This window comes from Vombatus ursinus, unplaced genomic scaffold (genome assembly GCF_900497805.2).
Source record: "Vombatus ursinus unplaced genomic scaffold, bare-nosed wombat genome assembly UNPS02009132.1, whole genome shotgun sequence".
Lineage (NCBI taxonomy): Eukaryota > Metazoa > Chordata > Mammalia > Diprotodontia > Vombatidae > Vombatus > Vombatus ursinus.
The window spans coordinates 14,408,252-14,480,340 of record NW_020948910.1 but is presented as its reverse complement, the minus strand read 5'-3'; the positions used below and the strand labels follow the sequence as shown (position 1 = coordinate 14,480,340).

The 72,089-nt window shown below is 36.5% G+C and overlaps 1 protein-coding gene and 1 long non-coding RNA gene across 6 annotated transcripts in view; both read left to right on the top strand.

Moving 5' to 3' along the window:
* Positions 1-23,120: 23,120 nt before the first annotated feature.
* MYB (MYB proto-oncogene, transcription factor) lies at positions 23,121-61,133 on the top strand. Of its 5 annotated transcripts, XM_027850693.1 has the most exons (16): positions 23,121-23,273; positions 28,768-28,885; positions 30,138-30,209; positions 31,433-31,525; positions 31,770-31,990; positions 33,864-34,098; positions 35,372-35,452; positions 35,881-35,985; positions 37,345-37,599; positions 38,658-39,023; positions 40,298-40,440; positions 42,200-42,314; positions 42,397-42,522; positions 43,797-43,907; positions 45,339-45,440; positions 59,945-61,133. In XM_027850693.1, the coding sequence occupies exons 1-16, from the start codon at positions 23,251-23,253 to the stop codon at positions 60,059-60,061; spliced, it is 2,283 nt and encodes a 760-aa protein (XP_027706494.1). In that variant the 5' UTR covers positions 23,121-23,250; the 3' UTR covers positions 60,062-61,133. The 5 variants fall into 5 exon arrangements, with proteins under 5 accessions (XP_027706494.1, XP_027706495.1, XP_027706496.1 ...); XM_027850694.1 differs by lacking the exon at positions 35,881-35,985; XM_027850696.1 differs by lacking the exon at positions 38,658-39,023 and having other exon boundaries at positions 23,122-23,273.
* A 6,888-nt stretch (positions 61,134-68,021) lies between these two features.
* LOC114034891 overlaps positions 68,022-72,089 on the top strand; it is a 205,095-nt gene continuing 201,027 nt past the window's right edge. Inside the window, exon 1 of the long non-coding RNA XR_003568153.1 lies at positions 68,022-68,134. This is a non-coding gene — a long non-coding RNA (uncharacterized LOC114034891). The remainder of the gene's footprint in view (positions 68,135-72,089) is intronic.

The following is a 72,089-nucleotide window of genomic DNA, read 5'->3' as shown; positions in this document are numbered from 1 at the left end:
AGCTCCTTCCTGCTACAATCATCTTATCTTGCTTGACACTTTCCACCCATCTCCACACTGTGCCTCTTGATGATAAACTTCCCTCTTTCCTTTTCTAGCTCCCCTTTGTATTTTGACATCCTCCATTTTAATAACCCCAGAGAGCTTACCCCCTTATTAGATTACAATATCACAGTACTTCTCATCATAGGTTATGTTCCTCTGAAAAAATAAAATTTATTTTTTCTCTATAATCATACATTTGTTGTTGTTCAGTCATTTTCAGTCATGCCCAACTCTTTGTGGCTCTATTTGGGGTTTTCTTGACAAAGATATTGAAATGGTTTGCCATTTCCTTTTCAGCTTATTTTACAGATGAGTAAACTGAGGCAAACAGGGCTAAATGACTTGCCCAGGGTCACACAGCTAGTAAATATCTGAGGCCAGATTTGGACTCCAGTTTTCCTGACTCCAGGCCCAGCACTCAATCCACTGTGCCATCTGGCTGCCCCATAATCATACATAGGTTTTGATATTTCTTGTTGAACAGAAATTCAAGTGTCTAAATTCAACTCCAGTCAGTTTGACAAATGTACTAAGTACATACAGTATAGGGTGTACAGCACTGTGTTAGGCATTGGAAAAGATAAAAAGTTTAACTATGACTCAGTCTTTGTGATGAAGAAGCTCTCTTCTAGTAGGGAGATATGTCACATACCAAAAATAACTTTGATAATATTGCATGATAAGTACGTAAGATAGTTGCAAAGTATTATGGGAGGTCCTTTGTAGAACTGAATTGACTGGAGAAATAAGAGTAGGATTGAAGGAACTCTTTCTGTAGGATATATATTTGAGTTTGGCTTTAAAGGGAGGATAGAAATACAATAGACAGAATGGGACAGAATGGGAAGTAGAATATTCTAGGCACAGGAACAAGTTGGACAAAGGTATGAAGATAGAGCACTTGTGGTATGTATGCAAGGGTACATGGTAGTTCAGTTCAGATGAAGCACAGAGAACGTGAAGGGAAATGAGGCTAGTAATACAGACAGGCAGTATATTAAGGAGGGTCTAAAATGTCAGGCTCAGCAATCTGAACTTCATTCAGGAGTCAATAGGGACCCACTGAGGAACTTTGAGCAGATGAATGACATGACCAGATCTGGGCATAAGAACGATTGTCTGGTAGTAGTGTGAGAAGCTACATGAGACTTTCCCTGATGCCCCTAGAGGCTAATGCTCCCACCCCCTCAAAAATGAATTTGTATTACTTTGTATATACTTTGTATTGATTTATGGTTTGTGCGCAGGCATATCTGTGTGTGTGTGTGAGTGTGTATTGTTTTTTTCTTGTTGACTATAAGCTGCTTGAGGTCAAGAATAGTTTTGTTTTTATCTTTGCAACCCCAGTACCTACTACAAAGTAATATATGCTTGTCGGTTGACTGAAGTCTTAACAGAAGATGTAAGACAGTGGAGCCCTGTTAGGAGCCCTATGGAAATGTTCTAGGCAGGCGGTGATGAGGGCCTGGCCTAGGGTGATGACAGTGGGATTTGAGAGGACAAAAAAATAAAACAGTTCTTGTTTTAAAGGAGTTTACATTCTACTGGGGAGCATAACATCTAAACAGATATGCAAGGTTGTCTTGTGAAAATAAGATTGCTTCATCAATGCAAGCTAATTAGTTTGAAGAGGAAAAAGCACCAATACTTCTGAGGATCAGGAAGGGCTTCCTAAAGGGGGTAATACCTTAGCTATGTTTTGAAGGAAGCTAAGGGTTCTAAAAAGCAGAGATGAGGAAGAGGTATGTGCCAGGCCTGTGCTAAGACATGAAGATGACCTGTGGAATGTCAGGTCAGTTTAGCTAGAATGTGGAGTATGGGAAGGAGAATAATATATGACAAAAGTCTGAAAAGGTTGGCTGATCATTGTGAAAGGCTTTAAATGAGAATTTTTGTTGTATCCTAGAGGCCATAGAGAAACATGATTCTTGATTCTTGACCAAGGAGGTGATATGGTCAGACCTGTGCTTTAGGAATACATACATATATACATACATGCAAAAGTGTAGAGGATGGATTGGAAAGGAGAGAGACTGAACAGAGAGAAACCAATTAGAAGGCTTTTGAAAGGCATTATGGATGCTAAGTAACTAGGACCAGAAGTGAATGAGAGAGGAAATGAGCAGGATAGAATTTGGGAAATTGTTCATTACTTTCAATTCTAAGCTTCTCTCTGACCCAACACCCTCTCTTTTTAATACCATTATTCTTTCAGTGATGCTGTCTGGCTGTATAGATCATAGAAAATCACAGCCACAATCTCCTGGGAATCAAAATTTTAGGTGACCAAAGGACAATGTGTGGGTATAACTAGGCTGTAACACTTTCCCTTTGAAGTAAAGGGTGCAAGGAGTGATATAAAAGATATCATGGAAGAAATATATGATGGGAAAGGAGGTGAGCCTTTCATGTAAAGAGAGTGAAGGTTAGCTAATGGCCTGACCTAGTTCATTAGTGGTTCCAATAGAATGCTAAAAAGCTCTAGAGGAAGGGCTCTAGTAGAACAGGGTTGATCCTCTGTGGAGGATTTATGAAAGGACATAGATAAGAATCACCCAGGTGGAGAAAGTGAGGATGGATTATGACCTGTACCAATGGAAGGGATTACTCACAGCTATGTTATCACATACCCAATTAAATACTGAAGTATTTATTGTTAAAATGTGCTATTTTTTAAAATGTGCTGAACCAGGTCTTCAACTGATGTCTTTTGCCAAGTCTCTTTCCTACTATATAATACCAATTAATATTTTGTTTCAGCTAAAAAAAAAATCTAATGTTCTTAATCTAACAATCAATCAATACAACATTTATTGGAGGAGAGGCAGCAAGGCAGTATATATAGAAAGCCTGACTCAGTGATAGAAGAGTTACTTACAAGGCCTGCCTCTAATATATACTAGATATGTGACTCTGGGCAAGTCATTTACTTTCTCAGTGACTCCAGGTACTTCTCTAGAACTATGAGTTGAAGAACAATTGCTGATCTGCATTGGTGGAGGGAGTTTCCTCACTGGGAATTTTCTAAACCAACGAAATCACAGGTATGGACCAAAAAGAAAAAAGTGCCAGCACATTTTGATAGGTGCTAGGATTGAAAAATACAAAAATGAGACAGTGAAATGCCTTCAAGGAGCTTCCGTTTTACCAGGGGTATAACTTATCAGTGAACGGTGACCAGGGAAATGAGTTTTGGTATACTGCAGTCAAAAGGTTTACAAATGGAGTAATAGGACAGAAGATGTCATTCCAGGTATTTTTGATTTGATTATGATTCTCTGAGCAAGAGGTAGATAGCGAATGGTGGTAAGGCAGGTGACAAGATGTCTATACTAGTTAAGCCCTTTCTGGTGGATGGCTGAACGGGATAAAGCATATTCTGGGGTCAGATAAAGAGGGCTGAGGTGAGGATTAGCAAGAACCAATTGACATAAATTATGTTATTCCTTACTGGGAAAGAGCATGCAAATTAAGCATTCTGACCATTGAGAAGAGATTTGAGTAAAGTAGCAGCCTTGAAGATATTTTGTTTAAAATATCTGATCCTGAAAGTTTCTGCATCTTAAAGCCAAATTAATTATTCATGGTAACATGGGACAGTATTAAAAGGACATTCAAATCTCATTCTCCAAATTTCAAAATTTCAGTTTAGCCAGTGATTTTAATTTGCCTCCCTGGAAGCTTTTCTAGGACTTCAAAGACTGATTTATTTTAACTGCATTGTTTTAGGTTGTTTTATCTGCCCTGTCCAAGGTCAATTGACAGTGCTAATTATTTCAGGCAGACTGCCAAGGGACAAAGGAAAGGAATCAAAGAGATTGGATAATCCACAAATTGATATACTTTGATACTTCAAGGATCCACAATTTCATCCTTCCACTAACTACGATGGCAATGTGTTTATGACTTTGTAAGATTGTTTTGGTAGAGTTGTTGTAACTGAAAAATTAATCAACTTGTGGATGGACCTCAGCAAATTGATCTAAGCTGGTTCAAGGTGAGAAGTATTTAGTCCATTACTGATATTATAGTCAAAGTTTTTCCTTTGGTACTACCTGCCAAAGTTGTGTTTCATTGGCACTGTCCTTAAGATCTCAACATCACCTACACACCACGATGCAGAACAGGAGTAGGCCTGAGCTACAACTCTTGAATAATTAAGACTTAAATAAATTGTTATGCTCAAAGTCTGTGTGACAAATTCTTTTGGATGAGTCATTCTATTTAATTTAACTCAACAAACACCTACTGAGAACCAACTAGATACTAGAACTGTGCTAGGTGCTGATGATACAAAGACAAAAACAAGAGCAAAAAATGATCTCTTGCTCTTACAAAGCTTACTTTATACTAGAGAATATAACATATAAACGGATAAGTCAATGCAAAATAATTCAAGAAAGGAGAGAGCACTCACACCTGGTGAATCTGGAAATGTTTCCCAAAGAAGGTGGCACATGAGCTCTCCTTGAAAGGATCTAGGGTTTCTATGAGGCAGAACGGTGAGGATGGAGTGCATTCTAGCCAGGCAACAAACTGTGTCAAGGTGTAGAGACAGAAGATAGAATGTCAAGTGGTAGGGCAGCTAACAGGCTAGATTGCCTCAACTGTAGAGTCTTGAAGGGCAGAAATATGAAATAAAGCTAGAAAAGTAGATAGATTCATTCTATGGAGAACTTTAAATGCCAGGCTGATTTGAGAAGCAACATAGCACCACTGAGGTTTTTGGTTTTGCTTTTTTGTGTGTTTGTTTATTTTTTGAGTGGAGGAGTGGTATGGCCAAATCCTAGGTCTGTTCAGTAATGGGATCCAAAACTCATGTGTATGATGGATTGGAGAGGTGAGAGATTGAAAACAGAGACCAGTTAAAAAACTTGCAGCATATTATATTACTGATCACTTTCCTGATTACTCTTTCCTTTCTAGGTTTTTGTGACACTATTCTCTCAGTGATCTCTCCTAAGTCTCTGACTATTCCTTCTCAGTTTCCTTTGCTAGATTTTCATCTATGTCACATTCACTAACCATGAGTGGACCTCAAGGCTGTGTCCCTGGGTCCTCTTTTCTCTCTATACTCTCTAACTTGGTGATCTCATCAGCCCCCAAGGGCCCAATTATTACATCTATGCAGATGACTCTCAGATCCATAGTCTCTCTCCTAGTCTCTCTCCTGAGCTCTAGTGCCATATCACAAATTGTCTACTAAATATTTTGACCGGGGTATCTCAAACTCAATGTGTCCAAGTCAGAGCTCAGCTTTTCCCTGAAAGTCACCCCTATTCTGAATACCTCTTCTACTGCTATGGGTACCAACAACCTCCTAGTCACTCAGGTTCATAACCCAGTGTTATAATCATTTCATGTTCTTTCTCTTCCCATATATCCATTCGGGTGCTAAATCTTACTATTTCTACTGCCACAACATCTCTCATCTTGATCCTCTTCTTTCCACTCACATAACCATCATCCTATTCCAGGACTTCGTTACCTCTCCTCTGAACTATTACAATATCTTCCTATTTGGTCTCATTGCCTCTCTCCCAACTCAAATCTATTCTTCACACAGCTAGCAAAGTGATTTTCTTAAAATATGTTCTGATCATGCCACTCCCTCCTCAATGAACTCTTGGGGTTCCATATTGCCTCTAGAATAAAATATCCCTGCTTGGCATTTTAAACTCTTCACAAGCTTTCCTATCTTTCCATCTTATCTTTCTTCTCTTATTACTCACCTGTAACTGTTCTGCAGTTCAGGCATACTGGCCTATTTATCACAGAGTACTTCATTTGCGGTGTCTGTGTTTTTACACCTCTACCTCTTAATATCTCTGGTTTCTTTCAAAACTCTGATCAAATTACACCTTCTTCAAGAGGTCTTTCCCTGTCACTCCCAGCTCTCTCAGATTATTTGTATGTATTTTATATTTATAGACACACACACACACACACACACATATATAAATATATAAATGTTGTTTTTCTAATTAGCATATAAAGGGCAGAAGGGGAACAAGCATTTATTAAGTATCTACTACATTCCAGGTACTTTACACTTTACAAATATTATTTGAGCTTCACAGCAACCCTGTGAGGCAGGTGTTATTATCAATACCACCCTCCAAAACACACACCATTTTACAGATGAGGAAACTGAGGCATACAGAAGTTAAGTGACTTGACCAGGGTCACATGACTAGTATCTGAGGCTGAATTTGAACTTAGGTCTTCCAGGTCCAACACTCCACCCATTACATTACCTAGTTATCCTAAGTAGCTATGAGCTTCTTGAGGACAGGAATAGTTTTCGTTTTCAATTTAAATCTCTCCTGCTTAGCGCAGTTCCTGGCTCATAGTAACAGCTTAATAAGTGTGTACTGGTTGATATTGCAGTAGTTCTTGAAAGATTGATAGAAGAAGAATCCAAAGAAACTTTGGATTCAGTCCAAGGGCCACACTTGAGGACCCAGAGGGCCACATGCGGCCTCCAGGTTGCTGGTTCCCCAGGGGTGGGAATCCAAAGTGGATTCAGTCAAAGGGCCACACTTGAGGACCCAGAGGGCCACATGTGGACTCCAGGCCGCAGGTTCCCCACCCCTGAATTAGTATATTAGCCATTCGAGTAGATAGGAGTAGATAGACGAGAGATATTGTGCAGGTAGAATTAATAATACTTGGCAACTGATTAGATATTGAGGAGGTGTATGAGGAAGAAGAAAAATTTAAAGGTGATTTTAAGGTTATGAACCTGGAGGGAAGATGGCAGCATGCCAGGACACAGAGAATATGAGATCTCCCAAAAACACTCTACTGGGGTTTACAGACCCACCCATCTGATAAGAGATAGAAAGAATCACTTCTAGTCTCCCCCACCCTAACCTAGACATCCATAGATGGACCTCTGGAGTGCTGGAGAGATCCTGGATTAGATTGGCTGGGGCAGATTTAGGGCGAAATGCAGAGGATAGAGTACAGAGCACAGTCCCTGGAGCCATGGGAATATTCTAAGTCCCTGGGCCTAGCTCAGCAGGATGCAAGTTCAGTCCAACCAGGGTCTTATGTAAGACCAGAATAGCAGGAGAATGATTTGTGGGGTATTCTGGGCTGGTCAAGTGAAGCACTCCCTGTCTGACCCACATAGCACCAGAACTTAACCTTCCCCAAGCATGGATTATTGCCTGAGTGGGGAGAGACAGACAGAGGGAGAGAGACAGAGAGAGAGAGAGAGAGACAGAAAGACAGAGAGACAGACAGAGAGAGACAGAGAGAGAGGCAGACAGAGAAACAGACACAGGGACAGAGAGAAAGGAAGGAGAGAGACAGAGACAGAGACAGACAGACAGAGAGCACAGCCTCTTGAGTTAGGAAGGAGAGGGTGGTCCAGGGCAGTGTTCCAGGACTGAGTCAAATGAGCCTAAGGCTTGCCTAGAGCAACAGCATTCAAACCCATTCCAAGCCTAGCACAGAAAGCCACCTTGGAGCAGTCCAGGTAGGATCCCGTATGGCCTCTGTGGCCTGAGCTCAGCTGCAGGAGAAATCTAGCCCAAACAGTCACTGAAGTTTGTGGAGGGAACCCTGAATAAATATCCCTAATCCTAGCAACAGAAGGAAAGACCCCAGTCTGAGCATATAGAAGGGAGAATTCCCAGAAAGAACCCAGGATTAGAGCAGCCTGAGTCCTTTGAAATAGGAGTCTGGTCTGACCTACTATACTCAGGCCTAGATAAGCTTTGCTCATGCTATTCAATTGTAGAGGCAGAGCCAATCTCATCCATGAGAAAACCAAGGAAAATTCTGAATACAGTAAGGAATTACAGTGAATTAAGTGATACCCAGATGACAAATCCCTGAAGAGAATAGAAACCCTACAACAAACACAGGTAAAGCCTTAGAGGAAAAACAAATACCCTGGCCAGAGAGGCTACAGGAATAGCTGGAGAAAATAAAACAGGAGATAGAGAATAGAAAAACTAAAGAGGAAATAATAGCAAAAAAAAATGTTCTTAGAATAGAGGGTAGAAAACCTCTCTCAAGAACTGAATGCCCTGAAAATCAAAAGGGGCTAGAGAAAAATAGCAATTCAATAAGTCAATAAGAAATACCAAAATAAAACCAAGAGATTGAAAAAATAAAGTTAAAAAAATCTAAAACACACAACATAAAATAAAACAACTGACCTTTAAAACAAGTCAAGGAAAGATAATTTAAGGATTATTGAACTACGTGAAAACAATTATCAGAAAGAAGTATGGATATCATGTTACAGGAAATTATAACTCTTAGAATCAGAGAGCAGAATGAAAATAGAAAGAATCCACTAGTCACTTCAGGAAAGATACTCAAAAATGAAAACTCCCTGATATATCATAGACTAAATCCAGAGTTTCCAGGTCAGAGAAAAAAATACTTTAAGCAGTCAAAAAGGAGAAGCTACACCAAGGAGCCACACGAAGGATCACCCAAGAAGTAGCGGTTGCCATTATAAAAGAGAGAACTCTGAATACAATGTCCTGAAAGGCAAAAGATAAACCTATCTGGCAAAACTGAGTATAATCCTATAGGGGAAAAATGGATATTCAATGGAATAGAGGGTTTCCAAGTATTTCTTATGGAAAGACCAGATATGGAAATGCAAGTCCTAGGGAAAACATAGAAAGATGCATATGAGTATTATTAACCTCTGAAAGCCCAGAAAATATCACTCCAGGAAAAACCCTGGAACAGCTAGACCAGAAGAAAGGTGGGGTGCAGCAGTCTGGTATCCTAGGTAGCTTGAGGGATTAATGAGAAGGGCCCCTCTTGCCCTGGGGGAAGGGGAGCAGTACAGAACAGGAGGCATCCCAGCAAGCTAGTGGAAAGCCCCACCTCAGCATACCAGGAGGAGATCCTGAAACCCAGGTGGTGGAGCAGGCAAATACCAATACCTGGACCCCCGAGTGCCTCAGTGATGGCAGGGTAACTGGTGGAAACCAGCTTGGAAAACCACCAGGTGCCTTGGCATTCTACAGCACTGGGTCTCCCAGTGCCTCAGCAAAACTACGGGAAACAGCACTAAAAGGGCCCCAGGCAGATAAACATCCTGCAACATCCATCTGAAAGGAGCTGAAGAAATTGAAAGGAAGGAAAGGCCTGGGTGAGCAGGAAATCTCCAGGAGCCACACTACCCAATCCTACCCCTAGAGTTCCAGAGTTGCTGATTCCAGCCCAACACCAGGTAAGCTGCCAGAGCCCTACAGCCTCCAATTGCCAGCATTGGAGGCCTCAGCACACAAAGCCAGCGACCAGGCCCTAGGCTCCCAATGCAAGAAGCTTGGGTCAGTGCCCGCTGCTTCCCAGTAGGAGAGCTCAATCTTTTTAAAAGCCAGGAAATAAGCAAACATCAAGAGCAAAAGGAAACATACGATAGATTCTTATTATGGGAAGAGAGAAGATCAAGGCAGAAATTCTGAAGAGGACAACATTGTCAACAAACCCACATCTGGAACTTCAAAAGGGAATATGAACTGGTCTGAAGCCCAAAAGTCTTCTTAGAAGAGCTCAAGAAGGATTTTAAAAGTCAAATGAGAGAGGTAGAAGAAAAGATGGGAAAAGAAATGAGAGGTATGCAAGAGAGAGTCAATAGCTTGAAAAAGGAAGGACAAAAATTAACTGTAGAAAACAAGTCCTTAAAAAATACAATTGGCCAACTGGAAAAAAAGTACACTGAGGAAAACTAGTCCCTAAAAAATACAATTGGCCAAATGGGGAAGGAGGTACAAAATCTAATAGAAGAAAACAATTTGTTAAAAATTAAAATTGGGCAAATGGAAGCTAATGACTCTATGAGAGAGCAAGAGTCAGTCAAACAAAAACAAAAGAATGAAAAAACAGATGAAAATGTAAAATACCTCCTTGGTAAAAAACAAATGACCTAGAAAATCAATCTAGGAGAGACAATTTTAAAACTATTGGTCTACCTGAAAATCACAATGAAAAAAAGAGTCTGTACAGTATCTTTCAGGAAATCATAAAGGAAACCTGCCGTGAGGTCCTAGAACCAGAGGGTAAGATAGCCATGGAAAGAATCCACCAATCACTTCCTGAAAGAGATCCCAAGGAATATAGTAGCCAAATTCCAAACTTACCAGGTCAAAGAGAAAATATTGCCAGGAGCCAGAAAGAAACAATTTAAATATCATGGAACCACAATCAGGATTACACAGGACCTTGCAGCTTCTACATTAAAATACTGGAGGGCATGGAATATAATATTCTGTAAGGCAAAGGAGTTTGGATTACAACCAAGGATCAACTACCCAGAGAAAATAAACATGATCTTTCAGGGGAGGAGATGGATATTCAATGAAATAGGGAACTTCCAAACCTTCCTGATAAGGAGACCAGAGCTCAACAGAAAATTTGATCTTCAAATACATGACTCAAGAGAGACATAAGAAGGTAAATAGGACAGAAAGAAACAACATGTCATTAATAAGGACAAACTGTTTACATCCCTACAAGGGAAGATGATACTTGTAGCCCTTGAGAATTGTACTGTTATTACACCATGTTAAAGGGATATACATAAAAGGGGTGGGTATAAGTTGACTTTGATGTAATGATAAAAAAAAATCTAATCAAATGGGTTAAATGGATCCAAGTAAGTGGATTAATCTGATCTAACTAAGAAAATGTACTGAGAGAAAAGGAAAGGAGGAGGCAGACAAGGGTAAATTACATTACAGGAAAAGGCACAAAAACTATTATAGCAGAGGGAAAGAAGGGAGGGAGATGAGCATCGTTTGAACCTTACTCTCATCAGATTTGGCTCAAGAAGGGAACATAATCAGTTAGGTACTAATATTGATAGACAACCCTTCTCAGCAATGCAAAGATCTAAGACATCTCCAGAGGCCTCTTGATGGAAAATGCTATCCACATCCAAAGAAAGAACTGTGGAGTTTGAATGCAGATTGAAGCATACTATTTGCTATTTTTTTTTCTTCTGTTGTGTTTTGTTTCCTCTTTCTGGTAGTTCCTCCTATTGGTTCTAATTCTTAATGACAACATCACTAATGTGAAAATATGTTTAATAAGAATGTAAATGTATAGCCTATATCAGATTTCAAGCCATCTTGGAAAGGCAGGTGGGGAGGGAGGGGAAGAAAAATTTAAAACTCAAAAGCTTATGGAAGTGATCATTGATAAATTAAAATAAATTAATAAAAAAGAATGGTACATATGTGTTTAGTGGAAAGAGAATATCTGTGGATTAATTATTTATATGTGAATAGGCAGATAGAACCCCAATATCTTTAAGGTTCATTGAAAAAGGTTAAAATGACAGAGGGTCTATGGATGTTTTTGTTCTGTTTTGATGTTCTTATGAGAAAAATAAATACGAAGATAGGAAACTATGCTGGGGAGCAAAGAAGGAAGAAAGATAAGGAAATCAGTATTACATAATAAAGATGTATAAGTTAACTATATAGTCATAGAGAGAGGAGGGGAGATTGGCATTCCACAAACCTCATTGTCATCTGAGTTTAATAAAGGAAGATTGAACAAAATTACACACACACACACACACACACACACACAATTTTAAGTGTAGAAATATATTGAATCCAAAAGGAAAATAGGAGGTGATAGAGACAAGGGAGGAATAGATAAGAATATAAGAGTGAGGAAAGGATAAGTAAGGGAAGAGTCATCAGCAAAACAAACCTGAATGTTGGTAAGAAGAACATGAAGGGATAATTCAAAGAAAGGGAAGAAAGAGTAAAAACTTTACATCAAAGACATATTGAGAGAAGAGCTGCAATAGAGAGGAAACAGGTTATGGCATTTATAACATCACAAATATCAGGCAAAACCTTTCTTCTACTACCTTCCAATTTATGAAGAGGTTGAGTGAAAAAGAGAGGCACAGGTGGACAAAATGAAGGGAAATACACAATTATGTAAATGGGATGGATGAACTGACCCATAAAATGGAAGAGAACAGCAGAATCTGACACTATGTTGTCAGAAATTCACTTAAAACACAAAGATTCACATATAGTTAAAATAAAGGGCTAGAACAAAATCTGTTATGATTCAGCTGAACTTCAGCTTAAAGGTATCACAGATAATGAGTCAATATTAATAATATGTGAGAGTGCTTTCTCTCTATTATTTCCTATTTATCATGAACATAGATTGCTTTGTTTATATTTGTTTGCATATCTGCTTGATTAGATTTTTAGCTTCTTGAGGGTAGGGACCATCATTTGCCTCTTTTTGTATCCCCAACACTTAAAACAGTGCCCACATAGTAGGGACTTAATAAATGTTTATTGATTGATTGATACATATACCTGATGGCATAGCATCTAAATACTTAAAGGAAAAATTAATCAAGTTGAATGGGGAAAATAGATAACAATACTATAATAGTGGGGGACTTTAATGTACCCCATTTCAGACCTAGACAAATTTAACCAAAAGGTCCACAAGACAGAAATTAAGTACATTAATAGAACTTTTAAAAACTAGAGATTATAGCTCTCTGGCTATTACTGAATGGGAAAAGAAAGGACCCAGATATACATGACACTTTTAGTTTGTTTGTTTTTTGGGCTAGGCAATGGGGTTAAGTGACTTGCCCAGGGTCACTCAGCTAGTAAGTGTTGTGTCTGAGGGCGAATTTGAACTCAGGTCCTCCTGAATCCAGGGCTGGTGCTCTATACACTGTGCCACTCAGCTGCCCCTATACATGACACTTTAACAGAAACTGACCATGTACTGGTGCATAAAGATCTCACCAAAAATATAAAAAAGCAGAAATACTAAGCACGTCACTTAATTATCACAATGCAAAAATTATATTCAATAAAGAGTTCTTAAAGAAAGAATTTCAAAGTAATTAGAAACTAAGTAATATTACTCTAAAGAAGTGGTGTGTCAAAGAACAAATTAAAGGGGCAGCTAGGTTGCTCAGTGGATAAAGCACCGGCCCTGAAGTCAGGAGGACCTGATTTCAAATCTGGCCTCAGCACTTGACACTTACTAGCTGTGTGACCCTGGGCAAGTCACTTAACTCCAATTGTCTAAAAATTTAAAAAGAACAAATTAAAGAAACAATAGCAAATATCATAAAAGAAAATGACAATGATTAGATGACATACAAAAATTTATGTAATGCAGCTAAAGCAGTTTTGAGAGAAATTTTTAAATCTTTAAATATTTTTATGATCAATGAATTGGGCATATGATTTTGTTTTAAAAAATGAACAACAAATCAAAAATCTCCAACTAAGGTAGAAATTATGAAAATTAAAGTAGAGATCAGCAAAACTGAAATCAAACAATCATTAAACAGATAAATAAAGCTAGAAGGTATTTTTTTGGGGGGGAAACTAATAATATGGAAAAATAGTAAGCATAGTATTATCTATATTCAAGAGCAAACATTTTATATAATGCAGAGAAGTTAGAAACATTTCCAATAATATCACTGGTAAGGTAAGCATCTCCATTATCACCACAACTATTTAACATATTGCTAGAAATGCTAGCTATAAAAATAAGATAAGAAAAAGAAAGGAACTGGAGAAATAAGTATGGGCAAAGTGGAAACAAAATTATTGCTTTTTGCAGGAGATATGAGGATTGACTTAGAAAACCCTAGAGAGTCAACTAAATATTAATTGAAATAATTAAAAACTTTAGCTAAGTTACAAAATATAAGACAAATCTATATAAATCACCAGAATTCCTATATATAACCAACAAAACCAAGCAGGAAGAGCTAGAAAGAAAAATTTTATTAAAAATAACAACAGAAGTATTAAAATATTTGGAAGTATTTCTACAAATATTCATTCAGGAACTTTGTGAATTTAATGATAACTCTTCTTTGCATAAATACAGAGCTAAACTACCTAAATTAATGTACTTATTCAGAGTTACAATAATTAGACTCTTCAAATAATAGTTTATAGACTTAGAAAAATAATTTTAAAAATTCATATAGAGAAACAAAAGGTCAATCATCTCAAGGGTAATAATGAAAAAAAGTGGCCAGGAAGGAGGCTGATAAATACTAGATCTCAAAGTGTACCACAAAGGAGTAATCTTTAAAAACCATTTGGTGCTGGTGAAAGAGAGAGAGAGAGAGAGAGAGAGAGAGAGAGAGAGAGAGAGAGAGAGGGAGGAAGGTCAATAGAACAGATTAGGTACACATCATATAGGATCAAACGCAATAGCATACTATTTGATAAACCAAAAGACTCCAGCTCTTGAAAGTAGGACTCACTATTTGACAAAAGCTTCAGGGAAAACTGGACAGAAGTCTGGCAGAAATTGGGTTTAGACTAATAACCTTACACCATACATCAGCATAAGCTCCAAATGGACGTTTTATAAAGAGTTATATCATAAACAAATTAGAAAAGCAAGGAAGAAATTACCTTTCATATCTGGCCAGGGGAAGACTTCATCATTAAAAGTGATAGACAAAGATAAAATGGATAATTTTCATGATAAAAAATTTAAAAGGTTTTGCACAAATCTACTGAAATAAAAAAATGGAAGGGAACAGGTAACTGCAAAAAAAAAAATCTTTGCAACAAGTTTCTCTGACAAAGATTGTGTATTTATAATATATTTATCCTAATTTCTTGATCTCAATTTATAAGACTAAGAGGCATTCCCAATAGATAAATTGTTAATGAATATGTACTAGCACTTTTCAAAGGAAAAAATTCAAGTTATCTGCAACCACATGGAACAGTGCTCTAAATACTTGATAATTAGAGAAATTCAGATTAAAGGAATTTTAAAGTTTGTTTGGTTTTTTTTTCACACCCATCAGCCTGGCAAAGATGACAAAAGAAGCAAATCATGGATGCTGGAAAGTGTGTGCAAAAATAGGTGTACTAGTGCACTGTTGGCTCATCTGTGAATTGGTCCAGCCATTACAGAAAGCAGTTTGGAAGCATGCCAGGAATATTATCAAACTGTGTATACCCTTTGACCCAGATAAACCACTACTAGGTCTATACCCCACAAAAGAAAGAAAATGAAGAAGCAAAGGATCCAGATATACAAAAATATTTATAGCAGCTCTTTTCATGGTGGTATATCCTCCTGTTGAGGAATGGCTAAAGAAATTGTGGTGTATTAATGTAATGAAAGATTACTCTTCCATAGGAAATGGTGAAATGGACTATTTTAGATGTAATTGGGAAGATCTCTATGAATCAACACCGATTGAATTACACAGAAATATAACAATTTATACAATGATAACATTATAGACACCTTTGAAAGACTTTAGAATTGTGATCAACACAATAATAAACCATAAGATTGAAAGAATGGAGATGAAATATGCTACTTATCTTCTGGCAGAAAAGTGATAAATTTAAAATGCAGAAAGAGACATGCATTTTCAGATATGACTAAGGTGGGAATCTGTTTCTAGACCATGAAGCTATGTATTGAAAGCTTTATTTGGGAGTGGTTTCTTTTAAAAAAAAAATTGTTCAATGACCAGAGGTGGGAGTAGTGAGATAGATTACTTTTTTAAAAAAAGCTTATTACTTAAAAAAATGAAAATAATAAACTATTTTTAAAAAAGGTTTGAACCTAAGTGACTAAAAGGATGTCAATTCCCTTACTCATAAAAGGGAAAGTTTGGATACAGGGATGTTCCATTTTGAACCCATTGAATTTGATAGGCTAATGGAATCCAGATCTATGTGTCCAGCAGACAGCTTGTCATGTATGATTAGTTTTCGGTAGAGAGATTAAGCTTGCATATATAGATTTGTGCAGAGATAATCATTGAGCACATGAAAGCAGATTAGATCACAAAGAGCATAGAAAAAGGACCAGGGCAGAGCCTTAGGAGACATCTCTATTTATTGTATGTTAGGCCCACAAAGGAAACTGATAAAGAGCCATCAAACAGTAGGAGAACCAGGAAAGAACAGTATCAAAAAATCAAGGGTGGAAAGAAAAACCAAGAAGATGGAATAACCAACAGTGTCAGAAGCTGCAGAGGTCAAGTAAGTTGACGACTGAGGCAAGGCCATTAGATTTAACAATTAAGACATCGATGGTAAACTTGGAGAAAGTGGTTTCAACTGAATGGTGAGATAAATCAGCTAAGATCTATTATAAGTATGTATACATATATGTATATGTATATTTATATGTATATAATTTCATTCTTCACAATAATGAGTTCTCTCCCCATATTTTAATTTTGAAGAGGTGCAGTATTAAATCAGTAGGGCAGCTAGGTGGTACAATAGATAGAGTGCACGGCCTGGAGTCAGGAGGACCTGAATTCAAATCTAGTTTCAGTACTTATTAGCTGTATAACCCTGGGGAAGTTACTTAACCCTGTTTGCCTCAGTTTCCTCAACTGTAAAATGAGCTGGCTAAGGAAATGACAAACCACTCCAGTATCTTTGTCAAGAAAACCACAAATGGGGTCACAGAGAGTCGGACATGCCTGAAATGAGTCAACAACAACAATAACAACAGTATTAAATCAAAAGGGTTCAGGACTTTTAAAAATCAACATAGCTACCTAGAAATATTCAATTTCATAACTAAAAGGTAATATTACATTGCCAAGGCATATTCCATAGTTTTAAAGTAACTTTTTGAACTATTATTTTAGGAAGACTTTCTAAAATGATGAAAAATTGTCTCTTTTTTATTCTCACATATATAGGGTTTCTCAAAAGTTCCAGGTTGATATTATTAATATAATATCCTACAAATATGCTCTGAAAGGTGCTTGAGAGGGAATACACACAGAGAGACTTATGCCTCTATTCTAACACACTTTTTCTTTGAGAATTTCAGAGGAAGTGACAAATTTTTAGACTATCCCTTTACTATTCACATGCAAGGACCCTCTGAAGAGATAAGGCGCAGATAGACTATTAGAAATTTAACAATGGAATAAGTTTTAACCCACCCTTTTTCCTAAAAAGGAAGGAAGAAAGTTGTGCACTCCTATGAAGAGAGATGCTGAAAGTGATTGTAACAAAAGATGCTCTGGCAAATGAATTCACTATTATAAGGCAACTCTCTCTCTCTAAATATGTGTGTGTGTGTGCATAATTACACATGCTTAGTGACTATTTTTTTTACAAGCTTTTAAAAAAGGGACATCAATTTACCACTACTCTTTATACTATAAAGTAATTTGGAGAACTGATTTTACTTATAAGCTAATTATAAACTAACTTTGGAGTCAGAAGACTCGGGGGTCTAAGCCCACCTTTACTGTTTATGGTTTGTATGACTTCAGACAAATCACTTAACTTTCCTTTCTTAGGCCTTTGTTTCCTTATCTGTAAAATAAAGGGTTTAGACTAAATGACCTCTGAGATCCATTCTATTTATGACCTTCAGCCTATATTAAAAATGCTTAGCTTTTAGCCAGGTCTATAATTACCTTTCTGTTTCTTCTCTGTATCCTTAACAATATCTTTTTCTTTCTCCTGCCCTGTTAATGTAAACATTATCCAAGTTCATTTCTTTGACCTTTTTTTCTTTCTCTACACTTTTTCTCTTGTAAATCTCAGCTTCAACTGTCACCTTCAGGTAAATGGTCTCTATCTGTATCTCTTTTTATCACCACCTCACATGGTTGTTAGGAAGAAATCATTTTTTAAGCCTTGAGATGCTACAAGAATTATCATTATTCAGAGACTGCCATGCCAAAGAACTGATCACTAAGCTAGATGAAGTTGAATGACAGGCATTTAGTCTATTTTCAAAGCCCATAGTTAAAGCTTTTCCAGTTTAATCGAATGCCTTTTATTCTCCTGGCATAGGCCTCAGAAATGAAGGGTTACCTCCATGTTATGATGGGGCATCAGAGTAGGTAGGATGTTGTAGAGAAAAGCTCAAACCCATGATCCTAGGATACTACTGACATGCATGGACATGAGGGATAATCAATGGATAGAGCTAATGTTGTTCTGATAGCTAACAAATATTAAAAGATCAAGAATGCCTTCAGTATGCTGGATGGATTCTCTATGGAAGGATATGGACAAGAACTCCAAAGGATGAGAAGGCTCAGACATCTTACCAGTGGTAGGAATATCCACACCACTGAGATCACAACACCACCAAAGCATTAAAGTGTAATTAGCCATTCAAAAAGAGCAATGTATGCAATGATGTAGGTTTCATGGGGCAGCTAGGTGTTGTAGTGGATAAAGTGCTGGGCCTGGAGTCAGGAAGATTCATCTTCCCGAGTTCAAATTTGGCCTTAGACACTTTCTAGTTGTGACCTTGGACAAGTCACCTAAGCCTGTTTGCCTCAGTTTCCTCATCTATAAAATGAGCTGGAAAGGAAATAGCAAATCACTCCAATATCTCTACCAAGAAAACCCCAAATGGGTTCATGAAGAGTTGGACACAACTGACGTGACTCAACAACAACAACAGGTTCCATGGGGATTCAAAACACATGAAATAATAATGACAATAGTAGTTAGCATTTATATAGAGTTTTCAAAAGGTTTACAAAGCACTTTACAGGTGATCTAATTTTAATCCTCACAACAATCCTTTAGGATTCAAACTCAGGTCTTCTTGATTTCAAGGTTAGTGCTATCAAACTGCTACAATTCATTTGGGGGTGGGTGAGGGAGAGACATTCAAAAACCCTAGGTACAAGAGTAAATGAATACTCTAAAGTGAGTACTCCTAAATATATTCAAGGGCTGAGGAAATGTGAAATAAAATGACCAGGGAAGACTTTTCAGAGATGAATCTATTTGTGGGGCCTTGAGTATTAGACTAAGGCAGGGGGTGGAGAACTTTCGGCCTCCAGGCCACATGTGGCCTCGAGGCCGAAAGTTCCCCACCCTTGGACTAAGATGGTATAATTTTAGCTCAAAGAGCATATGGAACTCCTGAAAGTTCTTGATTAGGAGGATACAATGCTGGACATAGAGCTTTCAAAAGCTAAGATCTGGGCAAACTGGAGTCGGAAAAGATTGGAGACATGGAAATCACCTGAAGGATGGTATAAATTGAAGAAGTACGAGGCTGTGATGCTCTGTACTATGATAGTGATATACTATACTATATGGAAACATAAGGCCTGACTCCAAGAGATATTTGAAGGGAAAGATTTCTAGGATATATTCTCTGAATATGTGAGAAGTATTGCTCCATGAAGCAGCATCATGGGCACACTTAGATGCATCAGGCCTACTGGGTTAAAATGGTTAGCATGAAAGGTTGAAGTCATTCCCTAACATGAGGTGATTATGAATTTCAATTATACAGACCATATATATTCTCCTTTACCAGAGATGATCAAAAGTTGTCAATATTTATATTAGTTCTCATAATCAGTCTCCACTTCTATCTGTTTCAAATGGGGTGGAGTTGGAAGTGATAGAGCTAGGAAGGAAATATATAAGCATATAGGTTTTGGTCTGCTGCCATCTTTGGCAATATTCATTCATCTTTGATATACTTGCACTAGTTAGTGACTCATACAGAATTACAAAACAATCAGTGGCAAAAGTGTTATGAACCTAGACATTCAACATCTCTTCTTTTCTTTTATCATTCCTGAATGGCTAGAGTGAAACAGAGCCTTACCTCCTCCATGTGCGCATATGTGAGGACACAGAGAGATGGAATCAGAGAGAGGAAGAGAGGGGAAAAAAGGAGAGAGGGAAGGGGAAAGAGAGACAGACAGACAGAGACACACACAGAGACAGACAGAGAAACACAGAGAGAGAGAGAAAGAGAGAGAGAGAAGAACTAGAAACTCCCAACACCCCCAGTTCGTTGGCAGCATCTCTCTATAGATTTGGAGGTGAATTGGGAAAGTTAATGATCCTGAATAAACAGTCTGGAGGAGGTGGAAAGGAGACAAAGGTAGAAAGGGAAGTCTGGGCTGGTTATCCCTTCAACCTAGCTAATGGCAAGCAGCCACCCGCTCCTTTAAGCAAGTCATTTTCCTGTCCTATAAAGCATAAAGTAAATAACAGGGTTTTTTCCCCCTTAAGGCAAAACAAAATTTAGAATTAGCAAGTAGGCATTCAAGGAAATAATTATTTATTCTTGTTTTTCTCCTCTAAAAAATATTTGTAGGTAATTTAAATATGCTATTAGTAAGAAGTCTGAATGAGAGGCAACCCATCATCCAGTGTATAGTGGGCCCACCTGAACTAAAAATCTGCCTCTGATAAATACTAGCTAAGTGACCACAGACAAGTCACTTAATCTCTCAGGGTCCCAAGCAATTTTCTAAGATTATGAACTACATATCAGTGACTTCTGGACCCCTAAACACAGGAAACATTTTGCTCTGTGTGTGTGTGTGTATGTGTATGTGTGTACACACATACACACACACATATATATATACATACATACATATATTCTCTCATTTTTTTTATGAACAGACCAATCTAATTGTATGCAAAAGCATAAGGACTGGACAATAAGGACATCCCAGATGTGGAAAACTTCTTCTAACACAGCACCTGTTCTGCACACACACACACACACACACACACACACATATACATACATACATACATATATTCTCTCAATTTTTTTATGAACAGACCAATCTAATTGTATACAAAAGCATAAGGACTGGACAATAAGGACATCCCAGATGTGGAAAACTTCTTCTAACACAGCACCTGTTCTGCAATTAATAATCTTAGAGACTCAAATTTCCAGGTTAAATGACTTACTCAGGGTCATACAGTAAGTACTTGGCCTCAGGATTTCAAGACTCTAAAGTCAGCCAACACCTTTACAACAATGTACATAAAATTCAATTTTAATTGTATAGTTACATGAATGGATGGCATTTTATTTTACATGGAAGATATTGTGTATGATAAAACCATAAATTATATACTCAAAGCTAAAAAAAAACCAAACCCCAAAATGTTACTCTGCCCACCTCCATTCCCTCAAAAGAATAAATACATTTGGAGACAATGTACAGAAAGAATAAGTTCCACCAAAGGAATAAAATGCAAACATTAGATCTTTCTACTATTAGTGTTTTAAGAGTGGTACATAAGTTCCACTTAACTAAGAATCTTAGAGAAGAGGTTGTGAATTCAATTTCAGCATGGCCAGGGTTTCATTCAGTGCCAAAGAAGCTTAGTATTTTGGGGAACATGCCAGCCAATTAGATTCCTAAAGCCCAATATTGTGATTACTTTAGGTGTACTTTCCAGATGTTTATTTTAGGTGTTTGCTCTGTGTTTTTATTGGTTTTAGGTGAAGGAAGAGAAAGGGTTTCTTTTTTATTGTGGAATCTAGAAATAAATATTGATTTTTAAAACATTATGTTTGGGAGTGACTTACTTTTGAGAGCTTGTAAAACGGAAAGCATTCCTGATAACTTTGTTTCATTGTCGGAATAAAGGAAAGAGCTAAGACTTTACCAGCAGCTAGAGCCAGACTCTTTGATGAAAGGTTAAAAACTATATAGCAAAGCTAAAGAAACAAAGTTTAAAGCTGCAGATAAAGGTAAGAAACTTTGCATGTTTCACCATTTTTCAAAATTATGACTCATTTTAGTAAAAAAAAAATGTTTTTTGAGCTAAGTTTGAACTGCTGGAGCAGATCGGACACCCACAAACTCAGTAACAGCCTCGGGCTCCTATGAGATAAAAGGAAAAATAAACTTGGGTATGAGAGAAAGAAAAAAAAATCCCTAATGAGACTAGCTTATAAACGGAAGTAAAACCAAAACTCCCCTGAAATCCCCCAATCAGCAATCCTTGTAAATTAATAATTCATCCTTTTCCTCAGCTTTTTTTGGCGGCCTCTTGTTAGATAAGAATGATTGTCTCGATTTCCATCTTTTAAAGGAGGCTGATTTCATCGGCTGCCTCCTTCAGTGTCACGAAATGCATATCCAAATGCATGTCCAAATGTTTTCACCTTTCGAAGCCGTCTGTGCAAATGCGGTGCTTTCTGACTACTCCACACGTGCATGCTGTTTGGTGGGGTCATGTATTTGTAATCGTGTGCATTTCTGCAGGTGTGCAGTGGCAAACATGCGCTGCTACATGCTACCGAAATGTGCCTAGATGTGTGAATGTATTCTGCCTCCCTTGGCAGGGTTGGGATGGGGCGGTGTATGTGTGAATGAGTGTAAAGGGTATAGAACACTGGCTGGGATTATAACATGTGACTACGTGTGGGTGGTGTGGTGTGTCAGGTTGCATGATCGGTGCATGTGAATGAGGGCACCGAAGGAACTGTGATGTGCGTAGGGGTGAAGGAAGGGTGATTCTGGGAGCAGTTCCCCACCCTGTTTGCAATTTAGGGGAGTCTTTGCCATTGGCACTTTGAATAGAGAATAGTGTTTTCAAAAACTGACAATATGGAAACCTCTTAAGAAACAGCTCTTTGAAACCTAACAGGCAAAAATCCTCTATCCTCAGAGGGAGGGCTGACACTTAAAACATGCCTAAAAAGCTAATTCCAAATGAGGGATTTTCCCCGCTAGTTCCCCCAAGTCCCAACCTTTCCCCCCCTCACCCACTACCAAGAGTCAGACTCCGGGGGCAAGCTCTGGTTCCTAGTGACTGGGAACCGTAAGGGAGGTGGGGGCATGGGAGGAGAAGGAATCAGCGGGACTTGCTCCGGGCAGAGAGCGTAGCAGCCGCCCAGAGCGGGGTTTGTGCTAGAAAAGGCGCCTGTCCTCCTTCCCCCGCCACCTCCCCCTCCCCCTTCCCAGTTCTTGCTCCCCGCCTTTGCGCGCTGCCTGGGGCCGCCGAGGCGGGCAGAGAGCTCCAGAGCCAGTGTGAGGGGCAGAATGGAAGCAGTCGCTCCACCAGCAGGAGCGGGAGCAGGGGGAGTAGGAGCAGCAGCAGCAGCAGCAGCAGCAACAGCAGAGACCTGCAAGCAGAGGCGGGGGTGGGGGTGGAGGGGGGGGTTAGGACGCGTGCGCACTGCAGGGGCGCCAGATTTGGCGGGAGGGGGAGTGTCCAAAAGCTCTTTGTTTGATGGCATCTCTGTTTACAGAGTTTACTCTTTAATATCAACCTGTTTCCTCCTCCTCCTCCTCAATCTCCTCCTCCTCCTCCTTCTCCTGAGAAACTTCATTCGGGTGGTGTGGAGCTCCATTAAGCAGCCGGTGAAGGCAGGGGCAGCCCCCCTCCCCATCCAGTCCCGGCTTCCCGGTGCTAAGTGCCTAGCAGCAGAATGGCCAGGAGACCCAGGCACAGGTAACTTGGAAGAAGTCCCCGAGTGAGCAGCATGAGTGCGCGAGCTTGTGTGTGGTGAGTGTGTGTTTGGAAGAGAGTGTATTTAACAGCCTGTGGGTGAGGTTCTTGCAAGAGTAGCAGGGAACTCGGTGCTTCGCTCAGGGACTGTCAGTCGGTGCAAAGAAACTGAAGCCCTAATTCTGCAAAGAAGCTGGAAAAGCAAATGAATGGAAGTATGGAAAAGAGAAATGTATCAAGATGTTGGGAAGGACTCCTTGCGATCCCTTTCGAAGTTGCACAGGGAGGAATTTTTCTTTACAAAAAAAAAAAGCAATCAAATTATCTTCAAACTGGCATAATCTAGCACACCAACACCTAGGATTTTCCAGATGATTTACTAAATTCAGCGGGTGTCTGCGAGTTAGTTTCCACATAATTGCTGGATGCACTAAGATGTGTTTGGACTTGGATGAGTAGAGCATATGGCAGATATAAAAAAAATGTCGGACTTGTTTAGTAGCTGCAGGTAGTTCATTTAAATTTCATTCATTCTTTGTGGAGGTGAAAGATAGTGTCAGCTGACAGGCAGCAGGAAAAAAAGACGATTTTAGGGGCAGAAGAAAAAGGCTTTTATGTTTTCAGATCTTTCCTCTTTGATTCCATTCAACCCCTGGTTTTGATGCCCCTTTAGTCGCTATTCTTGGGAAGGCTTTTATTTTTAATGGAAACTGCACACACACACACACACACACGCGCACGCACGCACACACGCACATCGCCGGCAGCACTCGGCACACATCACATCCCTGGCTAGCCAGAGCTCTCATTTCCAAGGATGATGTGATGAAAACTGTTTAGCCTTTGGCCTGAGGCAGGGGAAGGGGCGATAGTATTATAGGCTTGGGAGTCTTGTCAGGAACTGTCACTTGCTTCCTTCCTGCAGCTTCCCAATTTCTGCAACTCTGGGGACCCAGGTGTCCCAGACTTTAGGCACAGGAACGAATGGACGAGTTATTGTTAAACTACGAGCTAACTTGCTGTAGCCTTTTTAAAGTCTTTCTCGGGGGTGGCGTGCAGCCAGCACTAAAAAAAGAGAGAGACAGAGACAGAGAGGAGAGGAAACGCCTCGTGGTTGCTGCTGCTATGGAACAGAGATACCATCCTGGATCCTACCCACCCACCCTCCCCTTCCTGAATGATCCTGGGAGTTGTAGCTCACACACGTGGACTGTGCTCCAGGCTCCCTTCTACTCAGCCTCTCTTTCCAGCTACTGAAGCCTTCTGCTCACTGGGGTTGTGACTAGGGGCTAGACAATGTGTGTAGAAGCCTATTGTAGAAGTGTGTAGAAACCTCCCGCTGAAGAGGTGGGAAACCTCTCCCCTCTCCTTTTTCCTTTGGGTTTTATTTTTGGAGAATTGTTTTCTTTTTTCCTTCTTTTTTCCTTCTTCTTTTTTCTTTTCTTTAAGACCGCTGTAGGTGTTTCGAAGTTGGAAAGTGAGTGGGTGTAGGAACTCAATCTTGAGAGCCGATCATATCAAGTATGTTCCTAGGTCAGGGGTGCGGTGAGGAAGAGAGGGGAGGAGAGGACTTGGAGTGACCCTGTGGCGGAGAGAGGCACGGGGAGAACTGCAACCTGCGCCTCTGCCTCCCTGGGGCGAGAACTAAGACTGGAATCCAGAACTGTCCAGGGAAAGAACTGTGGAGAGAAGAAATGGGAGGAAAGGCGAAAGGCAGGGGAGGGAGCATTGGAGTTCTGAGGGTTTCCGTTCTCTCCTTCCTCCTCCCCCTCCCCCCGCCCCTTCCCATTTCGTTTTGTTTTAGTTTAAGGCAAATTGGAGTAGCTTTTTTTCTGAACTCATTTGAGAGGAGTAAAGGGACGGAGAGGAAAGGAAAGGGGGGGGGGAGGACAATTGGCGCAAGGGCGCTCTGAGGAATGCTCTATTGTGGGGTAAATGAAGTAAGTGCGCCCAGGTCTCCTTGACCTCCTCCGGGCGCGCGGGACGCCTGGAAGGTGGCGACACTGCCTCAGGTCCTTTGAGGTCCCCCAGGTAGCAGAGCTGGGAGGGAAGGCAAAGGGGGAGGAGAGGCAGCCAGGGGAGGGGTAGGGAGGAGCACGAAGCGGAATCAACTAAGTAGAGTGAAGAAGAGAAAACGGGCGGGCTGCGGAAGGGACTTGGGAGCTACTAATTCATCAGGTCCGCCAAAGGAGTCTGACCCCCATTTCTAGAATCACGGTAGCGGCCACAAGTCACTTCTTCCTGTTCCCCTCCCTCTTTCTACCTCTACCCCCACCCCTCTTTTTTATGGTATGGTTTCACGGTTTGTTTCCTTGACAGAATGTCATATTCATAGTTGTATAGCCTTGTAACCGCACTTCGGGCTAGCAGGTGGGGAACCTTGTGCATTAACCCTTTCAGGGGGCCTTTGAAAGTACTCTCTGCCTGCCAGTTGGTTCTAAGATCTTGTCAAGTAGATAAGGGGAGGGGGGGAGAGTTATTTCAGGTTCTTAGTAGAAATTAATCATGCTGCAGATGCATGCTCCAGAACATCTCTCAGAGCAAGGAGATGGCTGCAAGATGTCAATTTAGTACAGCCATTCCTCTTAGGCTTCATCTCTTTTAGGGCTACTGTCTTTCTGAGGAAGCTGATTTTAAGGGCAGCCAAGACTCCGAGCTCAGAGATCATCTAGCCCAATCGGCCCATTTCAGATGGGGAGATAAAAACCCAAGGAGGGGAAGTGATTTGCCCAAATTCACACACCTAATGAGGATTTGAACCCAGGACTTCTCTTTTAAAATCCAGCATCCTTTCCACTGCATCATGCTGCCTCTCAAGGGCATTCTAGGTTTATCACCAGAGAGTTCAACCAAGCCGAGGAATTTCTTCATATAGTTTCCTCCCCCCTCCCATACCAACTTGGTTTTCGCAGTCACTTCTAATTCTAATTTGTTGCAGGTGAATTCTGTATGCAGAATTATGCAATATTAGAGTTGGGTGGGACCTTAGAGATTATTTAGAAGAAAACCAATTTTACAGATGAAGAAACTGAGGCACTAAGCGCTAAAATGACTTGTCTAAGGTCACATGACCTTTTAGTGGTAGAACAACTCAGGTGTCTAACTGGTAATCCACTGTTTTTTTTTCACAGCACCCTTCTATCTCTCCTCATGGTTGCCCCCACTGGGCAGCTTAGGGTGTATTTACTTATTATCTGGGTGCTTTTTTTCCCAAGGGAGAAGGGTATTTATGCTTATTTTTTAGCTTGACAAGAAAGGCCCTGAGTTCTGAAAACTGAATTCTTAGGTCCAAACAAACTGGAGGAGAAAGTTAAGACATGAAGTTGCTTAGATTGTAATGCTTTCAAATTACCTTGGTCATTTTAATTGTGCATGAATTTTGTCACAAGTACTAGGTAGGAATGGTGAGTGGCAGCAAAGAATAAAAGTTTGAGGTCATGGTCTGGACCTGTGAATTCCTGATTGTTGATCCTTAGTTTCCATAACACCATAGATTTAGAGCTAGAAGGGATCTGAGAAGCTATTTAGACAACCACCCCCCCCCTTCCATTTTACAGATGAGGAAATTGAAGCCCACAGAGATTAAGAGACTGCCTAAGATAAACTATATAATAGAGCTAGAACTTAGGTCCTATGACTTCAAGTTTAGTGCTTTATTCAGGATCCCATCAAGTATTTAAATAATTTTTTTTTTGTTTAGTGTACATAAATTGTTATGTTTTATATGAAAGGAATACAATTATAATTAACATCTATTGAGTTCCAACAATGTACTAGGAGCAGCATTAAGAGTGATCAATTGTACTTCAGTAGACTTTTTTTCTTCTTTCTCAGTTTATTTGTTTTGTGGTAGCATTTAAAGTTAAATCATACGTTTCTTGTCTGTCACCTTGAATGCTGATCTTGAGTTTTGGGTTTTGTTTTGTTTTGTTTTGTTTTTGCCAGAAAAAGGGAAAATGAGAACCTCAAATTTTGGAAAACACTACATTAGCTTGAATTATAGTGGCAGTATTCACTCATATTTTTGTTTAACAACACAAACATTTGTGTTGATGCAAAGTCTCATTTTTGTAATTTGCAGTGTTGCTTTATAGAATCATCCTTTACTAGTCCCTGCCTGGTGTAGTTTTCTTTTTCCTGATACCATAAATGCTATCAATTTACTGAGGTATGTGAAATAGTGTATTTTTTTCTTACTCCTTAAGGTTTTAAAACAAAAATATTAGCCAGAAAAGCCTAAAAGTATTCTATAATTACAAAAATACAAAGAGAATCAATGTGGTGTAGTAAAGACCATTAGAGTTGGAGTCAATAATTCAGTTGGGATTGAATCTTGGCTTTAAAATGTATTTGCTGGGTCACCATAGGCAAGTCACTTCACCTCTCTCTGAGCTTTGGTTTCACAGTCAGTACAATGGATATATAATCATATATTAGCTAATGTATTATTATATATTAATATATCCACCTCACAGGGTTGTTGTGAGGAAAGCGCTTTATATGAATGTGAGCTATTACTACAATCACTTGAGCACATAAATAAACATTAAGTATAGTGTACTTCAAAAGAAATCAGAAATTTTTAATTTTGGTTAACTAGATAAGTTAAGAGGTCCTTTGAAAGCAGTTATAGGTTCCTTTTAAATTTAAAGATTGCCTCTAGGGGAAATCCCTTAGTCATGAATTAGGTGAGTTATAGGGTATCTAAAGTACAATTTGAGGTAGTAATTGTTTAGAAGTAGAAAAGTGTAAGTAGATTCTAAATACTAAGTAGCTTGGTAAATCACTTGGTTACTATAGAAACAATATATTGTAAATTTCCTCACGCTTGACTTTTATGACACGAATCTGGTCAGATTTGGTATTCACATTTATTTATGAAGCAGATTGCTTGTTGGCTGTGTTTTCCTTAGATTTTTAAATTCTAGTCACTCCGATGTTTCCTAATCTTCCAAATCTATAAGTATGACTATAATTACATTATTGACAAGTATTATTACTTGAACCATTTTCCCCCCTTTTAATAAGATGGAGCTCCATTGGAATAAAATAATGGGTTTGTTTATTGTGTTTGAAAAAGTATTCTTTAAGAGATGTGACATATGGGGCTAAAGGAGTTGAGTGTTCACTTATATAAAGGACATGGGCTCTTGTTCTCTTTATTGTCCCAAGCGCTACTTTAAATTTAAACTTCCATTGGTTGAAAGGTTGCCAAATGGGTAATTTGTCACTGATCTAACAGAAACAGCAGGTCTCAACATGTACAGTAATAAGAAAGGTGCCAGTTCTTTGCTTGTATCTGTGGATACCCAAAACAGCAGGACTAGTTCACAATACTTGAACAACAGAATGCAGAACAAAATCTTGTTGTGCAAGTTTCCAAAGTTTTATCTTTATAACCTTTGAAAAGATTGTTGAGAAGTTTGTGTGTGTTTTGCAATTCAGTAATTTAATTCCTCTTGCTCCATCTTATATCTGCTCACATTTATTTCTGTAGCATATATAGTAGTGATGAGGATGAAGAAGATATTGAGATGTATGATCATGACTACGATGGACTACTTCCCAAGACTGGGAAACGTCACTTAGGAAAAACAAGGTGGACCCGAGAGGAGGTAACTGCTGGTTCACTTTATTACCTGATGAAAAGCTAGACTTCATTGAGCCACAAGATAACAGAAATAGGACTAAACTACAGGTGCTTAAATGACTCCAGAAAAAGAGATAGATCACCTCTTGCCATGATGTCAGGCAACCATTCAAAACACTTAGCAATGCAAAAATCTCTGAGAAATATAAGTATATATACCTCTTAACATCCAATAACTAGGAGATAGACACTGTTGCTTCTTGTAAATGAGTTTACTGGAAGCTTGATTTTTCTATTAGTAATAATAGTATTTAAATTTGTCAGGTTTGGTATTCTTGGATAAGAAGTCCATAATTATATTACACCAGGCACTCTGGTTTCATTGCAGTACAGAATGTAGTAACTTCTGTAAATTGTCTTTGTTTTGTTTTATTTAACCTAGTAACTCACATTTCTATGAACACAGGGACTCCAGATAAATAGCTATGCTCCACAGTTGGGGGTGGGGCAGAGAGACTCAGAAAATTCATCTCCTTTATCTATTATGCACTTGCATTTGATTACCCCTAAGAAACATTTATATATTGTATTTAAGAGTTGTTCCTAAAGGTTTAGATCAGTATTGTGCTAATGTTTTAACCCAATGTGAATTTTGTCTATTGTGTTATACTTACAAAAGTATAAAGGCTATCACACTGTTAGAGGTGCAGATTTAGAAAGGGATGAATACCAAAGTCCTGCCTATTTGTGAGACAGATTGCCAGGTGCTGTGATAGTTACCATATTTTGGAATTGGCAACTTTGTTTCAGTTGTAGGTATATTAATCTCCTTTTGCATCCAATGCTTATACCACAGGAATATAATAAAGTTTAAGAAACACAAAATCTTTCATTCCTTAGATGAAAGAGATCCAAATGAGTAATTACATATTTTTTACTTTTTTTTCCTCCTCCCAATTCAATGAGAATTTGTCAAAGTACCTGCTATGTACAAGGTATTCTGCAAGGCAAAAATGAAAAACAGCACAGTCCCTGCCTTCAAAATGCTTATAATCTAATAATTTAAGATATTAGCTATGGTCATAGAAAAAAAATTACAGCAGAATTCACTGTTGAATATCTTTTTTTTTTTGTAATTCTGGAAGATCTGTTACATTTGAGGAGTCTGAGATTTAAAAATAATGTGTATTGTTTATTTTTTTCTTTTTTTCACTTTAACTTAATTACAGCTGTACAACTAATTGCCTGATGAACATTATTTCTTTTGATTGTCTCAGGATGAGAAGCTAAAGAAGCTAGTGGAACAAAATGGAACAGATGATTGGAAAATTATTGCCAATTTTCTGCCTGTGAGTAATCAATTGCTTATACTCTGTAAAAAACAAAGCAAGATATTTTGATAGGCTGTATCACATTCTAATGTGTTCAGTAACATAATAGGTAAATAATTTGGGAGAAACACTTTGATCCATAACTTATTTTTGGTATGGTGCAACATAATATGAAATTTACTGTTAGTTTTCTGAAGGGTACCATTTTGAACAATTTTATTATGTCATATTGTAGTCAAACCACCATCAGGATGATAAGAATATTTTATTTACATGTATCATTCAATTAAACAATGAACATTTATCAACTTTCTACTAATGTGCAAGAAACTTAATGTGCTTGGGATACAAAGGCAAAAATGAAACAGATTTCATCCTCAAGGAGAGTCAGGGTGGTATATCCTATATACAGATAAGTGAATAAAATACATAGGTAGTCATTTCAAGAGGTAGAAAGCACCAACAACTAGGGGTAGGGGATCAAGAATTAAGTAAAACCTTAGTTATTTGGGAGGTAAATCTTGAACTGAGCTTGGAAGGAAGTTCCTTGGCTCCAGAAAACACCCCTAGGACAAATGAGTAGAAGTAGTAGCTAGACAGATTTAAGCTTGATGGAAGGAAGACACATCCTAATAACAGGCATTGTCACAAAGTGGAATGGGGCTTCCCCTGGAGGTGGGGCATACGTCCTCATTGGAGGTCTTCAAGCAGAGTCTGGGTGACTACTTGTCATCTTTATTTAATATGAGGGAATTGTGAAATGACATTGGTGATTTGTTGCATAGTCAATGGTTAATTTAACAATGAAGTACAAATCTCTGGGTTCAGAAGAAAAATTAATTTTAATTAATTATGATGGCTGTCCACAAAGCACACCATTTCTTTTGATTTCTTTAATATCTAGTTAGTCATTGCAGGTGTCTCACTACTGATATAACTACTAGTTACTTAATGTCCAGTTATCATACTGATCAATGTAAGAGAGGTTTTCTTTAGGCTTAACAATTTAGTAACTGTGGATCTGAATTTTAAACTTACTTTTAATTTTTCCTGGTTATTCTTTAGTTGTTTTCTGTATTTAATAAGAATGAGAAAGAATTCCAGTGATGTAATTATGCCTAGAAATGCTGTTGATTTTTCATCTAATATGATTATGCATTAAATTGAGTAAAGAATTAAGTCTTCAGGTACTTTCAAAGTAATATTAAGATTACAGTTTATCTTTATTTCCTTTTATCTAGAATCGGACAGATGTACAGTGCCAGCATCGATGGCAAAAGGTACTAAATCCTGAGCTAATCAAGGGACCTTGGACAAAAGAAGAAGATCAGCGAGTAAGTACCCCCTTTTCTTTCATTTAAATTGTTATATACAACATTTTTCAGTACATTGCTCTAAGTCATAGAACTTGAGATAAAATGTGCCAGTAGGAAATATAGGACACTTTGCCCACATTTCCAGTCAACAAAAACAGTTTTGTAGAAATTTCACTGAAGATATTTCAACACTGCAGAATGATTACCCTGATTAATTCTATAGCACTAACACATCAGGTGATTTTTGTATGTTTATCTGAAGGTGATAGAACTTGTACAGAAATATGGTCCGAAACGTTGGTCTGTTATTGCCAAGCACTTGAAGGGAAGAATTGGAAAACAATGTAGGGAGAGGTGGCACAACCATTTAAATCCAGAAGTTAAGAAAACCTCCTGGACCGAAGAGGAAGACAGAATAATATACCAGGCACACAAGAGACTGGGGAACAGATGGGCAGAAATCGCAAAACTACTGCCGGGACGGTAACATCATCAGATTTATTTATTAAATGGGAAAGGAAAAGGAACGGGTGTTGAGCGTTCTGTTTTAAATACTGGAGAATGGCTTAATTACATAGTGTCAGTCATAAATGTTACATAGCATAAAACAGAAGCATAGACTTCTATATCTGGAAGGGACCTAAGAGGTCATCTAGTACCACATCCTCTTTTTACAGATGAGGAAACTGAGACCCAGACATATTAAGTGACTTTCCCAAGATTACACAACTAGTTATTGGTACAGTCAAGATTTGAACCCAGTTCTCCTGAATACAAGCCTAGAACTTTCACCTTAACATACTTCCAAGGTATTTTCTTTTAGCTACAGTAGCATTTCTATGAATTATTGCTTTGCTTCTAAGTAAATAAGTAGTATTATTCAAGCAACAAAATAAAATTTAAAAGAACTAAACAAAGCAAAAACTTAACTCTTCACTAGGGCAGAAGCAAATTTTACCAGCAAAAAGGATTTATAACAAACCTATTATTTGGAACATAAGATTTCTACCACATGTTAAAATAACTGTGAAGATGGAAGACTTATGAGTATAGAGAACATTGAAATTTCTTCCAAAGCTCCAATTTATATAGCACCCTATGCTGTACAAAGATTTTTCTCATAACAACCCTGTGAAGTATATAGGTAGAAATCATTTTACCTATAGGGAAATTAAGGTGCACAGAGCCTCACAGATGTCTGGTTCAGTGTGGCACAGAACTTCATCCCAGGCTTTCTGACTCCCAAGTTCATTGCTCTTTCCACTACCCCACACTATTAATGGCACTCCCCAATTATTCCTTGCTTTCTGCACTGGGCTGTTTCAGAGACACTTAACAGAGACAACTGAGTAAGGGAAGAGCTGGTGGTGAATATCTCCTAACCCTTGTGCAATAGATTGTTTCTCGTCATTGTACCTGTAGGTTTCCTAAGCTGCATAAACTAGAAGTGGTCCTTAGAGAAGGAAAAAGTCATAGAAAGGTCAGATTATCTCTAAAGTTCCATTTCATCTCTAACATTCTTTGAGTCTAATGAGAAATTGTGTGGCTGTGATGACTTTGATGTGGCAATGCTTTACTGTTAGATGTAGACTTGGCCACCGTGGAAGATCCAGGAGGTATAGGGGAAAGGTGAAGCCTTCTATTCTCTGTGATGAGCAGAGTATGGAGGTAGGCTTTGTTATTGGTCATCACAAATGAAAGGACAATTGAGCTCCCTCTCCCCTTAAAATATCTTCCCACCCCCTCACCAAGACTAATAAAAAGGAAGGCTTCAGACTCTTTGCTACATTCAGAAACTATGATTGCCTGAAAATTATGAAGCATCAACCATATATGTTATACAGTGATACAACAGATTCTATCTTCCTTTACAACTTCTATCCAATTGAAGAACAAGTGTTTTTCCTTTTAAAAAGATGATTTTTACAAATCTCATCTCCAGGGCTGTTGATAAGGAGTCCGCAGTGATCACCATCAATAAATATTTACTGAGGGTCTGTTATGTGTAAAGGTGCTGAATGCTAGACACTGGAATTCAAATGATTAATTTTCTACTATGGCAGAAATTTTCAGAATAATGCCATTTAATACCAATGGGACCACAAATTTATTTGATGAAAATATTCCTTTCTTGAGAAGATAAAATAGCTAATGATTTGTTGAAAGTAATTAGTGGAAGTTGACATCTTAAAAATATGGATATCCAGGTGGTAGGAAGTGAAAAGGATGTCCACTTTGTTACAAAATTAAGAATGGAGCAGAAGGAATGCTTTCTGCAGTTTTTTGTCAATTGGCTTTAATCTGAAAATAAACTTTTGCTTGTAAAATTTTTTTATGTGTATATATTTCTGTGCAGAACTGATAATGCTATCAAGAACCACTGGAATTCTACAATGCGTCGAAAGGTTGAGCAAGAAGGTTATCTTCAGGAGTCTCCTAAGGCCAACCAACCAACAGTAGCCACAAGTTTTCAGAAGAACAATCATTTAATGGGTTTTGCCCACACGCCACCTTCTGCACAGCTCCCATCAACTGCCCAGGCCCCAGTTAGCAACGACTACTCCTATTATCATATCTCTGAAACACAAAATGTAAGCAGTAGAAAAAGCTAGTTTGTAAGAGCAATAATCATTTTACCTCCAATGAATACTATTGTAGTTGTATAATATAGTTTATTTTAAAACATTTATTGAGGTATTTTATTATCATATAATATTCATTTCTTCTTCTCCCCTACCCCTCAGTGATGTACCTTACTTTTTAAAAACACTTGCTTGTATGTTCTGTCATTTGATTTTCATAAGAATCTTTTGAATGAGGTAGGGCAAATAAAATTATCATCCTCATTTTTTTAAAATGTGAAACTAAGAGTTTAAGTACTTTGCCCGTGGTCATACAACTAACAATGAAAGGAGCTGCCTAGAACCCATGCCTGAAGATTTATGTTCTAATTGCGCTCACCACACTAAACTTGCTGTTAACTCTCTTATTTAACATAAAATATACTAATCAAGAAAATTAATGATGAATTAATATAACATTTTCTAAAGGGATGCTCACTTGACTTTCTGAAATTTCACCAAGAAAAAAAAGTATGCTTTTAGAGATTCTTTGTTAATGATAGGACAGTAATGTCTGAAACCTTCCAATTTTTTTCTCTCTCTAGGATTTATGGAGCTCCCTCCCCTTTGATGAATATTGATTTTTAGGGAAATAAGTGATTGATAATGGGTAGAAAAAGAAACATTGAAGACAAACAATGGAGATGACAATCTTAAATATAAAAGTAACACATTTTTTTTAACTTGAAAATTACCTGAGCCTCATTAGTAGAGCCTTTAAAGGCACATGAAAATTATCTGCAAAAAAATCTTTCCTTTCCTAACCTATTAGATAATTATGATACAGACCCTCCAGAAGATCATTTTTGAATGAAGAACACTATCATGAAAAGCCTCATGTTTTTGGTTAAATCTCTACTATTCTAATGATTAAAATGAAAACAAGTTTATTTATCAATTTACTGATACTATAATCTTTCTATTAAACAGCTTTTTTTTTCTATTTTGCAATGTTTCTTTTTTCCAGGAAATTTTCCATTATAACCTTTCAAATTGCTAAGTAAACTTTTCTTATTCAGGGTTAATGAGCATTTCATATTTCTTTCTTTTGCTATGAGAATTTGAATGACAAGCTACCTTTGAAAATTTGCCTAATTTATTTTCAAATTAGGTGGGTTTTTAGTTGTGTGTGCATTCTGTCTGTACAGAGTATACTATTAGCTAAATCTTAGAAAGTAATATAAGCATGTATTGCCATGAATTACTTTTTTTATTTAAAAAAACCAAACCTTTTTTGGTCTAGGTTTCCGGTCAGATTCCATATCCCGTCGCATTGCATGTAAATATTGTCAATGTCCCTCAGCCAGCTGCTGCAGCTATTCAGGTAGATAATTTAAAGATCATTTCAGAAAGGCATTAGTTAAACATCAAATGCACAAATTTTAAAATATGAATGTTTTTATTTGTCTCAGAACACTTTTTTTTCCATCCTGTTGAATGACATAAAGAAAGAAAGGGATGGGGAGGGAGTCCTGACTGAGGTAGCAGGTAGTTTACTCTTCTGAGGTGATATTGGAACAACACATCAGTCAGCATCTGCTGTGGGGGCCTTTCATTTCACGGTAGCATATTGAATTTCATTCCTGATATTAAAACAAGGATTTTTACAGTGGAAAAGTGCAGTTGGTGTTTGTATCATCTCTGAGACTAATTTGGCTGTGGTGCCACATAACAAAAAGTCACAGGCATTTTAGTTACAATCAGTTCCAATCAGACTTTTATCTTTTCTTTTCCCTCAACTCTCAATTTCAGAGACACTATAATGATGAAGACCCTGAGAAAGAAAAACGAATAAAGGAATTAGAGTTGCTACTAAAGTCGACTGAGAATGAACTGAAAGGGCAGCAGGCATTACCAGTAAGAATGTCACTGTGTGCTTGGCCGGAGGAATAGCAGCTTTACTCCAGTGCTTTTCTTTCTTCCTTCTCCTCCCTTCTAATTGTGACACTAATCAAGGCTCTATGTTTCCATTAAAAAGGATTTGATGTTGCACATACTAAAATGCAACTAATATTAGACTGGGGTTCTTTCTTCCCTTTCATAAGGCAATAGTGACCCCAGATATTGACAGTGATAGTCCTTCTTTGCAACAATTTGTTTTGTGGAATTATTGTAAACAATGAAGAATGTAGTAAAGAAAATCAGTAAAATAAAAAGCTCCAACACTGATTGAAATCAGAATTTGTTTAAAAAAGCAATATTTCTTGTAATGAAAATGTGGTGCCTATTTGTTAGATTGTTTTTCTTCTCTTTTCAGACCCTCTTTTGCCTGTATGTTGTATACTTCATAATTTCAGACCTGACTTGGTGCATGTTCAACATACATATTACACACACAACATACAATATTTTTTTTTACTTCTCTGTGAATAATGTTAGCCCTTTTAGTTGCATGCATAAAACCAGTGCTGGCTATTACTGAATTCTGACATATTTTGTAGTGATTAGATAGCAAAATTAGCAAAACAGTTTGTCCTTTGTGATATAGTTAAACCAACAAAAAAAATAAAGAAGAGAAGTGATAGCCAGCAGATACTTTTATGAGTAAATTTTTTTTGGTTTAATAATCAAATGATTATATGCATGATGTTAGTCTGACCACTTTTAACTTTAGTTAATATTTTGCAATTTCTTCTGTTGCATGATGCCACTGGAAAGAAACTTCTGTTAATTTGCTCTTCTGCTTTCCTAACCACGTTGATTTGACAGCCTCTTCATTGCATTGGTGTAAGCTGTAGCACTAGCTAGAGGTAGAAAAAACAAAGATATATGCAAACAAAAGCAACTCTAACTCTTAAATATTTAGCCTTTTGCAGGGTAATTGGGTAATTTTTTTAAACATGCAGCAAAATCTTAATAAGTCCTTGGGATAGTATGCTAATGCAGATTTTTAAATATCCTACACACAAGAGACATACTTTTGTATGTATATGTAAATACAGACACTTATGCCCCCATTACTTGCTCTTTAACAAAATGATGCCCATGAAAGTAATTGTAAAGCTGACAAAATATACCACTACTTAAAAGCAGGGTCTTGCATTGATAAAAGGAAACATCTTGACAACTGTTTCATAGGCGTAAGTCTTAGATGATGCAACTACATTTATCTTTCCTCCAACAGCATCTGACACCTTGTGCAATTTCTTTGCTAAGTTCCTTCTTCCTTTTTTTTCTCCCCATTCTTTCTTTCTTTTTCCCCTTCTCTTTCCTTAGACACAGAACCACACATCCAGCTACCAAGGCTGGCATAGTACAGCAATTGCCGACCATACTAGACCTCATGGTGACAGTGCACCTGTTTCCTGTTTGGGAGAACATCACTCTACTCCATCTTTACCAGTGGACCATGGTTGTTTACCTGAAGAGAGTGCATCCCCAGCAAGGTGCATGATTGTTCACCAAGGAAATATTCTGGATAATGTTAAGAACCTCATAGAATTTGCAGAAACACTCCAGTTTATAGATTCTGTAAGTAGAATTGACAAGCCAAGGTAAAATGTTGTGTTTTTTTTCCATAGAGTTTGGAAAATCTGTACTACAATCATTTTCATTTTCTACAATGGTTACACTGTTACTGACATTTGCAATACTAAAAGTGATTTCAGTCTCATACTCTTCCATCTATTATTTTGAAGGTCATGGGTATAAATGGTTTCTTGGACTACTTGGGTAAAATTTATTTTTTTAAACAGTTGACCTTTAATAACCCATATTTTGAATAAATGATCATATTAAATATTATAAGCAATTTTGCTGTTTTGAGGGTGGGAGTAATTTGTCCATTTTTTGTGTTACTTTTTTCACATTTGTGTGCTCCTTTAGGATCCTGTTTTGCTTTGTGATTAAAACATCAAGAGCTTTATCCAGGCAGATCAAGAGATTGCAGAATGTTTCTTGGAGCCATGAATCCACTTCTAGTGTTAAGGGGGGATTATTTCTATAAATCATCAATCTTTCTTTACCAGTTCTTATAGTAAGACATTATGTTTAAGTGAGACAGATTTGTGTAAGTGTAGTTCTTAGCAAGTAGGTATTCTTGCATTCATAGTTTTCATTTCTTCTCTTAAACTTTCTAGTTAGTTGCTCAACAAGTAATTATTGAGAATTTATTAAAATAAAGGCAGAATTTTGCCCAAATGCATCCTTCTCTAGAGCAGGTACTCCCTTTGTTTTAGCTTGCACATAATAAGACATTTTGATAATAATGTAGTACCAGGATAAAAACTCAGTTTTGGATCAGTAGGATTTTCATTCACTCATTCATTTACTCATTCATTCATTTAACAAATATTTAGTAGGCACTTACTTTGTGCCAGCAATATACTATGACAGGTTCTGGATGGAGCATGATACAATTACCTAATATAGCACAATTTTGTAATTGTGACAGATGTTAACTGTGCAAATCAAAGTAGACAGGTGTTTGATTTGTATGTGGCATCTCTTTTTCAGTGTTGTGATTTCACAAGATAGCCCATACCATACATACATCATCTCATAGTTCCATCCCTCCCACATTGTTTCAGGATTCTTCATCATGGTGTGACCTCAGCAGTTTTGAATTCTTTGAAGAAGCAGATATTTCACCTAGTCAACACCACTCAAACAAGGCCATACAACTTCAGCAAAGAGAGGGCAGTATTCATAGACCTGAAGGATATATTAGCACAAACTTGAGCAAATGCATGTCGAGTCAGGGTTTACTTGACTCACCCAAGTCCTTACCTACTACTGCAAGGCACAGCACAATTCCACTCGTCATTCTTCGAAAAAAAAGGGGGCATGCCAGCCCCCTAGCTACTGGAGACTATAGCTCCTTCATATTTGCTGACGTCAGCAGTTCCACTCCCAAGCGTTCCCCTGTCAAAAGTCTGCCCTTCTCTCCCTCTCAGGTAGATCAAAATGCTACACAGATGTTACTAATTTTCAACAGTCTCAAGAGTGTTAACAATTTAGAAACTAATCCTTCAGAACAAATGACTAATTACTGTTGCACTCACTGATTTCATTCCATGTTTGAATCTAGCCACTGCTGTGTCAGTTTACTTTGCAAAGATTAGGCTACCTGCAAACTAACTGATGATTTTATTTTAATTGCCTCTTATTCTTGGTGGTTTTGAAAGGGGAAGATTATTATTTGCATGGCCTTTGCTTTTATTTCCTCTAGCACCAGATTTTAACCTTTCCATCTTTCACTCCCCTCCCCTTTAAAAAAAAACAAAAAACACTTTCTGCATCTTTGTCCACTTGTAATATGATTCACTGATGGGGGAGGTGGGACGACTGGTGGGAGAAGCAAACTGTGTTTAGATAATATTTAGATATTCAAGTTGTGACTAAAAGCTAGAAAAAAGCAAAGGTGCCACTCTGTCCTTATATCGGAGAGGAAAAGTTAAATCTTCAACTCATTTCTGAACATTAGCTATTTTGTGCTATAAGCCATAACATTATGTAAACACAGTTTTTGCCTATTAATTTCTTTGTTTCATTAGGGGGTTTTTCTAGTGATTTTTAAAAACTTAAGAAAATACACCACGGAAGGCTAAAACATGTATATTGGAAATTCACTATGAATGTAAATAATGGAAAATAATCCAAATAAATAAGTAATTTGGCATATTTTAATTTATAATTACCTATTAAATTTCTTTGAAGCACAGCTTTAACTACAGAAAAGTGCCTATGAAACAAAGCTGTCTTGAATTAATCCAATCAGTTTCATTCCAGAATCTTCCATGTATTTTAAATGATTTGATGATAGTTATATAGTATAAGAAGCTATAGAAATAGGTTTAGTTAGTATGAAAGAAAAAAATAAAATTCTAAAATAATTTGCTTAATTGACCTTAATTTAAAAAAAAAAGAATGCCTCTTAATCCATAAGATGGCAAGTACTTATTTGGATAGTCTCCTTGGGATTCATAATTTTATCACCAGAAACCCTGATTTGATTCATGGTGAACATACACAGAATCTTGAGTATGCTCATCTGAAACATTATTCTAATCATGGAACATATGGTTACGCTTATCATTGTAATTATTTCATATTTTAAGTCAGTAAAATCTAGTTAATAGTTGCCAAAATGGGATTTCTTTTGATTTGGCTGAATTTAAAAGATAATATTTTAATTTAGGCTTGGTTCTTTTTTCTTTCACATTTACAGTTCTTAAACACTTCCAATAACCATGAAAATATGGATATGGATATGCCTACTTTGACTTCCACCCCACTCAATGGTCATAAGTTGACTGTTACAACACCATTTCACAGAGACCAAACTGTTAAACCTCAAAAGGAAAATAATATGTAAGTCATTTAATAATGAAATTTATTTTTCAGGTCTATACTATTTGATAGGATATGGTCAAATATTCCCTGGACTTCTTGGACAATGTTGTCCATAGGTAAAACATATGTTTCCATCTTGAGTTCTATCTTTCCAGGATTTAGAGGTTCATAATCATAGGAGAACAAAGGTGGTATAGAGTTCTTGGGGTCAGGAGAGCCCTTGTTTTAAATTCTATTTCTGATTATTACTAACTGTATGATTATAGATAAGTCACTTAACTTATTTCAGCTTCAATTTTCTCATTTGAAAAATGAGGTTAGCAATACCTGTAGTTCTTATATTACAGGATTGCTGTGGGGGTCAAATGAAAAATGCAGACTTCTTTTAAAGCATTACATGGGATATCAAAGTTATCAAAATTTAAAAATGTGTTAAGACTTTTAAAATACCCTGTATAAAGTCAGCTGGTATTATCATCAATTGTGTGACTAATTAGAAGTGAATTAGGTTGCCTCTTGACGCTCATTCTAAGATTTGATTACCCTGTATTCATAGAGGTTATTTTACATATCAATTTTGGCTTTTCTTTTCTGAACAAAGGCATTCTTTCCTCATTAAGGGCAAAAAGATCTTTAACTTTTACTCCTTGTCAGTTAGTATGAGGCTGATTATTTGTTTTAAATTTAAGAATCTTTTCCCCCTTTTTTCACTATGTTTGAATACATATTATTCTTTTCACATTTGTGTGAGTTTTTCATGATTTGTAGATAAAACATCAACTCACATACAATAAACTTTGCTAATTCAGTAACTATGGGAGATTTAGGCCAGTCTGAATTGTAGAAAAAGTAAAATGCAGTGATTGAATCCAAGTACATCTTATCACTAAAAATAAGTTAGCAAAATATTTCCTGGCAGAGATCCTATTTAGATTAATATATAAAAATTTGTTGTAAAATGTTCAAGTCTAAGCTTCACTGCCTTTTACACTGTATATATAAGTGAGTACACTTGAAAAAAGTTTATCCTAATAAGAAGGCATAGACTCTGCTTGCAACCTTAGGTTCCATAGTAAACCCTTTTTACATAGCTCAGGTGCTGGGGAATTACTACAGATTCTTATTTACTCAATTCAAAATGAATACACTTTTACCATACAGATGTCATGATCTCTTTTTTCCTAAATGTTGCATTTCCCCCCAATTAGTAGTCACTGCTTATATAAAAATTAGAGAAGCTTCATTTAAAAAGATATTAGTCTCAGATTGCTAAAAAGTATACCTATAAAAATATACATGTTTTAAATCTCTAATAATATCATCTTGTATTTGTAGCATAATGGTAAATTTATCTTTGTATAATTTTATCATTAAGAATATTATTTTGTATTCTAATTCTTTGAATATTGGTAATCTATATATAATAGCTCTTTATAGCTGGAACATTTTTTTTAGCCAGAATACCTTCTCCAACCGTAACAGATGAAAGAGACGAAATCTACCCCAGTCTCTTCATTTTACACATAAAGAAACTGAGGCTCAGGGAGTGCAAGGGGCTTGCCCAAGATCACATTGGTAGTATGCATCAAAGGTGAAGGTTGAACCCAGGTCAACTTATTCCAGAGCCAGTGTTCTTTTCATTGTACCACATTGCCTCTCAATGATCACACTACAGAGATGCTAAAACTCATTAAGAGAGAAATGAATCAATTGAATGGGTATATTAATAAATATATGGGTTCTTTTACACTAAAACATTGCCTTTCTCTTTTTAAAGTTTCAGAACTCCAGCTATTAAAAGGTCAATATTAGAGAGCTCTCCAAGAACTCCTACTCCATTCAAACATGCTCTCGCTGCACAAGAAATAAAATATGGTCCTTTGAAGATGCTAGTAAGTGTGGGGAGTTGTCTCTAGTTAAGCAGATTTGTCCTTAGAAACTGAACTTGTCTTCTGACATCATTCTCCTTTTCAGCCTCAGACACCATCTCATCTTGTAGAAGATTTACAAGATGTGATCAAACAGGAATCTGATGAATCAGGAATTGTATCAGGTTTTCATGAAAATGGTCCACCTTTATTAAAGAAGATCAAGCAAGAGGTAAGCAGAAAACTCTTTGGAGAGAGCCAACCTGCGACATCATAATCTAGAGTTTCTTCTCCTGGCCTCTTTGGCCTTCTTTCTCTTAGAGAAATGCTTGGTTATCCTATGATATTAGGCTATGTAGTGGATCTCATGAATAATGCAGATCTTTATAAACTGCTGATGGCCCATGCTGATTTCATACTTTATTTCTCAGGCATCTCCTCAATTTTCCTACTGTCACATGATAAATAATTTTGTCAGAAGACATACATCAGGACATAAAGGATCCATGATTCTGTTGGCATGAGTACTACCTCCACTGATACAGATTACAACCCACTTCATAGCTTGGTAGAGTCTTCACGAATTTCCAATTAGGTGGTGCAGTGGGGAGAATGGTGGGCCTGGAGACAGGAAGACTTGAGTTCCAATCCAGCCTCAGACACTTATTAGCAGTGTGATTCTGAGCAAGTCACTCGATTTCTCTCTGCCTCAGTTTCCTCATTTGCAAAATGGGAGTGATAATAATAGCACCTACCTCACAGGGTTGTTGTGAAAATGAAATATTTGTAAAGCACTCTGTAAACTTTAAAGCACTATGTGAATGCTTCTTCTTTCTTCTTTTTCCTCCTCCTCCTCCTCTTTCTTCTTATTCTATGACCAAAACAATTTATCACTCACCACACTGGCCAAAACTCTGGTAACAAACCTCTCTGCTACTGATTCTTAGGTAACAGATATAGTCTGTCACACAGCCAGTACCCAGAGCCCTTCTTGTTTTACAGGACTTGCTGGAGCTTATGTTCTGGTGATATATTTTTAAAAGCCCAAGGTTGTTTTTGCACTATAATCAGGCAGCAGAATGGGATTTTAATAGACATATAGAAAGAAAAATGGAAAGGAAGAGAAGCCAGATTAGCTATGCTAACCACTTCCTCTGCCTTCCAGTTATGTCCTAAGGGATTTTCCTTCTTCTATTCTCAGCTGCCAAGGATATCCAGAAATTTAGAAAATTGGGATTTAGATAAAAAAGATAAAAATATTAGTGTTTTCCATGTGTTAAACATAAAAAGGCAAATGCTAATAAGCCTGACCTTTCAAATACCAAGACATTTGGGGTGGTAAAGAGAATTTTTTGAATAGAAGAGTTAGAGCTTGTGGGCATATGTGCTTGGGCTCATGCTAATGGTGAGGAAAGAATTTGAAATTTTGATCAGAAATCAGTTGTTTTACTGTGTTTCACAAGAAAAAAGCCTTTAAAAATTAATGCTTCCTTTTTTTACTCCTAGGTGGAATCTCCAACTGCTAAAGCGGGAAATTTTTTCTGCTCCAGTCATTGGGAAGGGGAGAATTTAAACACTCAGCTATTCACACAGGCATCTCCTATGGAAGATGTGCCAGTATGTATATGCATTTAAATCTTAACTTTTCTGAATTTGAATTTTCTATTGGTAAACTTAAGATTAGTGACAGCAGTGCAGTTGTATCCCTACTAAAGTGTACTTCATTTCCAAACTTGCCCTTCCTTGTACACCCTCTCTCAGACTGCTGTTTTTGGATAGTCCTTGACTTTCATTCTTATTACTTATGGGCTACATTTGAGGCTGACATTATGTTTATGTAATAGAAACTAATCCTGGGACACCGAGGTGGTATGGTGGATAGAGCACCAGCCTGGGAGTCAGGAGGACCTGAGTTCAAATCTGGCCTCAGACACTTGACATTAACTGTGTGACCCTGCGCAAGTCACTTAGCCCCAATCGCCTCACCAAAACAAACAAAAAAAGAAACTAATCCTATTCAAATTCAGAATTTTTCATTTTCTATTGTTTTGTTATGTTTTAATAGTCACTATGGCTTCTTTTTTTGTTCTTCAGTTTTTATTTACTTCCAGGAAGTAAGAATAGTAAGAAATACAGGTTAGGATCAGTAATTTTTGCCTAAAGCTTTCCTATTTTCTTTTTAGTGACTTATTTCTTCTTTTTGATCTTATGATGTGCCTTGCACTAAATAGGTACACAATTGAAATATTTGTTGATTCACTTGGTTGCTATAGTTATTTAAATTTGGTGTTCATCTTCCTGCTAGCTTCAACAAAAGTGTAATTTGTGGAGAGAGTTCTCTTCCCTTCCCAAAGTGACAAGTACATAAAATTAGGCGCACGTGCACGCGCGCGCGCACACACACACACACACACACACACACAATCAGATCCTGTTATCATTTAGTACTGGATATGGTATATCTGGGGATGTGTAGATAAATGTTTAACAACTGGTTGGGGAAGAGGGGATCATATGCACAACACACTTTAAAATTCAATCTACATTTTTAACATCTTCTTTATCATTTTTCCTAAGTTTAAACAATCAACAAAATAATAAGTTAAACCCTGATTTGTAGCATTTGCTAATTTTGGAGAAGTAAATGCTCACACTGAAAATTTAACAATTAGGTTTCATGATCCAGAACAAGCTGGCTCCAACACACCACTAGTAAGAATTAAATGGCAAGAAACAAACGTGCCATTTACCATAGCTTAGAAACTTTTAATTAAAGAAATTCTATTGGAATTGTTATACTGAGATTTTCCCTATATTTGTAAATCATAATGTGAGAGGATTTAGAACTGAAAATGGCATTTTAGATATGTCAGCTAGATCAGATCTCCATTTAGCTCATTAGGAAGGGAATTTATTGCAGATATATGCCTTTTCCAGTGGAGTTCATAGTGGGCCACTCTCTAAAAATGCTAGAATCTTGTTTTACATTCTAATTTCATTGCATATTATCTAATCTTGAAAACACCCAATTTTTCTTGTTCTTTTTAGAATCTTCTTACAAGTTCTGTTTTAATGATGCCAGTGTCAGAAGATGATGTCCTCAAAACGTTTACAGTACCTAGAAATAGATCCTTGGCTAGCCCTTTGCAGGTAATTTCTATTCTAGCATTAGTATCTTTGCGTATTTTCACTGAAAAACTTGCTGTCCAATGTTTTTTGCCTTCTTTTAGACATAGTGAAAAACATTCTGGTTTGGAAAAAAACAGACAAACAAAACAAACTCATGCCTAATTGATATTTGTATAAGATAAGGCTGAATAACCATGGAGAACTCATAACCACTCAAGTGAGTCCCAGTAGGAGACGAATTGGCATAACTCTGGTGTTGACCTGAGAATAAGATCATGTGTTCTATGTTGTTACCAATGTTTGCTTCTAAGTTTTTTGACATGTTGTAGAAATGAGTTGGCTTATATAGCTTCCTCTTTGACATTTCTTTCAAAGCTTGCTCTTTTTCAGACAGAATTCAGACACTGTAACATTCAGATTTCAAATAGTTTGAAATTAACCAAAAGGAAAATAATTCTAATATCTCTGACTCCCAAGGGAAAAGGAAAAAGAGTCAATTCCCAATGATGATCTGTATGGAAGCCCCCATTGGCATCTTTCAATGCCAGATAGATTTTCCCATGTAAGCCTGCGTATTTTGATTCTGCTCTCTCCTTTAGTAACCAGCCAGTATGTGCAATGGAAATGAGAATTACTCTAATAGCGTAAGAAAGAAATGAATAGGAAAGCAAACTTACCCCCCCCAAATATAAATGATCTGAGTTGTTTAAAAAAAAAACCTATATAGATAAATGACTGTTGCTCTGGGACCTGTTTAAAAAAATAGCACTTCTAAAGCTTCTGTGGGCTGGAAATAGAGGAAGGGCAGAAACTATGAAAGACAAGGAAGGTTTAAGGGAGCTAATCTAGGCATAGTGCAATTATTTTCTAATTGATAATTTCAATTATAGAATTTCATTATAGAATCTAACCTCTTGTTTGGTGATAGAATGTAAAAAAGGGAAAACATCTTCTAAACTGGCAGACCATCTTTTGGCCCCTTTCACAATCGTTTCCCATCTACCAACTCCAAAATATCTTACCTTCATTGCCTATTTTTCATTATAGACAGTACTGCTTGAAATTATACCAACTGGAAATTCATGTACATTATAAATAACACTCTTTTAAACATGTTAACATTCTTGGGAGGATTAAGGGGCTATCAGTCATTCACACATTAGTATGAATTAGTTGTGTCAGTTTGCTTTTCTCCTGACGCCTAATAAAAATTCAGCTGCTCTAAGGGGATGGAAGTTTTGATCAAAGGAGGACCTAGGAAACTTTAGAACATGGAACATGTTTGGGGACTATGGTAGGACAGCTCTGAATACATTGTTAACATTTGAGACTTAGAACAGAACGCTAGTACTAGGCTCCCATTAACTTTCAGAAAAGGTCATTAGGAACTTGAAGGAGGCCAATGATAAACTTTTCCTCTTTCATAATTTTGTCACAGATTGTCCATTCACCCAGAAAAGGAAGAGGAAAAACTTCCCTTTTTTCCACTTTCCCTCCTGCATTGCATGGCCTTCTGTTCCCAGGATGCAGACTATAGGCTAATGCTATTATAGTCTATTCACTTTATAGGTTAAATAGGCTTTCATGGGCTGGCCTGGGAACCTGACCAACATTTATAATATTGTTTCTATGGGGAAAAGGAATTGCAAGATCAATGAGTTTTTTAACATGCAAACAATTTACAAACTGAGGACTCTATGTAATATATCCAAATTCAAGTATAAATAGTTCTTAGGTTACCTATTTGGGGGGATTATCATTGCCATTGCTTCCTTCAATTATCACAGAAAATTGAGCTATTACTTTTTAAGATTTATTTTTATTTATTTCATTAAGTATTTTCTAATTACATTTTTAAAAAATTTAAGTCATTTAAAAAAAATTTTGAGTTCCAAATTCTCTACCTCCCTTCTGCCCCTTCCCCACTGCTTGAAAAGGCAAGCCAATGATATTGATTATACATGTGCAAAAGAAAACATATTTAAAAAAGAACAAGAAAAATAAAGTGAAAAGTGTATGCTTTGATCTGCATTCAAACTCTATCAGTTCTCTCTCTGGAGATGGATAGCATTTTTCATCATGGGTCCCTTGGAATTGTCTTGGATTATTGTGTTGATCAGAGTAGTTAAGTCTTTCCCAGTTGGTCATCATTACAATATTGCTATTACTGTATACAATGTTCTCCTGGTTCTTCTCACTTCACTTTGCATCAGTTCATATAAGACTTCCCAGATATTTTCTGAAACCATCATGCTCATTGTTTCTTATGTGAGCTAGTACTTTTAAAAATTGTTGTAAAAAATTTGACCAGATTTTCAATATTTATAGAAAAGCAGCAAAACATCCATAGATTACATTTAGTTTTATGTTAGAAATGGTGATAGATTTTTCATAATATAGAAATTTTTTCAATGTATTCTTAAATTTTAACTAATAGAAATTCCAATTATTTTTAAATCATTATTTTATTTGCTCAAATCAATTGATGATTCACATCTAAAACATTATACCTAGGATTAGAGTTAGTAAAGTAGGGTCAATTAGATTATGTATACAAAGGTCAGTGTGAAAAAAGTTTTCATGATATGCCACTTCATTTAATCAAAGTAGACCATCCAACTGGGTAATTCAAATCCTGCCTAATCAAAAACAAAACAAAAGTAAATACATTTCAAGGCTTGAGTTGTCTCATTTCATCTGGCCTGAATTATATAATCTAATGTCTATGCTGATTAAACTGGATAGCGACCAAATATTTCCTTCACTTTTTGCATATTGCCCTAGTCCAGAAATGTGATTGCTAAAATCGATCCCAAATTCTTGCATGTTAAAAATTTTAATTGCTTCAAGTAATTTCTGTGATAATTTAAAAGTCTCCCAAGCCTATATAAACCTACTTGTAATAACTTAAAAAAAAGCAACATTTTACTTTAAACAGAAATCATTTGCAAAAATCCCAATTAGCAGTTAGAATCTATTCATTTAATCCCAAACTTTCCAAGTGTATCCTCTGTCATCTTCACTTATTATGATAGCATTTGGTTGTCAGGAGCACAGAGTCCATCTATTTAACTTCAGAGTGTGTCTTGCATATAACCATACAACTTGTAAGAAATTTGTATTTAAAATAAGAGACATCAATATGGTTTCAAAGAGTTATTACTTAGACCAGGGCATAGCACTGTTCATATAGTAGGTGCTTAATAAATGCTAGTTGACTAATTCACAAAGAATTTTCATTGGTACCAACTAAATATAATTCCCAAAGATAGTTTGAGGTTTCTCAAAAAGAAACCTTATAATTTCTTAAAGCCAATGAATACTTATTAAATAAATTTAATTAAGATATGACTAGTATGATATTACAGTTAATTTTCAAACCTATATCATACCTCCAAAAATTACACTAAATATCTAAAAAACTCTACTATTGCGCACATTTTTTTGTCAAGCTTTAACATATAAGTTGCATAGAATGTAAATAATATAAATAAAACAAATACTTTCACAAATAAAATGGTTGAGGTTGTCATAAATGATATTGAAGACAAATCTATTTTGACTAGTTATATGATTACATAGTGTTTGTCCCAATTTTGCCTGATGTAGCCCCATATCAGTTTTTTAGGCAAAGTTGCCATTTAAAAGCAAGGCAAAACATCCGTGTAAGGACTGAAATAGTGGGCCAACACTTGTAGCATATATACATATGTGTGTTTGTATGTATATATTTAGATGCATGTATATGTAGTAACTTTGGCATATACATGTATGTACACATATCCATAGAATTTGTTGTTTTCTCCTTTAAAAATTAAATCTGTAAGAAATAATGGATTTTGATGAAACTCTCTCCAACCATCTTAAGTCATTAATAATTCTGCTCAAAAGAATAACTTTTTTTTCAAATGGTTAATGCATAAAATAAGGTTGGGCTTTTAAAAATTGCTTGCTCTGATCTCAAACTGTTAAAGCTAACCTGGGAACTTTTATAATAAAAATATTATGAGAAATTTCTTAGACTTGAGTTTTTCATCTTCATAGTGCATAAGATCCATGCATCCCACTACAAATTATGCATTCAGCCTTGGGGTCCCCTTTGTATTGGAACTGGAAAAGGTACACTGTCATAAAATCATGTCAGAATGTCTTGAATGTGAAGGTAGAAAGAGTGTATAGTTGGGACAGAGCCACTGTAGAAAAACATAAAACTCTACATGGAGCAGTGGGAAAAGCAGTGGATTTGGAGTCAGAGAAATGTGGGTTTGAATCTCAGGTCTGCCATTTAACTAATTGTGTAAACTTGGGCAAGTCACTTAACTTTCCTGGGTCTCAGTTTCCCTATCTAGAAAACTGAGGTGTTGAAGTAGATTGTCAGCATGCTGTAGTGGGTAGAAAGTTACATCTGGAATCAGGAAGACCTGGATTCAAATTCTACCTCAGATAATTGCCATCCATGTAGCAAGTCATTTAACATTTCTCAGACTTAGTTTCTTTATCTGAAAAATGGGGATTATAATAGAATCCACATCTCTGGATTGTTGTGAGGGTCAAGTGAGAGAACATAAGTAAAGCGCTGTGCAAACTTTAAAACATTGGATAAACATTAGCTTCCATTCGTCTTCTTACTCTCTAAATACCATGATCCTAAATTATACCATGACCTTGCTTCACACAAGAAAAGATGTACTAAGTCTAGACATTCCTGTAATCTGCTGCCTTTGTCTCTATACTTCCCTTCCTCCATACAAGGTTCCTGTGAGAGGGCATCTGGGATTCCCAGAGTAACTCATCTCTTTTCTAGTAAGGAGGACATTGAACTTAAGAGTCAACTTTCATCAAAGAGGAGAACAAAACTGAATGTTTTTCAGTTTTCCCTTCATAGAGAAAAATATTTCTGGTCCTGCAAATATATCATTTAAAAGTTAGAAATAAATTAATTGTATTAATGAAAATTTCTGGGTTAAATAGAGGGTTTTTAAAGAACTTTGGAATTGAACCATACTTAAGTTACAAACCTTCTGAACTCTATTTTTCTCTTAGTTTATAGTTTTCTTTTATTTCCTATTTAAAACCTTAGTTTAAAAGATGTATTCATATTCATTTAACTCACTCACTTGCCTCTTTTTTTTGTGACCACAGAATGACAGCCTTAAATTTGAATTTCCTGACTTGTTGGTTTGTCACAATCTTAACTTTTTTTAAACAGCAAGTTTAATTTAAGCAAATTTCCCAGTTATTTTTATACAAACATTTCACCCAGGAGTTTAGAGTACTATTGATGGCAGCAACAACTCTATTATGCATTTTCCTATTTGTGTAGTATATTCTGAGCCATTCATCTTTATGTATTTATATTACTTGTGTTTCTGATAGTTTGTACATTTTTAAAGGATTTAATAATCATTTAAACATTTCATATCATTATCGGGAAAACTAGTGTAGCATTCTCAGTAGCATACCATAGAAGTGTTCGTAGGTAAATAGGACTGAGAGATTGTTTCCTAGAACACAAGAGAAAAAAAGGTCATAGATTTAGAGCTTGAACAGACCTTAGAGGTTATTTCGTCCAACCCTTCGTTTTGCAATATGGAAACTGAGGCCCAGGTAAAATGTATTGCCTAAGCTCACAAGAGCAATAAGTAGCAAAGCAGGGAATCAGTAAGTCCAGCATTCTTTCCTCTACATGGGAGCTTCACCAGTGACTCAGCAGCTTTTATGTCAAGAGATTTGGATCTGGAAGAGACCTCAGTTATTATCTAGTCTGACCCCCTCATTTTACAAATGAGAAAACTTCTCAGAAAGGGAAAGTGACTTTTTTAGAGTTCCCATCACGCATTCTTCTCCCCCCTTTAGTATTGTTTTTTTGTTTGGTTGTTTTTTTTTTTTCAGGTTAAGTGACTAGCCCAGGGTCACACAGCTAGTAAGTGTCAAGTGTTTGGTCTGAGGCTGAATTTGAACTCAGGTCCTCCTGACTTCAGGGCCAGTGCTTTATCCATTGCGCCACCTAGCTGCCCCCCCCATTGTTCTTTTTCTAAAGCACATATAATTATCCTTAAAGAAGAGCCCAAAGGATGCTAAAGTATGATTGATTTAATCAACTCAGTGGATAAAATCAATTAAGCCCATTTGACATCATGCTGGTTGATTGATTTTTACATTTTTCCACTGTTGTGTTGTATTGAGATAGTCTACCTTAGACATTTTGACATACTTCCTTCAGGTGCTTTAAATTTCCCTTTTCTCTTCATCCAGGAGGTTCTCAGTAATAGACACCTCTTCCCACTTCACTTGACAAAAATTCACTTTGGCATCATTAATATGTCAGTGACCTCTGCCAATATATATTCTATATTAAGTGAGCACACTGTACCTTTTGAGTGTAATTAAGAATGACTAATTAAGTAAGGAATGGGGTTGGAGCTCAGTCAGGACACCCTGCTCCAGGCAATCTTAACAAGACATGATGACTTGGTTTTTATGTAATGACACTTGGGGCAAATAAACATTCTGGGACTGATTATTCCCCAGACCTGGCAAGGTAGAATTGATTTTGAGCAACTTGGACCTTGTATTCATTTTTGTTTATTAAGCTATAAACAACAAGGTGACTGGTGAAAGAACTTGCTATCTTTCTAAATAATGATGACACGAGACATCAGAGAGGTGTGGTAGTCTATTTCATGGTCAAATTTTTAGAAGTAAAAGAATAGAAACTATTGCTTCCAGACAGCATCAATGGCACTCCCCTTCATCCAGGAAGGATTTGGCTTAACCAATGATTATTAAAATAGGATTGGATCAAAAGGAAATAAATTTATGGACTCATCTGCCCCTCATTGTACCACTGCTCCCGTTAAAAATACTCCACCAACCACCGACCAAAAACTTTAATCCTTTATTTTTCATGAGCAGCACAGCAATTGGCTACTTACTCTAAGTTTGGCAATGGTGAGGATGAGTTTCAATGGAGTATACGGGGCAGTTAAGGGGAATGTATTCTATTATATAGGAACAATTAGAGAACTACTTAGCTAACTCATCAAGAAGATATTTTTTCGCATGATTAGGATTCCTTTAGCATTACCTATTCATTTATAACCTATACACATTTTGGAAATAATTCTGATATCCCAAATCTTAAGTTTCAAAGATATTGTTTTTAGATGAGTTGAGTAGAACAAGTAGTTAATCCACATTACTGCTTCTTTCCTCTGACATAACTGTTCTTCTACCCCTTACTTTTTTTCTTTTTTGTTAACATTAATATTGCTTATGAGTAGTTTGGGTTTCCAGAAAATGGTAAAGTTGGTTAGCTTTCATATGTATATATGCATTAGAGATAACATGGTGGAACAGATGGAGAGCTGGCCATGAAGCCAGGAAGATCTGGGACCAAGTCAGGCTTCTGACACAGACTGACTCTGTGACTGTGGGAAACTAAAAGTCACAGTGAAGTACCAACCTGCATTGGTAGAGTGAGTTTCCTTGCTCAAGAAGTTGCCTATACTGGGGCAGTGAGGTGGTGCAGTGGATAGAATACTGGCCCTGGAGTCAGGAGGACCTGAGTTCAAATCCAGACTCAGACATATAACACTCACTAGCTATGTGACTCTGGGCAAATCACTTAACCCCAATTGCCTCACCAAAAAGCAAAAAAAAAAAAGTTCCCTATACCAATGAAATCATAGGTCTTTTCCCTACCTGGCCTATACATATTCATGTCTATGTGTGTATCATTTCTTCATAATAGTCACAATCCAGTAGGACTTCAGGATATGGAGGATGTGATTGCTTAGACTATCGCTAATCCAGATTCTCAGCTGTCATTGTGGAGGACAGCTGTGTAGATATAACAACAATAAAACGGCAACAGTATAAATACATGACAATAAAAACAATGCATATTCTGGATGAGAACGTGAAGAAAAAACTAGTTCTGGCAGAAAACCACCTTTGGACATAGTCTTCTCTTGTCTTACTGTTCTGGCTTCTACATGGGGTCCAAGTATTTATTTAATGTTCTTTACCAGGATATTCCAGTTAAAGCTTTGACAGATTGTTTACATTTCTCTCCTGCCCAGGAGCAGCTAAAGACACGTTGCAGGATAAGTGAGATGATTTGGCTGCCAGGAGAAGGATATGCTAGTCAGATTATTAATGTAAAAATGAACTAAGGAGATTGACAACCTGGAAATTACATTATGGGTCAGTAATTAGAGTGGCATTTATATCTAGAATTCTCATCAATAATTCTAGTGTAAGTGAAATGAAAATTTATCAGCAAAAAGGAATAATGAAAGTACATAAAAATGTATGGGGTGGTATTGAAAAATATTCTTTTACACACAAAGACTCCCTGCCTACAATCATCCTTCGTCTGTCAGAACTCCCATTGACTTCTTGAAATGCAATATTGGGCCCCTAGGGCTTCAGGTTAAAAATGAGATCTGAAAGAAGAAAATATGACTGCGTCTGCCACAGTGCCATTTCACTTGTTGGGATATGTATTTCTTTTTCTGTAGCTAGATATTTAACCTTCTGCTCTTCCTTTAGTTCCTCTTATTATTTGGTAAGGCAATATACTTATATGTCTGTTGCTCTGATCATCTTCATCACTCAATGTCACCATCTTGTCAAGAGAAGCTACATGGTGTTCTACCACTGCACCCGCCGACCCCCCACCCCCCAAAAAAAGAACAGCTCTCCCTCACATCCTCTTTACCTTTGTTCCTTCACAAAGTGGCTTCTATGATTTGTGTGTCTTCATGTTATGCCAATATAGGGAGACTTATTGAGTTATCCTAAGGCTGAAGTAGACTTTAGGTTGACCTCATATGCTTTCTAAGCTTGTAGGACACTGCCTTTTGTTGGAAGTTCTGATACTTTAGCTAATTAGGATTATGTTCAACCTGGAATAAACTGGTTATCGAGTAGTGAAAGACCTATACAAACATGTTTATGTTGTGTATGTACACATATGCTTGTGTTAATATTTGGTTCCTCAGTCATGTTCTTAGGAGAGAAAGTTATAGTCCTGGAGGAATCATTAAATATTTTTAAATGATGGTTATTTAGGCATGAGTGGCATTGAGAGATATGTAGGGTAGAAATAATATTTTAATATTAAAAATAATTTCATATAAACATTAATAATGCTAATAATTCTGAGATCTGTATTGTCATTAAAATTGTGCTTAATTGGGTTCAGAGAACCAACTTTCTGAGTTCAAGATGGAGGTTTGGTTAGATGGAAGTTTCTCTGAAATAGATCTGGGGGTTTTAGTGGATAGTAAATTGCATATGCTTAAGCAGGGTGATATTGCAGCCAAACAAACTAATTGGATCTTAGCCACATGAAGAAAGTCATACCTTTCAGGAACAAGAAGGTGACAGTCAGTCTCTATTTTACCTTGGTCATGTTCCATTTGGAGTATTGTGTGTTCAGTTCTGGGTACCAGAGGTAAGAAAAAACATTGCAAAACTGAAGACCATCCAGAGGAAGGATGGTGAAGGGCTTTGATCCAATGCTAAATGAGGATCCCTTGACAAATGGGTGATGTTTAGTCAAGAGAAGATTCACAGGACATACAATAACTGTGTTAATATATTTAAAGTTTTCTCATGTGGAAGAGGGATTTGACCTCAAGGGGCAGAACTATGAGTCCTAGGAGGCCCATACTATTACTTGATAAACTACAGTGAATCCTATCTCATTGGAGGTCTTCTTTCTGAAATTGAATGCCTGCTTTTGTGAAGTAGTTGGAAGAGATGACTTTTGAGGTCCCTTCTAACCCTGAAATTCTGTCATTTTGATTCTGTGATCCTCCTGAAGTGATCTCACACACTCTAGGTAGTGTTATTTTCTGCACAATAGCACTTTTCATTGAGGGAAAGTGAAGGCCAGAATGAGTTCCTGCGAAGGTATTGTTTTAAGAACAATTAGACTGTGAGCTCCTTGAGGGCATGGAGCATTCGGGGTTTTTTGTTTCTTTTACTTTTGTTTTGTTTTTTGCCTTTGTATCCTCAACCTTAGCATAGTGCCTGGTACATAATAATCACTTAATAAATTCTTGTTGATTTGACTTGAGAAATTTTCCTTGAAGTATTGTCAATCAATCCATCAATATTTATTAAATGTCAACTATATTCCAGACACTTTTCTAAGAACTGGGGAAATCAATATAATGAATGAAATAATTTGTACTCAGAAGGAGTTTTAGATCTAAGAGGAGAGGAAAACCCAGCCTTATGGAGTAGCTTCCTTAGATATGTTGCTATTCAAGGAACATGGTGCATTGGGTAGCACTAAACATAGTGCCTATCACGTAGTAGGTGCTAAATAAATGTTTGCTTGATTGATTGGTTGAGTGATAGATCTCTGGGTCTAGAGTAAGGAAGACCTGAGTTCAAATCCAGCCTCAGACACTTAACTAGCTATGTGACCCTTGGCAAGTCACTTAACCTCTATTTGCAAAATAGGATAATAAAAATACCTATCTTCCAGGGTTTTTGTGAGGACCAGATGAGATAGTATTTGTAAAGCACTTAGAATAGTGCCTGGCACCTAGTGGCCACTATTTAAATATTATTCCTTTCCCCTTCCCAATGCAGGAAAAAAAAATCTAACAGAAGGTTGTTTATTCACATAGCACAATGTAGATCCCATTGTGAACAACTCAATTCTACAGGCCTTAGTTTTCTTATCTAGAAAAGGAGGAAGTTGAATTAAGCAACTCCTAAGGTCTCTTCAACTCTGAATCTATAAATGTTAATGCAAGAATAGAGGTTTATGTTTCACTTTAAAAACTTGACTTGTGACAAAATCATACTCTTTTTAGAAATGTAAAAATACTTTGTGAGAGTAAATCACTTATTTTATGTGTGGAGGGAAGGGTTTTCACCTATATTGGGGGGGTAATTCTCAGTATGGAAAAATCCCCCCACAAATATGGAATGGCTGGTAACAGAGTATTAGAGATTATGGTCACATAGATATCATGCATTAGATACAGGGCTTTAAACTAGGTCTTCCTGACTCCAAGACTGGGTCTCTAGTCACTATGCCTGGCTTCCCCTTCTAAAAACATGTAGAAGAGAAACAGCTGCCTTTTAAAAAGAAATTATGATCATCATAATTCTGGGTTTTTAATATCATGCTGTTCTGTAGAGAGATGAGACCTAAATTGGAAATTTAGGTTTGATATGACTTCAAATATTCACATTGAAGTAACCTAGAAAGTTGGAAATTATTTTTATTTTTTAACAATATTTTATTTTTCCCGATTACACGTAAAGACAATTATTAACATTCTTTTTTTAAAAATTTGAGTTCCAAATTTTCTCCCTTTTGCTCTCCTTCCCCTCCCCATCTCCTTAAGACAGTAAGCAATTTGATATAGGTTATACATGTGCAATCAGTAAAATGTATTTCCATATTAGTCATGTTGTCAAAGAAGAAACAGACCAAAAGAAAAAAATACAAAAGAAGTGAAAAATAGTATGCTTCAATCTACATTCAGATTCCATTAGTTCTTTCTCCGGATGTGGATAGCATTTTTCATCATGTGTCCTTCAGAATTGTCTTGGATCGTGGTATTGCTGAGAATAGCTAAGTCATTCACAGTTCATCATTGTACAATATTGCTATCACTGTGTACAATGCTCCCCTGGTTCTGCTCCCTGGAAGTTCTTTTAAAAAAATTCAGAAGATTCCAAAGTATTGTAGCATGCGACAGGTTCTCAGTATGTGTATGTGTGCCCTCTTTCAACTAAGCAGATAGGGAAAAAAAATCCTCGTGTTGAACCACCCCAAAGAAAGTTACAACTATCCTGGTAATTTCTTTAGGAGAACAACAAATATGACTTGGCACTGGATCCAGCACTGGACTCTGTCATCTTTAGTCTTTTCAAGATATATGGTGTTTCAGAAAATATCAAGATGATCTGCCTTGCTGTAGCATTGTAAATTATTTATTTGACTCTGTGCTTCCGGAATAAAGCATATGTATTTCAAAACATGTTATTTACACTTGAGATGAGACTATGGATCAGATCAGGATGGAAATTAAATGAAGAGCCCAATTAATTTTTTTATATTCATTGAGATTGTAAAAAGTCAGGAGCTCAGAGCTGCCAAATTTTGGTTACCTTCCAGGCCAAATTTTAGCAGCCTGATTAGGAAATATTGTCAGACTAACCTTGTCCTCAAATTTTGCTACCATGATGCTATGGTTTCCTATTTCTAATTGTATTTAGTCTAAATTCTTGTACCTGTTCCCACCTCGTTTACCTGTCCCATCCCATCTATGCTATTGTATCTGCCACTACTCCACATCATTGACTTTTTGCTCTGGTCTGAACCAAACCTGTTACCATGCTCATTCCCACATCTATGCCTGTGCTTATACTTCTCTTTCTGGGACTAAAATGCCCTTTCCCAACCCCTTCTCCATGGCTGCCCAATTCAAGCTCTACCTCCTCCAGAAAGTTTTTTCTAGCTATTCCTATCCCTCGTGATCTCTCTTTTCTTAAAACTCCTACCCTATTTGTGTTATATATTGAGGTATTGTTGTTTAGTACTCATTGTTTCATGTGGTAGAGTAGAGCACTGGACTTGGAGTAAGAAGGCCTAAGTTCAAATGTAGCCACAGACACTTATCATCTACATGACCCTGGGGAAATTACTTAACTACTTCTGTCTGCCTCAGTTTGCTCATGAGTAAAATGGTGATGATAATGGCGCCTACTTCCCAGGATTGTTGTGAGGATAAAATGAGATGATCAGTGAAGCCCTTTGCAAACTTAAAGTACTATATAAATGCTAGCTATTATTATTTATATTTCTGTTACCAGATTTTAAACTCATAGGGTCACAGTTCTATATTTAATTGGGACTTCAGAGACTACCTAGTCTGAACCCCTCATTTTCAGATGAGGAAACAAGGATCAAATGATTTACCCAGGGGTACACAGGTAGAAAGCATTATAGATAGGATTTGAACTAAGTCTTCAAATTCCAAAGTTGGTTCATCATTGCACTGTACTACATTGCCTCTTCAAGGTCAAGGATGTTTTGGGGTTTTCTTTTTTAATCTCCTATAATGCCTAGCACAGTGCTAGCACACATCTATAAGGTGCTCAATAGACCTTGGTTGATTGAATCAGGTTTCTCTTACATTGCTTTTAATTGGCTTGCTAGAATTAGCATTTTCAAGTGACTGATAATAATTTGTAAATACTTACGTGATCTTGGGCAAATCACTTCCCATTCCGTGGGCCTCAGTTTTTCATCTGTAAAATAGAGATTGTATCTGGATGATTTCCAAGGTTTATTTTTCCCCCCTAGCTCTAAATTCTACTATCAGTCCTACTATGGAGAGTGAGATTTGAGTGTTGTGAAGTCTTCTGTTCTCAAATAAGGTTTATATTCGTTGATGCTAAGCAACACTGCTGATTTGAAAGAAGTTGTGACTTCTGCTACATAATAAATAGTAACAGCTGTGCAATTAGATAACAAACTATGGTGGTAAAAATGAAGTCTACGTCAACTGAAAGAAAAGATATAATGTATTTAGGAGGTTTTACTAAATTCCAGCACAACTGCAAATTTTACACTTTACACAGCTCAAGGCAATGATCAATTTGCCTAATGAGTAAATACACGTGCAGCCCTTAATATCACCTGTCTGGAGTATGACTTGATTTCTGCCTCCCATTGGATTACATGATTTAGAACAAAAAAAAGTCAAAAATCTTGAGTAATGAATACTTGATTTTTTTTTCAGATAAATTCTGGTGTGATTCTCTACCCCTTCTGGAAAAAAATCTTCTGTTACACACACACACACACTATACCATATATATACACATACATATGCATATATGTATATATGCACACACACATGTATATACATACATATACATGTGTATGCGTACGTGTATGTATGCATGCCTTGCATACACATATTCTCTCTATACATACATATGTATGTATGTATAAATATATGTGTATGTATATATGTTTTTAATGTATATACACATATCTGGGCAGATAGATGGCACAGTGCATAGAGCTTCATGCTTAAAGTCAGAAAGACTCATCTTCCTGAATAAAAATCTGGCCTCACATACTTACTAACTGTGTGACCCTGGGCAAGTCACTTAACCCTATTTGCCTCAGTTTTCTCATATGTCAAATGAGCTGGAGAAGGAAATGGCAAACCATTCCAGTATCTTTGCCAAGAAAACCCTAAAAAGGATCACAAAGAGTCGGACATGACTGAAAAATGACTTAAAAATATTATGCATATGTATAATATACACCACAATCTTTATATTTCTCTGATATTTGAAATCATTAAGAATCCTGAGGTGTATTTTTTGTTACAGAGATGTAACCAGAATGACAAAGTATCTAAATAATGCATACTAAATCATCAGTAATCCATTTTCCCTTTAAAATACTTGATTGATGACATTGAAGAGAGGAAAGGTAAAGCTTTGTGGTCTTCTTTTTCATGCAGCATCTTAGCAATGCCTGGGAATCTGTGTCCTGTGGGAAGACAGAAGATCAAATGATGGCCTCCGATCAGGGACGGAAGTATATAAATGCGTTCTCCACCAGGACTCTAGTCATGTGATACTCTTTCAGACATGCATTATGGTTTTCAGAACACTTCAGAATGACTTGGGATTTACCATTCCTCTACATGAAACTCTTCATGAATGGGAGAAGGACCTATTTTTGTTGTGGTACAACAGTTGGGAGCAGCACCAAGTGCATCTTTAGTCACTGAGCATATTCTTGTTGGATTTCACCCAACTAAAATAATTTTTATATAAATGACAGTTTTACCTAAATTATTAGGTAATAAATTATAATCAGTTATTAAATATCTTAATGCAGAATTTAAAAAAAAATAAATGAATTTTCCCCCTGTATTTTTAAAGATCTAGCAGACCAGTATTGTTTTCCTGTGATGACTTGCTTTGAAATTTTGTATAAAGAACAGGTACTCAAACATTTCTCTTTCTAAATCACTAAACAGAATGCATTGATATGGGGCAAATCAATAAAAGCATTACTATTAATGTTAGTTTAATACCAAGGGAAAACTAGTAAAAACTGTAAGCTCTCATGGTGACAAAGTTTGAAGTATTCTGATTTTGTTACTATACTAAACCTTGTTTTGTGTGTTTTGTTTTTGGTTAGCTTGCTTTAAAAATTATTACTGTATGAAACATAGTTTTATGAGAACAAATTATATTTTTATTCAGTAATTTAATTTTGTAAATGCCAAATGGATAATGTGTTTTGCTGCTATGGACTTTTAGCATATAGACATGCTGCTAGTGTAAAGGAGGCAGTAGAGCTTAATACAAAAAGAAAACAAACCTGTTTTTTAGCTAATTGGCCTTGCCTTAGCATTTCTGACTTTTTATTTTTATTTTTTTATATATACATACTTATTTTCCTTTTGTAATGCATTGGGAGTTTTTTTTTCTGGGAGATTCTGTGTTTGTTTGGTTTTTTGTTGGTTTAAAAAGCATGTGTTGCACCTTCTTTTATTTTTGGGAGATCTCTGTGTTGTTCATGTTGTCTGTTCTGTTTTGGTCAGTAAGTCATTCAACAACAATTTAACAAGCACCTACTATGTGCCAGGCACTGTGCTAAGCGCTGGGGATACAAAGAAAGGCAAAAAGAAAAAAAAAAGAAAAAAAATACAACAAACCCCCAGGTCCTGTCCTCAAGGACATTCTAATGGGGAAGACAATGTGCAAACAACTATGTACAAACAAGATAGAAACAGGATTAAATTGGAGATAATCAAGAGAGAGAAGGCACTAGAATTAAGGGGGATGGGGAAAGGCTTCTTTTTTCATGTTCAGCCTGACTGTTCTTTAATTCAAATTTTATGTATCTGATTTGTGACCCCATTGTTTAAAAATGTATGGTTCTGAGTACTGCCATACTTAGACTTCACAGATCTGCAGCTATAGAGGTAGAACACTGGTATTGATAGCTAAGCCTGACTTTGCTGCCTTAATAACCTTTAGTGCAGGCTAATCTGCACTTAACTTTTGATATGACAATGTACTTAACTGCCTTGTAGAAAAATAAAGTTGTGTCCCTATTTTACTTATCTTTGATCTTTCTCTTCATTTCTTTCTTAGATAACATATAAATGTTCTTATAAAAGAACAGAACTGTTCTATGGTATTTCCTTTTAAGGAGGGGAACTCAAAATACTTTCTTAACTGCTGATAATCTGTATCATCCTCATTTTAGAGAATGAGGCACCAAGGCACAGAGAAGTTAAGTAATAGTTCAAAAAAGAGGAATGGGCAAAATCATGGACTTTTAGAACTAGAAGGGATATTGAGGATCATTTCACCCAGCCCTCTCATTTTATGATTGAGGAAACTAGGGCCTAGAGGGTGTAAATAACTTGACCTAGGTCACAGAGGTAGCTAATAATACAGCCAGACAAGTAATCACATCTGCTGACTGCCAAACCTTTTTTATTACACCACACTTCCTAGCCTAAATTTCTCAATATTCTCATCCATCATTCAAGCTTAATTTAAAGCTCACATATCCCATTTTAAATTAATATTCTCACAATGAATGACAATGTCTCTACATTTAGGTCATTTGTCACAGTTAACTACTATGCACTAAGATTATTATTTAACATACTTCAATTATTCTTTCTGATAAAATATTAATAAACTATCTTGCTAATAGTATTTTAAACATATTTTTGCATCAAGAGGACATTTTTCAAATTCCATTTTAGTTCCTCCACTTCCTGGAATTAATCCCAGTTCCTGCAATGTTATACATTGCTCAGATAATGTGGAGGCAAAATCATCCTTCATATAACGATTATTAAAATAAATAAAAATAAATATGAATAAATAAAAAATTAAAATTAAATATTAAAATAAAAATACCAACTATGGTGGCACTTGAAGCTATGCAGAACAGAAATAAACTTATCCTTGCTCAGTATGCTTGAAATCAGAATGTTTCTTTACTATGAATACCTAAATTAATCAACAGAAGTATAAATGGCCATTTCACGTAAAAATGCAAAATAGATTTAAACTTATATGATGCATACACAGAGGGAATATTGAGCATCTATCTGGCAAATGGATATGAAAATTTTACTAGTCTTAACCCAATATCTTTTTTGTTCAACTTAAAATCTCTGAAATGGGTACATATGTGGTAAGATTGGTAAAATCAAAATTGTTCACTAGTCACAGATGGTTAACTTCTCTGAATGGTTATTTGCAAGACTCATGTGCACAAAGGTGAATCATAGGAATGCAAGATACTGATAGGACTGTAATTTATTCCTATGCCTCTAGTTAATTAAGACTACACTAAAATACACATAGGATAGATAAATATGTTGTCATTCAGTCATTTTTCAGTTGTGTATGACACTTAGTGACTCTATTTGGAGTTTTGTTGGCAAAGATGTTAGAATGGTTTGCCATTTCCTTCTCCAAGATTAAGTATGTGCACTATTTTAAAAGACCTCCTAGAAAGAGGTTTCATAGTTTTCTTGGTAATTATGCAGTTTTTGCACTGGAAGGATGCCTTAGAAACCTAGTACAATCCTCTCATTTTAAAGGCAAGTAAATTAAACTCCAGAGATGTCATCACTCACTCAATGTCTCTGAACTAATGACACTCATAATTCCTGGCTTCTATTCCAGGGCTCTTTCTATTATACCCACATGTCTAACTATTCCAATCTATTCTAGTGATTAAAAACTTTGACTGGATGAAAGGTAAGCACTAGGACATGGAACCTGAGCTCACCTTTTTTATCAAACCAAGTAGAAGACTTAAGCTTCATTAAAAACATCAAAGATCCAAGATGGAGTTTTTGCACAAACAAAAACAATGCAGTTAAAATGAGAAGAACAGTTAACCCAGCAAATTCTTTTACAGCAAGTTTCTCTGATAAAGGTCTCATATCCAAGATATATAGGAAACCAGTTGAAATTTTTAAGAACAAGACCCATTAGCAATAGATAAATGACCAAAGGATATTAACAGGCAGTTTTCAGAGGAAGAAATCCAAGCTCAACAGCAATATGAAAAATGCTTCAAATCATTAATAATTTGACAAATTTAAATTAAAGCAATGTTGAGGTTTTGCTGCATATCCATTAGAATGACAAAGATGATGAAAAAGAAAATTGACAGGTGTGGGAAGGGATGCAGGAAAAACAAAAACTAATTTACAGTTGGCAGAGCTATCAATTGGTCCAGCCATTCTGGTAAGAAATCTGGAATTATGTCCCCAAATTAACTAAACTGTGCATACCATTTGACCCAGTGATAATACTACCTGAAAGGAAAGAAAAAGGAAAAAGACTCATGTTGTTTTGTTTTGTTTATGGTGAAGAACAGAAACTATGAGGGTGATCATCAATTGGGAAATGGCTGAACAAATTAAACTATGAATAAAGTATGAATTTAATAGAATATTATTATGCTGTAAGAAATAACAAAAGGCACAGCTTTGGAGAAACCTAAGAAGACTTGTATGAACTGATGTATGAATTGAGCAGAACGAGGAGAACAATTTTTACGACAACATTGTAAAAACAACTTTGAAAAGCTCTGTCAATGAAACGACCAACCACAATTTCAGAAGACAAATGATGAGATATTGACAGAGAGGTGATGAACTCAAGGTGCAGACTGAAACATTGGCATTTGGACATGGCCAATATAGAAATTTGTTTTCCTTGATTATGCATATTTATTACAAGGGCTTTTTCCCCCTTTTTATTTCCAATGCTGGAGTGGAAGGAAGAGGAAGAATAGGGATATGGTAGACAAAAAAGAAAATGAAAAGAAAGAAAAGAGGGTTATTTAAGCATTTTAAAAAATATAGACGATAACAGAAGGAAGATCAGAAGGAATAATAGATAACCATGGCAGCTTTGAAAGTTACATGTTGAATTGATTAAATATTTTAAAAGAAAAGCTTATTATACATAATAGAGATCTTAGTTTCATGTATAATTCTCTTTTTCTGTTCTCCTAGGTATACAGAAATGTCTATTTTGTTTTGTGTTTGTTAAATTCTCAATAAAATATCAAAATTTAAAAAATTAAAAGCCAGGATGATATTGATTTCTGCTATCATTTCCATAGACTATGTAAGCCTATATCTCTGTAAAATGTTGCCAATATATATAAGTGGAAGGTGAGAAGGGAGAAGCCCCTTCTACAGCAATATAGAAGCAGATGTCATTGGGAATCAATAACATTTACTGAGAGAATCAGAGGAAGGTTTCCAGAGCCTTGGGTAGATAGCTAGCCATAGAGGATTTATGGAATGACATTGACAAGAAACCCAGAATGAGATAATGTGGAACTTGTGATATCTCCAGTAATGGAGGGATTCTCATGAATCAAATCACAAGTTCACCAAATCACCATAGCATGCACGTACATTATCCAAAAGAACTAAATTAAACTTAATTTTGAATTGGACCTTCCCTAAATAATACTTCCAAAAAGTATTGTTCTTCAGGAAACATCTATGTAAAACAGAAAAGATACATGTCTTTTTTTTTTCTTCAGTCCTCAATTAAAAAAAACAAAGCACCCAGTAGATTTAATGTGATTTGCATACCTCTTTGCACATCTATCAATCACAGTCCCTAGCCCCTGGGAGTTTTTCCAGTATTTATTATTCACCTTTCAATCTTTGTTTGCATACAATCAAAGTTCACTAATTTGCCCTCTTTGGAGAAGCCAATGGGGAAGTCAGCTTATTGAATTAGAGAGCTAATTTAATTAGAGAACTAATGAATTAAAGTAATGAAATCTTAGATTTTTTTTTTTACAGGCACAAATAGCAGTGTTAAAAAGGAAGAAAAGTGAGAGGCAAATTATATACTGTATAACTTACAAAATCTTCTCAAGCATTTTATTTCCAGGTAATAAGAATCATTTCTAGTGAGCACATGCTATTGTTTGAATGCAAATGCTAAAGAAGTATTTGAAAGCATTTGCCTATCTTTTTTCTTAAATAGGCAAAGTATTTCTTTTATTGATACTATTAATTTGCTTAGCAAACCTTCTTACCTATAGTATAAAATTTAACTTCTGCTCAGTTGGTCTAAATTATTGTAAATTTTGACTTACTATAGTCAATTGGGCTTTAAATTTTGTAATTTTTTCTTTCTCACTGTAAAATAGGTCTATCATTTCCATCAAACTAATTTGAAAATATTAAAACCAATCTATACAAGAAAGCTTTACCTTATTTTCCAGTGCGCAGATCTTTTGTTCAAGATTTTTTACTTTGGGGGAAGCATTAGTATCTTTAAAATACTGGAATATTTATGTAGGAATTCAAAAGTCTTCCTGCAAAGAAAATATATCCTTTAATTATGTAGGTTTTAGTGAAGAAAAGAGTTGGCAAAAAATAAAAAATAAGCAAGCAAATAACAGCAATAACAAAAAACCCTAACCACTTCATAAACCTTAAAGGACCTAACCCTATAAATAGTAATTGTTACCATCATCATCATTATCCTCATCTCAGCTTAATGTTAGTTTGGAATTGGGAAGGTTTGCTATTATATTTCTTTGGGGATTTTTTGAGCCTAACTGCATCTCAACACTCTTCAATAATCCCAAGACATCCAAAGTGATTTCTTCCTTCCTAGTCAGGGAAGTCAGTGCTAAGGATGATTGCTGGAATAGTGGTTGGTTCAGAATATAAGTAAGAACAGCCCTGATTCAGACCATAAATATAGTCATTTGATTGTTGTCTCTCCCATTAGAAGTGAGACCCTGGAGGACAAGAACTTTCCATTTGCCTGTCTTTGTATTCCCAGCACTTAATATGGGGTCTGGAGTATTCCAAGTGCTTAATAATGTTTATTGACTTCTACAGCATACAACATCCTTTTTTCCCCTCTCATTTCAAACTCTGATATTACAAAAACTGGTATAACATATGCAATACATTTAACAGAGGCAGATATGCATTTTTAAAAGTGTGTGTGTGTGTGTGTTTCTACTAGATCTGTGATTTCATCAGTAGAAGGGAGCTTCAGAGAGGGAAGTCCTTCTACCAGTTCAGATGGACATTTTATCTGCAATTTCCCTTTTAAGAGACTTGCTCAGGATCAAATAGCTGGGCTTTGTATGTGGAGTTGGGAAGATTTAACCTAGGTCTTGCTGATTGTAATGTCATTATTACATCCTGCCTTTCTATATTCTGCCTTGATAGAATTTAATAAAGGTAAATGCGGAATTCTGAGTTTTATCAGTTTATTAGCCGGGTACAAACGTGCTAATAAAGTGGGTCAAATGCTGCCTCAGTTAGGCCAATGACCCAAAAGAGGAAGCACAGCTCCTTTTTATAAGCATAGAACTAAGAACAGAACTGGGTAGGTTAGGAAAATAATGTAATTGATTACAAGGCTGGCAGCATCATGGGATGAAGACAATACAACTGGTTGGAAACTGGGAATGAGGGGCTAGCAACAACTCCCTCCTTCCCTCCTGTGATTAAGACATGTTCATTGTTTGAGTGAACCTACAAGGGTAGAGATAGTAAACCAGACTTCTTTGGAAAACAAACCAGACATCCTTGAAGAACAGCTTGGTGGTATAAAGATATTAGACCAAATTCTCTGGTGTCCACTTGCATTCTTCTGGGATAACAGATTTTTTTGAGCAAGAATAGAACAGTGGTTAGCAAGAGAACCGAACTTCTAAACAGCTCATAGCCAAAGAGACAAAGAAATGTGGCTTAAGCAATCATACAAAATGGGGCAGTAATACAGAATAGGATCAATTACAGAATAGAATCAATTATACAATGATACATAATCAATTTAATTTCCTAAATTCTTTCATAGCTACAAAAGGCAATCAATAAACAAAGGATCATTAATGCTAAGGGTTAATCATTCTTATTTGTGATTATACTTGAATACTACAAGGATCCATTATTTCATTGCTCTAGGCTTGCTATACTACTAAGACATGCCATGAGATTTAGGGGACAGGGTTACTTATTTTTTGTTTTATTAAATCCTTGCTACCAGTTTTCTTATTATCCAGTTTGTTTACTGGCTTTGTTCTCCTAGTAGAAGATACACTTCTTTCTCAGAGGTGCACATTGCATGAGAAATAACCTTCTCTCCAGTGTCCAAACTGGACTCAAGAATTCTTGAATTTGGGATTATCTCCAAGACCACTGCCAAAGCTGGGACTCCCTTCTCAGGCCCAATACAGAAATGTTTGCTTTTGCTATGTGACTTTACAAGAAACCTCTCAGTGCCCTAGTTCCTACCAGCTTTTGACAGAGGAAAATCCCCCTTCAGGTTTCTAATTTCCTATTTGTGCTCAGAATTGGAAACAGAAAAGCAAAAGATGGTTTGAAACTTGAAGTTGAGAAACTCCCCTTTGAGGCCTTCTGGGGAATTACATACAGAATGCCATATGTTTTTGCCAAAAGTCCATACTACCTGCTAGTTGGAGAAAGAAACCACATGGTCATAAGTTTCTTCTCAGGCTGAGTGCCAGTACATGTCTACCTTTGCTAGGAGCTTCTAACACAAGTCATATCAATTGCTCATGATGAAGATGGGGAAGAGAGAAAACCCCTCCTTCTTCTCACTGCATTCCAGAAAAAGTCATAAGGAAAAAGGTAAAGAGGGGGCTTTGAATATTACCAGAAAAGGGTAAAAATACATCTTCTAAAGCCATGCTGGTTCTTTGTAATGACTATTTTTTCTCAATGCTCATTAATACTAAACTCTAATTATCTCTTCCAGAATTTTCTTAGGAAGTAGAATAGAGGTCACTCATTTATACCTTTTAAACTCCATTCTCTTTCTCTTTTTCTTTTTTTTTCTTTTTTGAAAATTAAGATATTGGCATAGGGTGATATGTCCATAAGAACAAAATTTGGAGCTGGAAAGAGTCTCAGAGACTGTCTAACTGAACCCTCTCATTTGAATGATGAGGAAGTTGAGGCTCACAAAAAGTAAGTGATTTGCCAAAGGTCGATGAGTTATGAGTGGCACAACCAGGTCCTCTGGCTTAAATTCCGGAAGCTTTTTCACCAAATTATGTTTTCTCCCACTCCTGTAGTTTTTCTCTCATTTTTCTTGATCTTTCAGATATCACTAAAAGTGGCTCAACAATCTCAGCTGCCAGTTCTTTCAATAAATGAGGAGGTAGTTCATCTGGGCCATGTGGCTTAAATTCTTCAAGACTGCTTGATGCTCCTTTATATTCTAACTTTTCTTGAGTATCAATTTCCTGTTAGCCATTTTCATGCTCTTATTTCCAGTCTTAAGGTCATTATCCTTGGCAGAGAAATCAGAAACCAAATGAGAATGGAATAGCCCTGGCTAGACTTTGTTGTCAATTATGATTGCCCTATTTACCCCAAAGCACTGGGGGGAGGGGGAAGAAGTATTTGATCTCTTGTTTAATTTTCCCCTTTCCCCCCAATTTAGCTTAAAAACAAAATAAATAAAACCCACCCTTTTTCTTGTCCTTAACTTTCTTTATCAACTTTAGTGCCTTCTAACCTTTAGCACTCCTGACATTATTTTAGAGAACAGTGCCATTATTCTAATATTCATCCTCTGTTACTTGCTCCCCCCCATTTTCTGTACACATCTTTTGAAATTTTGAAATTCTAAGTAGGTTGTTTTCTATAAATTCATGTGAGTCTCAGGATATATACCACTTTCCTCCTCTTTATTGGGATTGTTTTCATCTGTGTCTTCAGAATCTTATTCTTCAGAATTTCCCATTCTTTTTGGAGTGATTTTCCCTATAATTTTAATCAGTGGAATCCTACTAATCCTTTCTCTGAAACTTTTGAATAAATACATCAGTCAACCAATCAGCAAGCATATTGAATTATAAACTATATGCCAAGCACTGTGTTAATGCCATTTCAATTATATTTGTAAGATGCCTATCAGGCAAATAAATTCTTACCACCTACCATATAGTTCACTCCATTACCAGGAGTTCATCATTCCTCTATTTTAAGTTGAATTCCAACGTCCAAAATCCCATCTCAGTCACCATCTGATTAGCCAGCTGTTTACTTAACCAAATCAAAATCACCCCTTATTAGCCAGCTATTTTATTATCAAATCAGTTTTTCTCCTCTGTATCCACTGGCTTCAATGGATATAATTGTGAAAAATACAAACTATGGTATTCAATTTCTGGCCAAGACTTCATAATCTTTAGTAATACTATTTAGCTTCCTTCTGGCAATGTCATTGTGTCCCCAGAGGTGGATTGTAATCATAACTTTTGATGAGTCTTGGAAGGTCCTCTGGTACACCTTGGATAAATGCCCCATGAAGACAAGGGACTTCTCTATTGTTATTACCAGATTGACACATAGATGATTCATTACACTGAAAAGGAGTCACTAACCCCCTACTCTTCTCTTAATCCTTTAGCCTATAAGGGACAATTTCTCACCTGAAATGATTGTTCTTTATCATTTCTTGGAGGACAAGTAAATGCTTTTTCCAAACATCCAGCTCCCTTCTTCTCAGTAAGAGTCTCAAATTTGATATTTATATCCAAGTGTGTGATTGTCCTAGTCTTTCCCTTCTTCCTCTGTGTGACATCCTTTCATTCTCCAGTTTCCTGATAAAGGTCATACTCTCTTCTGTCACTTCATATTCTTTTTGTTCTCTCATCAAAACTCACTTTTATGTTTTGTTATTATTTTTGTAAGAAATACTTAATTATACCTGATAATCTGGAGTATAGAGATGTATTTCTTCAGTTCTTTCTGCTTTTCTTATGGTTAGGGGTGTGTGTGGAGGGGGGAACCAGCCTATAATGGGGAGATAGCAATCATTTGACTGTGGCAGAAATACAAACATAGAATACTCAAGGCAAGTTACTGAAAAATTTTCCCTCTCTCCATACTGATTGAGATGCTCAGCCTTAAAAAAATTACTTGGGGGGGGGGTCTTGCCCCTTATCTCCTTAAGAACTTTGTAGCCTTTTACCATTATTTTTTAAACAATATCACAGCCATACCTGACTTCCTTTCCCTTTTTCAAAATTAACCTCCTAATCATTTCAACAAATTTTTGCTTGTTAATTTTATTTACCAATTTGTTGTACTACTTTTTCTGGCTAACCTTGTCCTGCCATGTACCTTATACTTTTCTTTCTCCTTTGGTCCTTCTCTTTGGGTCTTTACTTCTTCATCCAACTCCTGAAATCTTCTTTCACAAAAGTCAGAAATAGAACCTGGAAAAAGAAATCGTTCTTCAAATTTTCCTCAATTTCTCTCAAATTATCTAAAATTTTCCTCTTGAAATTCAATTTCTAGCCTTCGTCCCATGTCAAGCTCCTCTAAAATTATTTTCAAAATTCCCCTCTCCATTTTATTCAACTTAAGTCTTTCTTCTCCAACTTCTCAATCAGACTAAGTCTAGAAAATTTAGACTTCATTTTTGTGGGAGTATCATCATAGAACTAATGGTTGAAAGGTATAGAGAGACAGATTTTTGTTCAATATTAGGTAGAAATTCCTAATAATTTGGTCTATACAAATGTGGAATGGGGTACCTTGGGAGTTGATTTGTTCATCACTGGAATTCTTCAAGCAGACATTAGACAACCAGGTGTCAGAAATTATGTAACGAGAATTCATGTTTTAGCTATGAATTCAACTAGATGATTTATAATGTCTCTTTCAACTCACAGATTCTATGATTCTGTTATTTATTTCTTAAACAGTAATATTCAATGAACTTCTTTGGGTTTTCTTTCAATATTTCAAAAGCAAGAATTAACTATATAATATTGCCTGTGTGGATATAGCCTTATCATGAATTAAATAATTGATAAGTTATAATCATATCTTGGTTTAGAACTTGCAAAGTGCTTTCATATAAATTACAGTTTTTAGATCTATAAAGAGTACTGATTCAGAGTCAAAGGATAAAAATGAGATATTTGTAAAGCACTTTGCAAAGTTTAAAGTGATATATAAGTGCTAGATATTAATATTAGTACTACTTATCAGAAGACCTGGTCTCTTCAGCAAGTCATTTAACCTCCTTGGGCCTCAGGTTCCTTATACATAAAATTAAGGGTTTGGATGAAGTGGCTTCTGAGATCCAAATAATGATATTATGATAATATGAATGATAATAACTAGTATCTACATAGCACTTTAAGATTTTCAAAGCCCTTTACAAATATTATCTCATTCTATTTTTAAAACAACCCTAGAATATAGGTGCTGTTTTGAGGCTGAGAAAGGATAAGTAATATCCTTAATATAGCCTAGGCTTATATACTAGTAAGTTTCTGAGGTTGCATTTGAACTTGGCTCTTCTTGACTACAGATACAGTGTTCTATCCACTGTACCTCCTAGCTATCAGGTATGGATTAGATTAGATTAGATTAGATTGCTTCCCAAGGCCCTTTCATCTATGAGTTTTTGTGATTTGAAATCTGTGATTATTTGTACATATTTCAGATCACCTGTTTCTTTTTTCATTGTGTCTGAATTTTCTCTTTTCTATCACAAACCCAGTAAAAACACCTTGGAACTTGGGCTCCTGTGGGAGAGAACTGAATGATATGAAGCAAA

Bases quoted from the DNA above. Each gene is read 5' to 3' on its own strand.
- MYB (XM_027850693.1), top strand. From the start codon at position 23,251: ATGGCCAGGAGACCCAGGCACAG. The intron at 23,274-28,767 runs GTAACTTGGAAG...TTATTTCTGTAG, and splicing joins GCCAGGAGACCCAGGCACAG to CATATATAGTAGTGATGAGG. The intron at 31,526-31,769 runs GTAAGTACCCCC...GTTTATCTGAAG, and splicing joins CAAAAGAAGAAGATCAGCGA to GTGATAGAACTTGTACAGAA.